Source organism: Argiope bruennichi, chromosome 10 (genome assembly GCF_947563725.1).
Source record: "Argiope bruennichi chromosome 10, qqArgBrue1.1, whole genome shotgun sequence".
In the NCBI taxonomy this organism is placed as follows: Eukaryota; Metazoa; Arthropoda; class Arachnida; order Araneae; family Araneidae; genus Argiope; species Argiope bruennichi.
The window spans coordinates 75,320,995-75,393,083 of record NC_079160.1 but is presented as its reverse complement, the minus strand read 5'-3'; the positions used below and the strand labels follow the sequence as shown (position 1 = coordinate 75,393,083).

General features: G+C 27.6%; 1 protein-coding gene across 1 annotated transcript; it reads right to left on the bottom strand.

The window, feature by feature from the left end:
- Positions 1 to 19,860: 19,860 nt before the first annotated feature.
- Positions 19,861 to 71,241, bottom strand: LOC129989473 (multidrug resistance-associated protein 1-like). The gene is made up of 28 exons (XM_056098036.1): positions 70,946 to 71,241; positions 68,950 to 69,126; positions 66,101 to 66,223; positions 64,938 to 65,075; positions 63,194 to 63,325; positions 61,434 to 61,495; positions 59,689 to 59,820; positions 58,205 to 58,426; positions 57,158 to 57,332; positions 56,047 to 56,301; positions 55,016 to 55,219; positions 53,644 to 53,790; positions 52,974 to 53,058; positions 51,337 to 51,530; positions 48,610 to 48,786; positions 47,238 to 47,405; positions 44,573 to 44,830; positions 43,331 to 43,585; positions 42,425 to 42,641; positions 38,309 to 38,619; positions 36,040 to 36,239; positions 34,923 to 35,049; positions 34,401 to 34,502; positions 32,847 to 32,993; positions 32,323 to 32,481; positions 30,705 to 30,871; positions 25,513 to 25,707; positions 19,861 to 22,259 (listed from the first exon to the last, which is right to left on the bottom strand). Exons 1-28 carry the CDS (start codon positions 70,973 to 70,975, stop codon positions 22,145 to 22,147), a joined length of 4,674 nt encoding a protein of 1,557 aa, XP_055954011.1. The 5' UTR covers positions 70,976 to 71,241; the 3' UTR covers positions 19,861 to 22,144.
- Between the last annotated feature and the right edge of the window lie 848 nt (positions 71,242 to 72,089).

Below are 72,089 nucleotides of genomic sequence, written 5' to 3'. Positions count from 1 at the left end.
ATCGAAAGAAATGGTAGTCGGAAAGAGATATGTCTGGAGAATACATCGGGTGGAGCTAGATAGCTAGTAAAATCTCGATGTCGAATTTTCTTATGATTACAACACTTTCTCTTTGTATATTTTGTATATGAGAAATAAATGATATACTTATATATGTTGCTATCATCAAAATGGTCGATGGGTTTTAATTAATACGGTAAACGAATATTTAATCGCCAAAGGCGGCTAGTCTTAACTTTAGTTTGTAATATGAATATAACAATTTAGTTTTTAAGAATCAATTTGGAATACAAATTGTGACTTAAGAAATAGCAAAACGTTTGACTGATAAACTTTAAAAAATATATATATTTTCTAAACTCTTGAACCATTTTAACATTTTGATTACACATCACATTTACGTGAGAAAATCTCTTCCTAAATATTTAATCCGTAATTGCATTCTATCAATAATAAGAAATAATCTTCATCATATTTCTAAGTTTCAATAGTTTCCTTATTTCACCTTTATCTATTTGAAACTGTTGCGCTTTAACCTGGGAAATTTTTTTAAATGTTATTGCTCTGAAACTAGATCATCCAAATTTATATTACAGTTTTATGAAAATTAAAATTAAGATTCTCTTTAGATAAAAGTAGATAATAAAAATAAAATAAAAACATTAAGGAAACTGTGGGTGTTTCATTGAAATTTATTTTGAATTCTTTTCTATTGTTAACCCTGTCTTTGAGTAATCTGATAAAACATTACGTGCAGTATGGTATCTGTTATTTTTAAAATTATTTTCATCTTATTTTCCTTATTTATTCTAATTTTAGATGCATGGAACTTAAAAGAGCTTCATTTTATATTCCACAAACGTAATGAAATCAAATGTTATAGCACAGAAGCAATTTCTAAATACTTCCGAAATAATTATGCAGCTCATGCCATAGAAAGCAGAGTTAGAGTATGAAACAATAGATCACAGGGCGATTGAAGAATCTATTTTAAATTCTAAAAGTAATTTAATTAAGTTTATTTGGCTAAGATGTATCATAATTTTATTTCTAATAGTTTGATTTTAAGAGCAGTAACGAGTTCCTCGGAACTGTTACTTGAATTATTACAGTAGCAAAGGTAATAATCGATTGTTATTTTCTCGTATACGGAGCATAGAGAAAATATTGTAAACGTCAAAAAAAATTCGAACGCGATATTTTGATGGATCTCCACGTTTTAGACCTCCCTGAGTTAGAAAAATACATTTTTAGAAAATGTCCGTCTGTCTGTGACAAAGATAACTTGAAAACGCTCTGATCTAGATGGATGAAATTTAGTATACAGTCTTTACACATATTTGCCGATTTCTATCAAATCTTGTGCAAACTCCGTTCAGATTAAGTCTGTCTGCCTGAATGTTCGCATATAATTTAACATGATACTCGTAATTACAAACAACGAAGAGAGCTAGATGAATGAAATTCGGTAAACACATTTAACTTCAATAGTCTAGACTTCTATTAAATTTATAGATATCTTGTTTTCTAGTAGTTGGCTATTTCTTCTAAAAAATCCATAGGATAGTGGCAAAATAATGGTCCAGCCAATAAATGTTGTTCCTTGGATGACCGCAATACGAGGAAGGCAGGATATAGCATTTTGTTTATCTTGTAAAAATTGTTTACCTTGAACTTGAAAGACTTAGGTTATTGGGATTTATAGAAACAATGGCTGTTATCCCTTAAATTGTTAACCTTATGACAGGTTTCGAGTACTATGGATAAATTATTGTTTCTTGTCTGCCAATCATAGAAGAGATTATTTTCAATCAATTTCATTCAGTTCACATATATTTACAAATATATTATAGTATGTCATTTTGGAAATCAAAATCATCTTATATCTTTTGAGTATTTCATCATATTTTAACTAATATTGCGATCCGAACATTTAAAATATAATAATAAAGCAAAATTTTAGTTTGAACCCGAAAGTTTATTTGCATCAGACTCAGAAAGCATATCTTACTTCCGATTCGTTGATTTAGAATGTATTTTTGTGTTCTCGATTTCACTGCTATATAATTAAGCAAAAATTTTAAGAAATGCAGGAAGACTGAATCGAGTCAAAAATTCTTACGCTGTTTCATATCATCATGTTCCGATTAGAGGTTCGAATCTCCTTTAATTTTTTTGCCCCTCTTTATTAAATTTTCTGATTTTAAAATATTAAATAAATACACAGTATGTAAATATGCTGCGTTGTTGTTGTTCATCCCGAAGAACAGCAGAATTATATCAAGTCTATGAAATTTTGCACCCTGAAGAAGTCCGATCAAAATTAACACTGGATTGTCGATAAGATCCTGCTTGTAGAGGCCCAGACAAATAAGAATGTGATCAGATGAAGCCTCTTCCGTAAAAGACTTGGGACAGACTTAAGACAGTGGTCATCTTAGAATATTTCATAGTTCTAAGATGCCCACTGAGAAAGCGAGTAAGATTAGTCTGATCTAGCGTGCTTACAATCAAGAGTCAGAGAATCCCCTGGGCGACTACTCTTATACCAGCGATGTACTGGTGGGACGAGCCAAGCGTTTTTATTTTGGCTTTTAGCTCTGGAGAAAATTTCCATGTAGGTAAGATTTTCAATCGGCACAGAGGCATCTCTAGCTCCCGCTTTAGCCATGGTATCCAAAATCTCATTACCCTCGATGCCATGAGTGGGTATCCATTGTAGGAGGTTATGATGAGACAAGGAAAGGCATTTTAGGTTTTTGAGTTCATTCACTCTCACATTATCCCTCACACTATGCCAGTTATGTATATATTCTGTCTATACGATGTCTTTCTTTCTTCAATACACGTACACTTAACATCTATGCCCTTTTACCCTCTAGTTGTATTATTATTCAACGCCTCAAATCCTTGATTCGGTTCTGCCAATCAAACAAGTATATGGATTACATGATGTTCTTCAATTTGCGCATACTCAGATGTGTAATAAAACGAGCAAGTTAGATCGCGTTTATAACATTTTCCTGTCGGTTTATTTAGAGGCGTCATCAAGTAACAAATATCTGAGCATTCTTTATTACTAAAATTCTGTAACATGTCGATTGAGTTAGATTCTAAAGACGAACAGTGCTTTTACCTGTACTGGAAAATTGAAAATTTTAGTTATTGTTGGGAGGAGATTAAATCACCCGTGTTCCTTTGTTCTGGAATCCCATGCTGGCTGATTTTACAACCGAAAGCAATAGAATGTAGACTTTTTGTTTTGAACCCTGATTACGAACACTGCTGGACGACATACTTAATATCATTCCTAACTTGTGACGGCTCATTGCCACTAAATGGTTCCAGAGGTGGTTCTCTTCGAGTATCGGAAGATATCATTTTCGGAACAAGGCGAAGTGCCTTTCTTCCTGAAGATACCCTAACCATTCGATTTCGATATCCGACAGCTTTTAAGAGAGGAACATATTTTGTTCATTCTCGAATAGGCGTGAAACGCGAATCCTTCTTGTTGACTTTAAAAAACTTTAACGAAGATCGAAGTAACATTCAAAAATGCTTAGAAAAATCTGAGCGCTGTGGTGTTATAGAACTGAACAGCAGTATAGTAGGTGGTATTAACACTGATAAGCAATTCAGCATTGAAATTTCTCGATCAGGTGGCGAAAAGTGCTATATAGTCTTCAAAATGTCAATTTTGGACGTGGACGGGGCAGCTCTGAATGAAATAAGCGACGAATTCTTTCTTTCAAAGGACGAATATCAAGCAAGGGAGTTTCATGTGATCAAAATGGAAAAACTGCTAGCATGTAAAGACCTGCTACTACCTAATGATACATTATCTTTAAAATGCGATTTTTCTGTATCATTGGGAGTACTGACTGAACAAACATCTGTTATCAGTTACGATGGAGATGTTATACCTTTAATAAAAGAATCTGATCTTTCGGCAGATTTTAAAAAGGAAGGTGGATTTGAGTCTATTCCGGATTTACAAACTGATTTGAAAAACATGTTCGAAGGTGGAATATTTGCTGATGCAGCTATTAAAGTTGGCACTGAAATATTCAAAGTCCATAAGAACATTCTGAGTGCCAGATCACCCGTCTTCAGGAAAATGTTTACAAAAGGCATGAAAGGAACGATCGACGGGACTTTGGTCATTAAAAATTTAGACGAAGATACTACGCGTAGATTACTTATCTACATCTACACGGACACCATATCCGCTTGCCAATGGGAAGACATCAAAAATCTATTTTCTGCAGCAGACAATTATGAAATAACAAGTTTGAAAAAGAAATGCGTTTCTCTTATGAAAGCCAGTCTTTCCGTTTCCAATGTGTGCGAGGCTTTAGTTCTTGCCAATTCGCACCAAGATGACGATTTGAAGACAGCTGCATTTGGATTCATTTTCAAATATGGCTTCTCTTCTGACGCATGGAAAGAATTTGAAAAACTCAATTTTTCTTTAGCACATCAAACTTTGCTTGAAATTAGCGCACGTGGACAGTCGGTTTAAATTAAATTGACTCGCGGTGTTGGTTCACCGCATCCTCTTAAAAGTGATTTATGTATCGCTCTTCAAACCTCAAATGGTACGTTTATTCTTGGAGAATTCCATCATGTTTAAGATATATTCTTAAGTGTAATTGATTTTAATCCGCTTTAGTTAAAATGCTATGAAATTAATTTTCTGCTATTCATCCATTAATTACGATACTATGTGAAATGGCAAATTTTTAGTGTTTTATAAGTATGGTATGATGACTGGGTTTGAACTCCCTTTTAATATTTCCAAAGCATAGTGATGTATGCATTTTAAATATTCAAATCTTGTTTTTAATGTATTTATATTCATATAATTCTGAAGATAATTTTAAATTCCCATTACACATCAGTTTATTAAAATGTGTTAATTAGAAAGTATGACTTTTTTTTTCTTCCATATTGAAGTTATTTTACTGCAATTGTTATACTGTGAAAATAAACATATGGACTATTTTGTTCATTTTAAAGTTTTTGTCCAATCTTATGATGATCCTGTAATATAAGGCAAAAATCCCCAAAATCGTTAAACGAATTTTTGAATGTTTGCCTCGGAGATTGCAAAACAAATTTTTAGAATGTCAATTTGCCTAGTCTCTGATCTTTACTAATAATAAAGGTATGTGTTGGCGCTCAAGAGGCTAGAGCAGCTGTTGCATATCGCATATACATACCTTGCTGGGTAGGAATATGCACATCTCGGGGATACTTTTTCTTAAATTTTAATTAAAAATTACACGGAATTTTGACTTGTTTCCGCGATGGCTTCTGACAATATTATTGCACAAAGATGAATTTTGTAGTTTCAAAATTTAAATAATTCTATTTTTTAAGGCTACTGATTGTCATAAATAATGCTGATAATCAAATGCACAATACTAGCAAACCCAAGTTCTTAAATATTGGAATCTATGCTAATAATAAAGATAATTATGTCTGTGTTGGCACTCTACAGCCAGAACGTTTAACAATAGCTACCAAATTTGGCACATATATCTTGGAAAGGTAGGAATGTATTTTTTTTTTTTTTGGTACATTTTGGTTAGTAACGACTACTAAAAAGCACCAAGAAAAAAGTTAGCCATATTATAAATACAGGCCCAAGTGCGAATCGTTTGATCTTTAGTTTGACGATTGAAATCGCCAAATTGGCGGAAATTTTTCTCGCCGCTTTTTGGTCTTCAATACAACCGACAAGTACCTTCTTAAATTTTAATAATCTAAAAATAAAGATTAAGCAAAATTTTGAAGTTTTCCTGTTATTATTTTCGAAAATATTATAGCACAAAAATGAATTTTAATTTCAAAATTTAAATAATTGCATTTTTAATGCTACTAATTTAATAACGGTGGTAATTTTTCTTGAATTTTAGGCAAAAAAACTTTTTTTTAAAAAAGTGCCAATTTTTCACAGTGGATTTCATTGTTGCCCGTAAATAAAAGTTCTTCTGTTTCAACAAAAATTTAATCGCGTGATTTTCTTCCATTGTCAAAAACTAGAGCAGAAGGATTCTGTTTAATATCCGTGTTCTTCGCAAGAGGAAACAGCGAAGTTACAGTATTGCGAAAGTTTGAAGATGAACCGGATACTTACTTTTTTTTAATAGGGCTATGATGTCGTCACATTGATCTTCATTAGATAGTTTCATGTACACAATAAACATAACTAAAACAATTAAAATAATATGGCTTTAATGCAAGACAATTTGGCAGAATAATGCACATGAAGCTGTATCTAAATGATTATATTTGAAATCAAATATAACCAATACCAACGAAACAATTGTTCGCCTGATGCATCTAGTAAATTGATATAATTGATAAAAATATAAAATTTGTGGAAACGGAAAGTGTAAGACATGTCCATTAGCAAATAAGGAACAGATCAAAAATGAAAACTCAAAATTACAAATATTCTGTAAAAACAAAAATTTGATTTATCTCCTTAATTGTTCAGAATGTAATTTAAAATATATTGGCCAAACTAGCGCCGAGCTTAATTTAAGAATTAACAATCACAGATCCGATATAAAAAACTTCATAAAAAAAAATAGGACCACTGACTTCTAACTGGAGCATTTTCAAAACCATAACTTTAACAATATTAATATCTACATTCTAGAAGACAATATTAACGAATTAAACAAAAGATTAGATCTGGAAAACATTTATATTTGCAACCTGAAAACTTTATTTCCTTATGGTCTCAATAGTAAATTAAATGGGGAAGGTTATGCAGATTTAAACAATCATTGCATTTATAACAAATTTAACATATTTAAAAATCTTCTAAATAAAGATAACTTTTTCTAAAAGATTTAAAAGAGGTAAAGGGAAAGGAGGCAATTTTCAAATTATATTTGAGGAACATCCAAATATTTTTACTTTTTTAAAAGATATTCAAATTTTACATCATATTTAATTGTATCTACTTAAAATGTTTTAATTTTTAACACGAAAGCCATTTTTAACAAATGTTTGGCGCAGAATGATCAGATCTGGTCCTTGCGCCATAAAAACCAACTAACTATATTTGAGGAATTTCAAAATTACTGTAATTTGGAACACAATAGTGAAAACATTCACAAAATTAGGAAATACATTTTTGGTCTTAGAAATAATAAAATAAAATGGTTTTTAATAATAAATTCGGGGAATTAGAGTTTAAAAATTCGTAAACTAAATGTATTATTCTAGATCTTATTAAATGTAAACTTAACATTGGAAAAAACGATTTACTTTTTAATAATAAAAATGTTTACAAAGAATACTGTGTGATTAAATTCTTGGATATTTACTTCGAATATCTAAAATTACCCAAAATTATACATAATATATTTTTTCCTCTTGCAGATAAAACAGCCGTTTCAATAGCGTTTAGTTACACTTCAACTTTAAAGAAAAAAATTTGTAATTATAATTACTATAGCAAAAATTTAGATAAAATAAATAAAACAGATTGTTACTGTAACAAAGAAAAATATGAAGATTTTATAGATATTGATAAAGGTCATATTATTACAGGTAATTTAAAAATTATTGAATCCAACTCTTTAAGAGATTTGATGGGAAGAGGAACAAAATTTAGATTAAGAGAAAAAATAAACCATAACAAAATTTTGATTTCTATTGGTAATGATTTGGATGTTTTTATTGCTAAATTATCTAGAAAATACCATTGGCCTGCGGAAGGTTTCGGGGAATGGAAAGTGAGAATTTTAAAGAAATTAAAATAAAAATGAATACTGATTTTGACAGATCTAAAGAACATGGAATTTATTTTAGTAAAACATTAAAAAATTTAAAAGAAAAATTTGTTATTACAGTAATAGATAAATCAGCAAATAATTTCTGTTTAATTTGTAAATATTATTATAAAGAACTTTTAATTAATGAATATAACTCTAATGCAACTTATATGTTAAAGAACACCGGGAAAAAGGAATTAGATAAAAAAATGCTAGCTTTCGCAAAAAAAAAAAAAAAAAAAACTAAAACTAAGACTTGCTCTCTTAACTATCCTTATTTATTCCCAACAGTTAAATTTCATAAAAATCCATTAAAATTCAGATTCGTAATCTGTAGCACTGGCAGTTATAATTACTATACGGGTAAACATTTCTTTAAATACTTAAAAATTATCCTGGACAAAATAAAAAATGAAGACAACTTTATTATTTCTAGTAACAAAGAAGTATTGGATTTTCTTAAAGATAACAACATTAATAAACTTAATACTTTTGATTTCGAAAATTTATACACTAATCTACCTCATGAAAAATTAATAAAGGTCTGCACTTTTATATATGACGAATATTTAAATGAAAATATCATTCCTAAAAATAACTGGCTTGAGTTATGTAATTTTAATATTACTGAAAATTACGTTTTTAATGGTGTTAATTTTTATAAACAAGTCAAGGGCATTCCAATGGGAACAGCTTTCTCAAGTTCTTTAGCTAATATTTCCCTACATTACTATGAGAAAAAAATAATTAAATATAATTTAATAAACGGGTGGAGATATATTGATGACCTACTTTTGATTAACTTCGACAATACTAATATTATTACTAATTGCTATCCAAAAGATTTAATTCTAAAAGATACAAATAAAAATCAACTTGAGGCTACCTTTCTGGATTTAAAAATCGAAATTGCTAATGATAAAACAATAGTTGGTATATACGATAAAAGGGATGATTTCAACTTTAAAATAACAAAACTATGTAACTACCATTCCAATCTAAACTCCAAAATTTTCAAAAATCTTATTTTCTCACAAGTTAACAGGATCAAAAGGGTTTGCAATAATAAAAATTCCTATATTGAAGCATCTAATAACCTCCTTAAAAATTTAATTAAAAATGAATTTCCTAGAAACACTGTAATGTCAATTTTTTATTTAAACAAGGTATGGTTTGGGATTAATCCTTTGGCTTAAATAAAAATAGAACTTTCCTTGCATATTGGATCACTCAATAGATGGCGCTGGGAGCCTACCTCTGTTTACATAATTTAACGTTAGTTTTTTAAAAAGCGGGAATCACAATCGATGCTTAAAATTTCCTTGACTGTTGATGGTATGTACTGGCCTTTTCGTTTTTAATTTTAGTGCTATTTTTGTTTTTATTGTTATTTTTGTTATTGTATTTGTACTTTGTAGTGGTTATTTTCTTCTAATTTGTTGTTTTGTATTTCCTTTCTGTTAAAGTGGAATATCTCTTGAGCCTAATTTCAGGGGTTTTTGGGTCACGAGGAATCATTATTAGACAAATGTCTGTATTTCGTCACAGAAAAAATCCCTTTCTTTGAATCCCTGCCTGAGGGTGACCCTTGAAAAAGTCTTCAGGCTGGATTCTTTTTTTACATTTTTTTATATTTTTTATAATTTTTTTGGTTTAATTTTTATTTGATTTTTTTATTTTTCTATTAACTTGATTCTAATACTTTTGTAGTAAATTGATATTATGCATAAAAATAAAAGAATGGGTTTGTACTTATGCTTATATTTAATTACTGCCAAGGGAATTTGGGTACTCATTAATTAACAGTGACGGATTAGCGATAATTTCGTTGGTGAAAACAACAAACTTTAGTTTAATCCTAGTTTAGTGTGCCCGGAATATGTCGCCAATATGGTAACCCCAAAAAAATAAGCAGCGTAATTTTCCTAGTAACCCTACTACTGATTAGTTTTCAAATTTTTTTCGCTTGTTCAGTTATACATCTACAACAGCTCTTTAGTAAGACATGAAAATTAAGAAATAATCGACAAATAAACATCCTTTAAAGAATTTAATTAAATCAAGTTTTATAATCGAAATTATGATTACTGCTAATAAAGCATTCAATGTTATTTTTAAAGCGAACTATGAACAGATAATATTTACCCTTTTGCAATTCTTGCCAAATTATTTTATTCTAATCAAAGTCGTCTGTTTACGAATTTTGTCAGAATAGAAACTAAAAACATCTGCTCGAGCATTTTGAATGGTTTGTCTTTGAAATAAAGTTTCCCATTTTAACACTCTAAATGGAAATTTTTTGAGATTTGTTGTTCTTTTCTTGGATTTTCCGTAATTATCCGATAAATTTGTAAGTATTCAATAATCGGATTTTTATCAATCATTAGGATAATCAGAAATAGTATGTTCAGAAAATTTTATGAGGGATATTGTATTTGTGAATTCGATGTCTGGATTTCAAAATATATATGACGCCGACAGAGACAGAACGACGTTTGCATCACTGAAAAGTTCTGCTTTCTTTTTTATTTTTATTTATGGAAATCGTTTTCTGCTCAAATGAAAAATTAATTGAACCGAGTAAGTGTATTCATTCCTTTGAATTTCTTCTTAAGTAAATCATCAGTCTCTAGTATCGAAGCTAATAGGATGCTTTTATTTTTTCCTTGTAGTGGTCTTATTTTTGTCAGAATCCTTAATTTTAAAGAGTTAACGAAGCTACTATATTCCTCCTGCCGCTGCTAGTAGTAGAATATTTTTTAAGAAAAATTTTTTGACAGGTGCCTTTTTCAGATGCCAAAGGCATCGGGTTTTCGAATTTTACTGTACAGACCGGCGCAGCGGTTTGTCAAAGTTGGTTATTTCAGAATGCAAAGATTCAGCAAATGTGACACATAAAGTTTCAAAAAGAAGTATTCTTAGATAAAGCAATCGTAATTAATAAATCTCATAATTTTAATATAAATGGCGGGTAACTAACTTTTTCACAGTATTCTTTACTTTACTGACTTTTTATTGTTGGCATCCTTGGCGAAACAAGGGGCACATTAAACTAGGATTTTACTCAAACTTTGTATAAGCAGAGCTAGCTTAAGCATAACATTCGAGTTCAGTCCTATGGTTGCAAAGCAGATATATTTATATAGAACTAATGAAATGGAATACTAGTATTGTGGTGGAATGAAGATCATTATGATCCGTGCAATTGAAGCAAGAGGACGTATGTTTTGGGAAACATTTCTTTAATGATCACATTTCACCCAAAACAAACGCAAACACGAAGATAAGACCAAACATTAACGCTCTCACATTTTAACAGAACAGCATCTCATCTCATTATAATTACAATCGCAATGGATTATGGGATGCGTACCTAATCGGGTATCGCCATCTGTTATGCAAAAGAGAAGACAGAGTAGTGCAACTGCTACAGTATGATGCATTCCTGCACATTGGAACGAATGACACCGAGAGATCATTTATTTCGAAAAGTTGTCTGCTCTGACTGAGTTAATGTATGTTCGTCAATGTTGAATTTTTTGGTGACGATTTTTTTACCAAATGTAATCGTGACAATTTTGTATGGAATTCTTAGTCATTTGTTACCGTACCATATAACCATCCACGATGGTGGACATTTGACAAGTTTTTTGGCAGATTAATACAATTTTGTCATGCTAGGCGAGAAACTGACTTTAAATCTTAGTAGGGTTGGGTTATTAACAGTCTTACCTATCATATATAGTTTGTTACTAATATTCGCATTGTACTTTTTAACCGATCATTTACCTGTTCGTATGCATTAAACATTATCTATTAATATATATTAGCTTTAAAGACAATTAAAAGTACTTACTGATATTTATGGACCCTGGATTACTTAGTGATTTTCAGATTACGCCAAGTTTCATTTTACATAAGATGCCAAAACTTTGCCAAGTTGGTTGAAATAAGATTTCATTTGTCGGCAATTTATGGCAGACGACTTTAGTTGGCGAAGTTTTTAATTTTTTGGCGATTTATCGCAGGGACTATTAATATTAATATGTATTCTGTTACTTTCACACCAAATTGCCCGTAAAATAAAAATATAATTATAGCTATAATCAAATTTTTAGGTTATTGCTATAATTATATTTTTAATTGACCTGCTTATGTCTTCCTCTCAACTTAGTAGCTCTAGACAATTGCTTAATTGGAAATCCACCACTAAGGACTAAAAAGGACAATGTGCAATTAAAAGATAAATAATTCGGAATGTTTAATCTTTAATAGCAGTGTCAGGCCCGGCACTAGAAGTGTGCAGTCTGTGCCACGGCACAAGGCGCCGAGAGTGTAAGTGCTTTTATTGCTAATTTTAAATTTGAAAATTGTCATTCACTGTATAATTGCCAGCTAGAACATAGCATATTGCATAGCTAACGACGGACGACGAGACTGAGTGTTTGTGTGAGGGAGGGAGTTCAGTTTTATTTAGTCATACTAATGTTCCATTTTTTAAAGCAACACTAGGGCTATATTGGGACGATCCTCGTAATTTTGAATCATGGTCAGATGGCGAGAACTTGACCTGAGCTAGCACTCCCTCTCCAAACTTCCGCAGTGTATGTGTGTGTGAGAGAGAGAGAGCTATTCTCTTTCCCTCTACAATCATTCATTGTGTTTCAGCAAATGATCGGACAGTCTCATCATCCTTATTCAGAGGCAGTCATTTCAATATGCGTTACATCGGGAAAAAATATTGTGTACATTATCGTATTGATGGTTAAAAACGTATACGATATGCACAAGGGAAACGGAAATGGGCACCACAATAATTTGCTTTCAACCAGAGCTAGGCACTAGAAATCGGTGGGACTCGATTCCATTAGGAAGATACAAGAAGGGGACGTTCCCCCGAACATTATTTTTAGATTTACCACATTTGAGCTTGTTGTTGTTGTTACTTATAGCACTTGCCACGGACAAGCCCGCTGTTCGAGGACAGCAGATTTAAGCCTCTTGTTTTTATCGTAGAGCCAACAAGGGCTAAGAGTACGACTTAACTACACACACGTCACAACTCTTTTTACGGGGCAGACTTCATTCTCGCATTTCATTCATTCATCCCCAGATCGTAATTTAGACCTGAATCAGAGAATGATCACCCCTAATCCAGTGGTAATATGGCTTTTGTGCAATATGTTTAGAAATGAGTGTGGAAAAAACTTTTAAATTTTGATTGTTTTTTTAATTAAAAATCTAAATGAAATTATTAAAATTCTTTTCTTAGGGAAATCTTTTACTATCCATGAAGTAATTACTTCTCAAATTTGGTGGCCTTAATTCTATCGGCGTACTCCTGTAGTGTGTTTTGAATGATTTTTGCATTTTACATTTGGCATTAGGTACATCGAATAAGTCAGTTTACAAATAATATACCAATCTTTAAAGAATATGTTAAAAGAAAAGGAAATTTTTGATGCGAATTGAAATAGAAGAGGAAAGGATAATAAAGACCACTTGGTTTATTTTTCAACACTAGGCAGTTTCGCTTAATATTAACGAAAATGGTATAAAAGGTTACTTTCATGAAGTAAATTCTTTTTCCCACACTTTTTCAAAAGCTGCAAATCCACCAACCACAGAGAAAAGTTCCGTTTTGATGGTAAGTTGAACTTGTTTCAGGTGATGGAGTTAATAAATAAACTAATTAAAAAAAAAACTTTCCTCCTACATCTGTGACTTTCTTCTACGATACATCGATGAATTAAATATTTCCTTATATTCTCCGTTTCCTGTCTGCTGCAAACTTTGGTACAGTTAATGTCGATGTTCTGTGTCACAATGGACAACATTTTAAAATTGTTAAACAATACTTCAAACTTACTGATCCATGATATTTACTATATTATTGCCGCGCATAAAAGAAGCTAGTCATCTGTGTTTTTGAAATTCATTGGTAAGAAGATGGTTGTTAGTCGAAAAATCAGTATTGCAGAAGGATTATAATTAATAACAGTTTGAATTAATTAATTACTAGTATATGAATTACATAAAGTGTTACAACAGCCAGAAATTCATTCAAAATTGAGATTTTCAATGAAAAAAAAATCTCAAAACTTATATTTTCAAGGAATTTTCACTTTTAAGACTTTGATACCAAAAAGCTTTTTTAGAATTATGTGAATCTAGTAATTAACATTATTCAAAAACACGCAGAGAGCTAGATAAATGAAATTTCTTGTGTGGTTTCATCCCAGAATTATAAATTTGCATTTAATTTCTGATCAAATTCGCCAATGGGAAGCTTTAATGTTAGTTAAGCTTCCCATTGGCGAAGCTTTAATGGTAGTTGTTTTAGTTAATCAATACACAGGTAAACACTATTAACTTAAAAAGGCAAAAATCTAGATAGGTGAAATTTGGTACTTAATAACCTATTGTAGATTTATTTAAAATTTTGTACCAAATCTGGCATTATTTTGATCGTTTATTGGTATGTTCAGTTCATGTGCATGCAAAGGCTGTAACTCAGCCAGCAAAAGTAGTCTCCTTGAAATTTTCTTATTTTTTTAATATTGATATTTTTATATTATTATATATTTATTATATATATTATTAATTTTAATGTCAGCCCTTGCAAACTTCACATGGAATGACAGAAGCCATGCAAGTTATTTCCTTAATTCGTAGTATAATGAAGAGAAGGAATATACATTTTGGTATTTTTTTTCAATTTCTACTATTAGCCCACATTCTCTCTATATATATCTTGTTCAAATTTTTAATCGTTAACAAAATACTTTTTATTCATCCACTCAAGTTCAAATATATTTTTTTAAAACTTGTAGTGGATGTCACTTGATGTTAATACAGTTTTTTTCAAATATTAATTAATTAATTAAATTTGTCCAAAAATTTCTATTTGGTCGCCAAGCTCTATTTTGCGATTTAATATTGTAATTCTGTCTTATGTATATACATATTTATATTAATTGTAATTATTTAATAATTTCGATAGATTGAAACCGAAATTTAGCACAGAACCTCAATTTTAATATGAATATCCTATATAGACTTTAATTTACTTAAACCGTTATGTTTTTGAGTTTTCGCGTTTATATACATTTGAATTTATAGATCGACAGATGGTCAACTTGTTATTAAATTAAGTGCAGATACAGATCTACACTTTAGATGATAAAACTACAAACCAAATTTTTTCAGTCCAACTCCATACGAGTTTCAGTTATTATGTTCACTTGTACTCGGACATACAAGACTTCCAGCGAATGAATTTCGTTTGCTTTTCATCATTGATAGCAAATTTTAAAAAAATTATTGCAACTTTATATGTAACATTTTGTAAAAACTTTTTTATTTCCATATGTTTTTAATATGAACCATTAAACTGATACATTCTAGTTTCTCAACTGCATCGAATTATTACAGATTTAAACAAACAAAATTTTAATTAAATCAGTAAGAAGAAAGTTCGCAAACTGTCAATTCGGGATAATCAAGTTTTATATCTGGACAAGTGTATTTTTTTTAATTCTGATATAAATTCGAAACATGCTGTTTTTCTTAATGCTGATATAAATTTGAAACATCAATATTTTCAGCTCTAATATAACATTTGATATTTAAATCGACATTAATGAACCGATTCATGACAGAAAAGGTGGGAATTGAATTTGTACTATTCTTCTCACTTATTCAATTGACAAGTAATTCGAATTACAGATAATTTGATAAAAGAATAACGTGGAATTCATAAATATTCTGAATGTTCAAACGGCTATCACTTGAATCAAAATGATAACGAAATAATAAAAGAGATAATTTAATTGCATAGTTTAGGAAACTGAATTGACTAGTTGCAAATGTTGTAGAGTCACACCACAAATTTTTCATCAATATTTCGATTACTTCCCTAAAAATAAACCAAACAATATTTGACATACCAGCAAAAAAAAAAAAAAATTATAAGTTGCTAAATCATGATATAACTCTAAAAGTATAAAGAGCTTTCTCTAATGATTGAGATGTCATCTGAAACAGATTTACATAAAATGAGCTAATATTTCGAAAGAATATCACCCATGGCGGAAGCATCTGACAACGCATTAGATAAAATATTTATATACTTTTTATGTTCTTCCGCCGTTCTTGATTCAACAGCCAACCTACGCGCGCACTTCATATATAAAAAAAAAGTTTTTGAAACTTGAGAACATTTCTAGTGTGTCACCTTCCTTCTGTAAACATCAAACGATTTTTTTTTTCTCTCCTTTTTTGAAAGAAAAGTTCAACGGCAGTTTTATTTCTATTCGCGCCACTTGAAATGACTCTTCGAAAAACGTTTCGCACTGAAAAGTTTATGTGAATAAATTTTTCTGGCTTGATTTTTTAAGACTTTTTTTTTTAAATGCAGCATGTTTCTTTTATAGTTGTGAATAATAAAAGCCGTTTATTACCATATGTGAAGATGTTAAACAAACGAATAAATCCCATTCTCAAATATGTACATTTATAAAACCTTTCAAGAGTTATTTTTGAAGAACATTCATGTCGGTGACATTTACAACTGTGGTCATGTTTTCTTTCAATAAAAAGAGCGAATAGATCTCAATGCTTTTCTTTTCTTTAAATATGCTAGAAGTGATATTATAACGAAAAAAAGAATCATTCTCTATTGGACCTAGAGCTATCAAATTCCGCTCGTAATCACTTCTTGAGTAGAAGATAATCATTAAATAGTTCATTTCAATAGCAGATATTAATAAAAATTTAAAAAATTTTAATTACATTTTTAATTAATTAAAAAAAAATTTTTATTAAATTTTTAAAGTTTATTCTCAGTGGCTTCGGAACATAATATTGCACAAAAACCATTTTGATATCATTTTAAAAATTTTAAAAAAAAACAACGCTTTTTTGTGATACATTTCTGTATATTTTTTTCTCTAATTTTAATAATTTAAAAAAATATTCTTAAGCATATGTTACAATTTTTTTTTATTGTATTAATCACCAAATTTATACTCAAAGTAAGAATTTTAGAAATAAATTAAGAGTATATATAATTAAGAATTTTAGAAATAAATTAAGAGTATATATAATTAAGAATTTTAGAAATAAATTAAGAGTATATATAATTGAGAATTTTAGAAATAAATTAAGAGTATATATAATTAAGAATTTTAGAAATAAATTAAGAGTATATATATTTTAGAAATAAATATAGAGTATATTTTAGAAATAAATTAAAGATAAACGATTCACAGCAATTACATTGTCATGCTACGATATATCGAACTTGAGATTCGACCCCGCTCCTTTAAATTTTTATGTCATTAAAATAATATATTTTATGTTTTCTCAAAACACATTTTTAAGAAACAAGGTGTGCCTGGAAGGTAAGCATTTATCGTTTTAATATTAACACTTACCCAAAATTTTTAATAAAATAAATTTATAATTACATGAAAAAAATATTAACCCTCTCACTACTACTCCGATCGTGTAAGTTCTATATCAGTGCGTCGGGTTCATAATGAAAGGGATTAACTATTTTTTTTATCATGATATATTTGATTATTAAGACGCTTTTCATATCCCGTAATTAGTGTTTTGCTATCTTTTCTACAAAGCGGAACAATGAAGAAATATTGCAAACATAGAAAATTTCGACTTAAAGATTTTGACGAATATTGACATTTTAGATGCGTTTCAGCTAAAAAAAAAAAAAAAAAAAAAAAAAAAATCAATTTTGGAATTATATTTGTCTAAATGACAGCAGTTAATGAATTTAATATAAATTTTGTTGAACTAAATAATGATAAAAATGTGAAAAATAATGAACACCAGGGATTAAGTTTTTGGGGAGATTTCCTCGTATCTCTAACAAATATTTGATGACATATCCGTTCGCTAAAATTATTGTAAGCGCCGCAACATTAAGGTGACCATTTTTTTTTAAATCTGAAACCAGGACAACATGAATTTTGACCAGCCACACCCAAATTTTATAAATTTTTATCAAAAATTCACCCAACGGCCAACCTGTATACCTAAGTAAATAAAAAAACTTTTAGATATCAAAAAATGTTGCTTTTATTTAAACACAAGAAATGTGAAAACTAAAATATCATTTTACAATATAAAAATAAAACATAATAAACATAACATGATAAGCCATACCTAATATAATAACATAATAAAACATAAGGAGTTATTTAATTTAGTTTGTTTTTTTATATTTTTCTGAGGAATGATTGAATTGCCGCCATGATAATAATAAGGTAGGTACATCACAGTAGTTAGTACATCAGACCACCACTGGCTTGTATGACGTCGTGGCGGTCCTGCTCATGCGACACCTGACGATATCACATGGAATTATCAGGGTTGCCAGTTCTAATTTTATTATTTTTATTTTATTACTTTTCTTGTTTTAATGTTTTCTAATCTAAAACCAGTACTTTTCGTGTACTGGTTTTGTTTAATGACTAACCAGGACTTATGTCCTGAAAACCAGTACTGTACTGGTAAAATCAGTACGAATGGTCACCTTACGCAACATACTATTTAATTGTGTAGGGATTAAGATTGATTGAGTTAAGATCTACCGTTTTGCGGATTCCAGATTCGTTATTCTAAATTACACCTAAGATATCGTTTGTTTTCTATTTATAAGCTGTAAGTTAGCAACAGTTCTTTGTGAACGAACACGATGAGCAGTATATTTTAGAATCGTTTTTATTAACATTTTACTGGCACATGAAAATACTTTTAGAGGAAAATGAAAAAGAATGAATGCCCTGGCAAAAGCGACTATTACAAGGAAAAGTAATTTGGGATACGCTCTTTTAAGTGATAACAAAATTACTTTATTTTTTTAAAAATACCATATAGAGTACGAGCAAAAAAATTTTCAGCAACAACAAAATGATAAAAATGCCATAAAAATTTCAGAATCAATTAATATAAAATCAGTAATTATTTGAATAATAATGTGTTCCATGCACGTAAATAATTAAGTTGGTCATGGAAAAAAGAGTTATGTTTTCTCTCACAAAATAAATTGCATTTCTTATTATTTTATTGTGTATTTCTCACACATGAAACAACTAAGTTTCACAAATCGATATGATAATAATATCAATCAAGTTTGATAAAATAAACTAAATGACCCACAAGAGAAAATCTACGATTCCATTGATTTAAGAATTTTAATTTATAATTCAGTTTGTGTGTTTGTTTGTAATGAATAGATATACAAGTAATGGAATAATTTTATAAAAGATAATCTAATAAATATTAGACACAATCATTGTAAGAAATAATTTTCATATATACTTATGAAGTAAGATATTGTTCAATTATGTGCTTAAGCCCTACCAATAAATAACAAAACAAAACTAAAAAAATCAGAGTGAAAACATTTATTATAATGCATTAAGGTTTTTAATTAATGCCATACCTCAAAATAAGGTAAGGAATGTATTATTAAGTGTATATAATGCCAAGAGATATAATATTAGGAAACTAGGTGTTTCTACATCTTAAAAGAAGATCTCCATTTTCTTTTTATTCAAAATGCGAATTTTGATCACTTAAAAATATCTATAGATTGTGCTTTAAATTATTTCCAAATATATCAACATTTAAATACATTACAGTCAGGGTAGAAATTATTTGAATAATTGTAATGATACAGGCAATATAATTAGTGTCATTTATAAAGACACTGAAATATAGCTAGTGCCATTTATAAAAACAATAAATTTGTCCCATAGATTGATCATTATAACACTGCAGTAAAGTATAGCATTAAGGGAGAGAGTATTTTCGATTATCATAAATAAGGACCTATTTCTCTTGAAAAATAAAATTTTCCCGACTTAATCAAAAAGTAGTCCTTATTTTTATTTTATTTTTTGTACAACCCCAAGACATATGTGACTAATAAAAAATTTAATTTACAATGTAGTGTATTGAAAGACTTAAACTCTAAGACTTGGAAAGAATTAAGTAGAAATACTCATGTAATATCTTTAATGCAAAAAAATATCACTGACGATGGTACAAAATTTATTACGCAACTGAATATACAGCCATTCGAAAATAATCTGGTATACTGTTACAAAAAATACTGCTGTCTTGTACAAAATCACATTATATTGTGAATACTTGGTATTCAAAAACAATACTGTGCAAGGGTTTTTCATGCTAATCTGTACAAGAGTTCCACTTTCTCACTGCTATTTATTCACAAACTCACCAGATGGTACTAACTTAAAAATAACATAACATTGTCAAGATGTTAAAAAAATTTCAACTTCTTGACATTATTCACATTCTGTTCTCCTTAAAGCCTTTATCAACAAATTTTTATCATATAAAATGTATGAATGCAAAAAACATACATGCAAACTAAAAATGTTTTATATGCTAATAAAACTATAAAAAGTACAACAAAATAAATTAATGCTACAAAACAGTGACAAGCTGTAACAAAGAAAAAATTTGAAAGCTTTCTTTCAAATTTATTTTACCCAATATCACACAATACAATGCAAAATGTTATTAGTGAAAAATGTACCCCTTTTCCCAAATATTTCATTACTGAATGTGGTTTTACATTTAGTTAAGTTAAAATAAAAAATCTAAATCTGTGGTTAAAAATAAAATGGCAGTTTCAAAACAAATGAAAGTGATGAAAAGTAAAACAAAAGGAAAAATGAAAAGAAAAAAAAAATGATGTCATTTGAGATCATTAATGTTGTGGTTTTATACTAATGTAATTGCTATCCATTAAATCTTTGAAACTTTTATAACACAATTCTTTTAATACATTTATAAAAAACTTTGAATTTAGAGAATTTAATTTGAAACACCTTTGCTTTGAAAATAATTTAAAAATGCAAAAAAATATTATAACAATGCTAGGAGAAAAAAATTAAAAATAGATAAAGAAATATTAAAATGCCAAATTTGAGAGTTTAGAAATTATATTTCAAAATGAATTCAGTACAGAAACTATAATAATAATAGCAGATAAACTATAATAATAATAGCAAACTATAATAAGTTAATAAATAGCAATTTGTGTTTCTTTTTCATTCTGAAACTGTTCATTATTTGAATAAGGATTGTAATAAGAATTACAACATTGCAAAAAATTAGTAAATATAACTGACATAAAAAGGATCAATTTCAATTTAGAACTTTTAAAAACATTATTTTGACTTGCCATTTTTATAAATATGCAAAATGTTGTTTTCGAGGCAAACATTATAGTTACTTTATAACCACTCATTACTTGTTAAAAATATTACTAGAGAATAAAAAAAGAGGTAGATATTAAACCATAAAAGCTAATTTTAAAGAAATTGTCCATTGTTAACAATAACAGTAAGCTTTATTTTGACTTTTTATCGTCATATGAATATTTATATCATAAAAACTTAGGATGAAATTTAAATTATATTTATGTATATTATCTTTATAAAAGGCGTCTTTATAAGTTTTAAAAACTCAATTTTGACATATTAAGTTAAATAAAATGTATTAAAATTTCCCTTTTACATTTCAGTATTAATATGCCAATATTTTATTTGTAAATTTTAAATACATTTATTCCAAACTAACAAGAAGCATTTGTCTACTGTTTTTGTAAAAATATCCTTTTAACTAAAAATAAGTAATTATTGTTCTGACAAAATAGTAGTTGTTGCTTATAATAAAACTGCCATAACTAATAAGATTGGCAGAAATAAAATTTTTGAATACATGCATAAATCCCCTTAATACTTTTGCAAATACTGTAACTGCATATTGTTTCCCATAATAAACAATTATGGGTAATTATGGTAATTTTACAATGCAGATTTTATAATAGATAGTCAGATATATCCACAAAAAGTGATAGACTGTCAGCAATAACAGAATAAAAAATAATTAATAAATTAAATTATAATATTGAGAAATATATTAATTCCAAAAAGAAAATCTTTAACAAATGGATGTAAAATATATTTCAGAAAAATTAAGACAGACAAATATTTCAAGTAAATCCATTTTTTCATTGTCATTTACACAATATTTAAAAATCTGCAACACTCTATATACATCCTATAAGACAGATTTGTTTTCCTTTTTTTAAATATACAGCAGCTTTGAAGCAAAGCAGCAGGAATTTTTATACATAAATGATAAAAGTTTTGATTAAAACAAACCAATACAAATTATCCAAACTAGACACATTCGAAAGTAGACTTTAGCTTTAAAGATGCTCACTCGGTACATTGCTAAGTCACTCAGTTTTTCAAACACGTGAATCTTCAAACATGTGCTTGCTAATTAACAAGCCCAGCGTCTTTGGCCATTGAATAAAATACTGAGTTTTCATTCTTCAGAAGATCTTCTGGTTTGTCCATCTCTACAATTTCACCTTTACTGAGAACAATGACTCTAAAAAAAAAAAAAAAAATAGCTATATAAATAAAAGTTCATAAAGAAAAATGATGAAAGATGTCTTTTTCCAAAATTCAGAAACATGGAAAATTAAAGATTCACTTCAAATAAATGAAATGACTGAACTTTTGACATTTTCAATTGTTAACAAATTCTAAAATAAATAAATGTAAAACACTTTTCTTTAACATGGTGGTAAAATTTATATAAAATATGAATATTTTTCAATTTCTCCAGCTTTTTCGGTTACTTGAGTTTTTGAAAATAAATAAAATGAAGTTAACACATTTTGATTTTAACCTTTAAGCTTCGGCAACCCAAACTCCAAAAAGTTATTTTCAATGCGGGCATTCAGTGAGAGAAACTAGAAGCTTTCCCCTTCTTTTAAAGGCGTTTGTTGAAAATAACCTCTTTGATTTCAACCACCCGTAGAGTTAATGGGTCATCTGTCCCCTCCGTAGTAAGCAGGTTGCTTTTTGTTGCGGTTTCACCTCGTTCCAAGCCAAGAGAAGGCTTTTAATCTCAGTTTTATTTTTATTTTCCTGGAAATTATTCCAGCAATTCTGTAGGAGAAAATATTGCATTAAATATTATGATACTAAATAAATTGCAAATACGATATCTGCTGAATAGTTTAGTATATTAATCAATAATTTTAAAATTTTTCAATTATATTTAAAATTAAATCAATTTTTTCAAGCATTACTGAAACTGTGAATTTAGTTGAGAAAGCTTGAACACAGCATTGTGAATTTCCTTTTATTTTTATAATTTTAAATCATCAATTTTAATAAAATGTAATGATTTATATATAATGTATTAAAGATCCTAATTTTTTAAAAGTATTCACATCTCTTCGTGCATCTCATAGATAACAATTCTCAACTGTTTTGTAAATTAAAAACATATTTAAATGTTTTTATAATATTATATTGCTTCCATAGAAATCGAATATAATTTTTATTCCTAACATAGTTCGAACGGTTTTTAATATAATTACTAGTAACGTTTTCCTATTCTATTGTCGATTCTTACAATTTATAGCATTTTTTTGCAGAGAATTTCAATTATTCATTGCAGTGTAGTATTTTTGAAAACTATGCTCAATTTTGCAGACAATAAACACCTAAATTATAATAAAAAATTATTTTTCTGCAGAAAAATTTACTAATATGTAAGTAATCACCAGATTTAAGACAATTTTTTAAAAAGTAAGATTAGATATGGTTTACTTAGAATTCGATACATAAGATTACATTGCGATAATATTACGTTGAAATGTAGTAAGCAAAAAAACTTTAAAAAAAAAACTTAAAACAATATATCTGGCATTGTAAATGATCAGCATTTGTTATTAAATACAAGTTTTACTAGCAGCTGATTTAGATTATCTTTCAGAAATGCTTAAAATTAAATCTAGAACACCTGTCTTTTTTATGCAACTACTTTATTTTATTTCAATACAAATGATTCTGGAATAATTTAAGTGCCTAGTAACTTCTCAGTGGATTGATATGAAGGTATAAAGATTTTAATATTTCTCTTCTGATATAGAACTACTACTAATTATTATTTTTGATAGATTTTAACAAACTCCTTCAATATTTTAAAAGTAGAATTATAACTTTTAATGAATGATTAATTATAAATTATTAAATCAATCGATTTAATAATTAACCAACAGCTTACTTAAAAATCAAAACCAAAATGTGTTTTTAGCAGGAATATATCCAATTCAAGTATTAAAATTTAAAGCTGGAAAAACTGTAGGTCGTTTTAATACTGTGTTAGACTAATACATTAGTGACTGGGAAGTATATATGCCCAAGGCTCCAGTAAGAGGGGGAGGGGTAAGCATGAAAACAAAACAAAGTGTTTTGTCACTTTTTAATGTAAAATATAATGACAGAGTGAAAAAAAAAAACTGAGGTTCTATTTAGTTTTTCTGCATCATTTGTGACGAATGGGAGCGAAAAAGTGACAATTTGTCTGGGGAGCTGATTACCTTCATAATACCATTCCGTCAGAAACTCTTTTTGTCTTTGTTCAATTGATTAGTGAATTCTTTCAAATAAATTCTTGGTTCAAATATTTAGACAAAGAGATGGGCTCAACTATAACCATATATTATTATAAAGTTACAAAATTATATTAAGTTAAAATATTAAGGAATTTATAAAGTTAAAAAAATTAAGAAACAGGGGAAAAGATGAAAATTTACGAGTATTTCCCACAAATGAAATTATGCAAACTCATTCCATACCTCTTAGGAATGTTACTTAAACAAAATGCTGTCAAAGCAGGGTTCACAAGACTCACTAGCACCAAAAATGATAACAACTGCTGGACAAAATCTCCTGACCCTAAGGGATGCGTTACAAAAGGGAAACGATTTTACAGGCAATTAGGGTTCAGCTGGAAAGTTCAAGTGGGGGAACAAAATTCAAACTCGTTACTGGTACAACAGTTGTGCCAAGCCGTAAGGAAAGGTAAAAAAAATCTGGTACAACTGTTGCACCAGTCGTAAGCTAAAGGTTAAAGAAAAAGGAAATTATGACACAGTTTGATAAGAACTAGCATCTAAAATTTAAGTAAATTTACTATTCATCTGGTAAAAGGAAATTATGATACAGTTTAATAAGAACTCGTATCTAAAATAAAAGCACAAAATTGATTATTGATCTGCAATGAGATAGCTAAAGTTCTTAATTATCTATTTGATGTGTATCTGATAACATATTTTACCTCTTAATTCACTAAAAGAAGTGGTAGAAGATATAAATAATCTTAAATATAACTAAAACATTATTTAATTTTAATGAAAGTAATTCTAACTTGATTCCAAATAATAAAAAATTTATATAACCACAAATTTAAATATACATAATCTTTAAGAATACTAACAAGATTATTCATTTGAACATAAATTTAGTGTTGAAAGGTAGGAAATTGTGTGTGTATCGCTACTCCTGCACAATTTCAAAATCCAAAAATCTATGAGTTGTGTTGCAAGGTTAATAACTATCAGTATTCTTATAAGGATATATTTTTAATGTGAAATCAATGCATTTTGTTTTAAGTTTAGTATTGTTGTATACTTTCTTCCTTAATGCATACCTTAATATGCCAGACCACAGCACGGTTGTGTTTTTGGATAAAATCTCTTGATAAAAAATTGTTCAACACATGAAATTTTACAAAATCTTTTGAAACACCCTGTATTTGTCCATTTAAAATTTGCAACACTTACTTATCATAATCCATTATAGTGTTGAGCCTGTGTGCAATGGTAATGACAGTGCAGTCACTGAATTGTGTGCGGATGGTGGATTGGATGAGTTCATCAGTTTCCACATCTACAGCAGCTGTTGCTTCATCCAAAATCAGTACTTTTGTCTTACGCAGAAGAGCTCTTGCCAAGCATACCAGTTGACGTTGACCAACACTGAAAATAAAAAAATCAAATATTTAAGATTCAATATACTCATATCCATAAATTAAGGATAATTTAGAGTCAAGCAGAAATTGAACTCAAAAATACATATATCATCCATAAAATGATTACACACATCTTCAAAAATCATATGCAAATTGCAGGAAGCCACCAGATGACATCGATAGTACGTCACAATGACGAGATTGTAAGAGAGTGATGTATAAGGAATACAGGCAAAGAAGTAAAATTGTTCGCCAGGGCTTTATAAGCCTTTCAGTGCAATAACACCATAATTATGACACAAAAGACGCATTTGGATGATTTTTTATGTGGTAGAATTATTGGCCATCTGGAATGTGGGCGTACCCAGCTGGAAGTATCCGAGGAACTTGGAATTGCCCAGAATGTCATCTCCAGGCTTTGGCAACGATTCCAAGATGATAGTAATGTGAATAGACATTACAGCACAGGTCGCCTCCGAGTAACAACACCGAATGAGGACCAGTATTTGGCAGTTACTGCCAAAAGAAACAGACTCAGCACAGCATCAGATCTGTCTCGTCATCTCTCTTCAGCCACTGCTACGACAGTTTCAATGCAGACCGTGTACAGACGCTTAGGGCAGATTGGTCTATATGCTCATAGGCCTGTCAGATGTGTTCCACTTACTGTAACTCATTGTCGCCTGCGGTTAGCCCGGAGAAGAGAGCATGCATTGTGGACACCACAACAGTGTGCTTGTGTGATGTTTTCCGACGAGTCCAGGTTTAGCTTGCAGTCAGATTCTTGCCGGACTTTCATATGGAGAGCACCAGGTACCCTTTATCACCAAGAGAACATCATTGAACGACACCGTTAAGGTGGTGCAAGATTACTCATTTTGGGGAGGAATTATTCTGGGTTCCAGATCTGACTTGCGTGTTCAAATTATGACAGGCCAAATCTATTGGGACGTCATTCGGGGCGTCATGGGCGCAGAATTCGTGTTTATGGATGACAACGCCTGTCCACAATGTGAAAACATCGTAAACGAATACCTTCGATCAAAGGATATCATCCGAAAGGACTGGCCAGCATTCTCACCGGACTTGAATCCAGTAGAGCATGTGCAGCCCGTCAACAACCTCCTACATGTCTACCGGAACTTCAGTGAACACTACTTGACAAGTGGTGTAATATTCCTCAAGATCAGATTGATAATTTGATACTCAGCATGCCTAGGCATTGTACGGACTGTATTGCATCGTCTGCGATACATACTATGTATTAACCATCAAACCAACCATGTAATTTTTTTTTGTTTGTAATTTGCTCCAGAGAGCAAAAATTCGCAATTTTTATTAATGATATCAAACATATAGCATCTTTTTTGCTCTTTACCTTTTGTTTAATAAATAGGCTTTACAAATAAGTCACATTTGTTTTGCTTCTGACTCTTTCTTTTCCTAAACTTGCATTCTTAATTTATGAACATGAGTGTATTTTAGTTAAATTGGTTATTTTTATTTATTATAAAAATAATGAGATGAATGCACAAATTTGATTTTTAATCAAGTTTTTAGTTAGTACAATCAAGTGTCTTGCCATTTGATAGATAGAGAGTATTTCCTTTGAAAAATGGGGGGGGGGGGAAGCTGAATGGGTACAAACTTCATTTATCAAAAAGCTATCCATATTAAAATTTAAATCAATTTCACTTTTATAGACATAAATTTACTTCAAATTTAAAATTAATAAAACATTTGCTTGTTTACAGAGTAAAAGATCCTATATTAAAAAGAAATATGGTTGTAATGCACTGTTTCCTTCATATTGTCAATGGATGCCAAATCCATACATCCATAAAGCAAGAAGGCATTGACAACTTGGTATTTACAAGCAATATGAAAGGAGATTTTTTTAGTAGTTTCAATTATAAGATATTCCAAAAAAGTAGAACAAGCATATATTGTCTGGAGTTTTGCACCTAAGTGTTCACTTCTAATTACAAAGTTTACTTAAATATGATAGATAATTGTCAGAATGTACTTTAAATTCTGTGGAAGTTGAAAATAAAAAGTTTTATATAACCCCCATAGTGTAAAAGTGTAGGTTAGTAAAACATTTTCCTTCATCTATGCATATACAAAATTTCTAGCTCCTATCTATAAAATTTTCAAAAATATTAAAAGGCAAATTTATTGACTTGGACTACTTTTTCATATTTTCTGGCTAGTGTTGACACAATTTTTTCATTATACCCTTCCGATATAATATATGTGTTATAATAGATTTTTAAATTATAAAAAAAATAATTGGGAAATAATAAATTAACAAACTCTGATAAAAAAAATTTAAAAATTGTCAATCTATACTTATAATAAAGCTCAATGTGTGTGTGTGTGTGTGTGTGTGTGTGTGTGTGTGTGTGTGTGTGTGTGTGTGTGTGTGTGTGTGTGTGTGTGTGTGTTGGCGCTCTACAGGCCAGGTCATTTGACATACAGCTACCAAATTTGGTACATGTATACCTTAGAGGTCGGGAATGTGCACCTGGGGTCCCTTTTTTTGAAATTTTAATTAGAATTTTAGTTATTAATTAAAAACTAACTTTCCCGCCAAAAAAATCTTCCATTTTCCCCACCGCCAACTTTTCCGCCAAAATAATCTTCCATTTTCCCCAACGCCAAATGATTTAGGCTTTAGTTCTTTTTTTCTCCCAACAGTAATGAGGCTAGGGTTAAGATTTTTCGGCGGATTATTTCAAACGATTCTGTTTATTTTCTTAATGTTTTATGCATTTAAAATTAAACATTGTTAATTAATCCATGTTTCAGATTCATTCTGAAGTACTTTTGAATTAAAATAACACAGAATAAAGGAAATTAAAAATGTATAATCTGCATAGCGTTACCCCAACTGGCGTAGAAAAATTCACGCATTTGCGTTACCGTAAAAGGCGAAGAAAATTCACGCATGCGCACTGTGTTCTGATTGTTGGCATGGCAACCATTATCAACGGACGATTTAAATTATTTTTAGGCTAATTGCATGCTTTTGTAATTAAATTGTATTTATGTTAGTTATATATATATATTTTGTATATGCTTATAGTTTTAAGTACATCGTTTTTTAAGTAGTTTTTTTTAACCTGTTTTCAATGATTTAAATTATTTTTAGGCTAATTGCATGCTTTTGTAATTAAATTGTATTTATGTTAGTTATATATATATATTTTGTATATGCTTATAGTTTTAAGTACATCGTTTTTTAAGTAGTTTTTTTAAACCTGTTTTCGACCGATTATTTTAAACGATTCATTTTATTTTCTTAGTGTTTGATGCATTTAAAATGAAACATTGTTAATGAATCGACCCGTTCATGATGAATCTGAGAAAATTTTGTTGACAAATTCTTGAGATATTATATAAATTAAGAAAGATATTCTTTAGTGCCCATAAAGTTTAAACTCTCAGTAACTCTATTATCAGTAATCATATTATTAAAAAAAATGCTTTGTTTCAGTAAAAAATATTATTATATTAATTGCAGATTAATCCTTTACACTTTAATTTAAAGCATAAATTCTACGAGGGGTAACAAAATTAGAGAGATACATATCACGTTATGACTGAAGGCCTTTATAATATTATGAGTGAATTATATGACTATCAAAATTTGAAGTTTTAAAATATTTTGCTGAAGAATCTATTAAAGTTGGAATTGCATAAAATATTTAATTATTAAAATTTTAACGAACATTAAGATTGGTGAACCGGCTGGTCGCCAAAGGCGGCTAGTTAACAATAATTGAAATGTTGAAATTTATACTATACAATTTTGATTTCATTTGACAACCAAAGTTGCATTTTTCTTACAATACTTATATATACACATGTTAGTTGCATTACTATTACATAAGCAAATTTTAAAATGTTCACTGTCGAAATACATAATTTTGCAGGAAAATTAAATATTGCACATATATTTGCAAGCAAAGATTTTTTTTCAGACATGCTACAACTTTTTAAGTTTGTCTTCTTTCAGAAGCTGAAGTTGCAACTGTCACCTAGTCAAAATGAACAACAATATGCGTAAAACGTAAATTTTTTGCATGATGTTAAAATGATGAACAAAGTTTTTTTATTGAATAAAATTATAATTATAAAACAAATTTGTATTTATAAAACAAATGTTTCAAATCTGCAAATTTTGTAAATAGAAGTTTGAAACATTGATTATGTATGCATGAATGTAAAAGAAACATTTCACTAATTAATGATTTTGTACTATGATGCATTTAATAAAAACCTATTTTTCTATCAAGTTCTACAGAAATGAAAACAATTTCAAACTCATCTTGTTTAATAAAAATGTTTATTAGAAATATATATTTAAGAGTAATATTTTAAAAAATAAACATTTGTTCCACCTTTTTTAGGATACCCTATATACAATTTTGGTTTAATAAAATTTAATATTATGAATGAGGATTTAACTACATTAACAGTGTATTCTTTTAATATTAAATTTTTACTGTTAAATGAACACTGACAGTCATTGTCTCATTGATTAGATATTTCAAAAATACTTAAAATTTTTTAAATAGCAAATTAATTCCTTCAAAATCTTAATTTTGGTTTAGAAGGTGTAAATCTTATTTCTTCAAATTTACACTTCTTTTTAAATATATTTATAGTAAAATGGGTTCTTTTTAACTGTAACAAAAAATATTTAAACAAATTTTATATTTCCTCCTAAAATAACTATTAACTTCTTTCAAAATGCAAATGGCACATAGGTGGAAATTCATTTCCATTTCATTAATTACATTGATTCAAAATTCTATTACCTAAATTTTATAGTTAACAGCTTTTTTTTTCCTTGCACTTGAAATTGAGTACATAAAATTCACTTTTATGAAAAAATTTCTTAACAATTAATTAATTAAAATTTTTTCAGTCTTAATCATCTTATCATCTAGCTACGCATTGCAAGTTCATACACATTATCCAAATAATAGTTTTTACCTCAAATTTTCTCCACCCTCTGACACTTCATGTTCTAGACCTTTCTCCAGGGCTGAGACGAAATTTTTGAGATGAGCCTGTTCCAAAGATTGCCATAAAGCAGTATCATTGTATGCACCAAATGGATCCAAATTAGTTCTTAAGGTACCCGTGAAAAGGACAGGATCCTGGACAGGAAAAAATTATGAATTATAATCTAAAAAATCTGAAAGGAATCTATAACAAACAATGAAGATGGTTATGATAATGATATATTCTGGAATGCCATCGCTCTATTAGCAGGTATAGAGTGTCTAACTTTAATGCAGTAAAGGAAAGACCTCAATAATAATTAATTGCAATATGCTTTCAGATGACAGGCGCAATAATCAATAAATTCTCTATAATCAAAGTTTCATGTCAGTCATCACTTAATCCAAGCATTGTCCAACTTGAAGATCTTTGACTTACAACAACAGAATAAACAAGGCCTGTTGAAAATGGATTGCAAACCAGTAATACTTTGATCCAGGTCGCTTTCCTTTAAATTGTGGTTAGTTAAATTTATAATCTGTTGAAAATTGAATATAAAATAATATAAATTTTGAATATCAAATTCAATTCATAATAAAATGATCAAATTCAATTATTCAAATATAAATTTTGAATATAAAATTATCATATTAAAATTTCAATTCAGTCCAATTTACATCACATTGGTTGTTCACCCAATCATTGACATAATTCCAGAGGAGTAGTAATACGTCATAACATGTCAATGAAATATTGGCTTTCCATGCCATACTTTTTTTGTGTGTGTGTATTTTTTGCTCATGCAATTAGGGCAGGAAATCATGACTGCAACATGTCAATTCACTTCTATGCTTTGTTACACATTGCCAAGTTCCAGTGCAATGCCCCTTCCTTCATGCACTCCCTGCCTCTATCATTCACATTCAATCCAAATCTCTAACTTTACTGATAATAAAGCTGAATGTATATGTGTGTTTTAAAATTAAATTTTAAGACAATTTTTAAAGATTATCTTCATTGATGAAGCAAAACTAAAATCCTTTTCATGTTACTTTTAATATCTTATCTTCACATTTTTTTTATTATTATTTTTTTTATTGTTGATGATCAAGATATGAAGATTCAGTTTATTTTCCCATGTTGAATGGGTTTCAATAATGGTAAAATAAACAAATAGATAAAAAAATAAATGCACACATTTTCTTGGCTGTGATGTAATGGGACAGAAAAATACAGGGAGAAAATTAAAGAAGTGCATTGCACAATTAACAGATCAGTTGAATGATTTTAAAACATTAAGACTGTCACACAAACTATTCAATTAAAATTTTTATCAACTATTAATTCTAGTAAACTAATGAACAACCAAAAGCAGTTAAAGGACACTACAAAATGGGCTGACATGATATTAATATAAGTTGAATATCTAATTTTGTGGTCCACATTACACCAATTTTGATTGATTTTTCATATAACAATAAATTTTAGAGTGCTGTCACTTCATTGGCATGGTATGAAAAGATTATGAACATCTAGTTTAAATGTAATATAAAAAAGCCATTGATAAAATACTTGAACTTCATATAAAGAAGAAAAAACAACTTACTTGGGGAATTATAGTGAGCTTGTTTCTCAGATCATGTAAACCTAGTTTAGCTATATGAATACCATCTATGCAAATCTTGCCACCAGCGGCTTCAATAATACGGAATAATGCAAGGGTCAATGAGGATTTCCCTGCTCCAGTTCGACCAACAATGCCGCACTGTAACAGATAAATTAATAAATTTAATATTGTGCAAGGAACAGATATGCAGTTGTATACAGAGAATAGTATTTTAAGATCTTAATATTTTTGTTAACCTTGTGATCTTTAGAACTGTAAATGAAAGTAACAATCAAACCCAAGTTTTAATATCATCTGAAAACAATTTTGAAAAAATTATATTGGCAGAAAAAAATGTATGAATATGGAAATAAAAAATATTTAAAATAAACAATATTCTTTTACAGAAATCACTTTTCAGTAAGCTTTCAATTTTTTTTTATAGACAACTTGAAGCATTTCAAAATTTTGTATATATGAATTTTAAAAAATCATTAAAAGGAAGAAGGTTAATAAATACTTACTCTTTCATTAGGTTTAATAACACACGAAATGTCTTTCAAAACAAGTTCCAGGCCTTCTCGGTATCGAGTTGAGTAGTGGTCAAAATTGATTTGTCCTTCTTGAGGCCAAGCAGGATCTGGTTTAGTCTCTCTGTTGTTCCATTCAGCCTAATAAAGCAATAACAATTAGGAAGTTGCAAAGATTTGAGAAAAAAATCAAAAATTTTAAAAGTGGGGGAAATTATTTTGTATTAGATATCAATCATGTATGAAATAACTCAAAATAATAAAAAATTCAGTGTCAAATAAAAGTTTCAGTGTCATAAATATAAAATACAATCTTTACTGTTTTGTCTTGTTTCTTTGATGGAAAAAAATGGATAATCAGTGTAACTAGAAATTATTTCTGGTATGTGAAAATTATATTTCCAAACTTTAAATAACAGAATTAATTACACTAAATGATTTTTATCAATTTACCAAATGAATTTATGATCAATTTTACAAATAAGCTGCGATTTACCAATTTATTTTGACATGCAAGCAACTATCACTTATTTATCTAATTTGACTTTTCAGTTTTATGCATAAAATTATTTTAATAAAAGCTTTTTTAACATTTTAATTTACACAAATATAATAAAAGCAGCCTAAAATATGTATTTATATTGGTGATAACCAATTATATAGAATAAAAATTATTTTTACATTTAATATTGTTTGAAGATGAGCTTTTGAGTATAGGGAAAGGGAAGCACATTAAGACAAGTCATGCAAAACCAGCCTGATCGAGCAATGCACTGAGAATCAAGACTTAAATGCTTATATATATTATTTTATGAGTTCATTTTCATCAAGTCATTTTTGGCTTCATTTATCATTTTTCCCCTTCAATATTTCTTTTTCTCCCTATCAATTTTCAAATTTCATAAACATCTTATATATGTCATAATCTACTTGGACTATGGCATCTTAATCCTTTTCCATTCATGTGCCTCTCAAGTATATAAAAAATGTCCATTATTAACAAAGTTGGAAAATAAATACGAAAATGTACTATTAACATATCACAATTAAATCTAAATTCAATTAAAAATAGTCAGTCAGTTCTAATAAAATAATCTAAGTTAAAACATTTTTTAAAAAAAATCATTTTATTTTCAAACAATGAGAAATGTTTAAAAAAACTTGTTACAGTTTGGGCAAACCTAACAGTAATCTTAGTAATTTGAAATTCATTCTCATTATGTGTGCTTTCATATCATTACATCTATTCTGAAGATAATATTTGAGCCAAATCTCTACTTCTCAAATTTCCATGCCACACTAACAGTTGGATTTTAAATGACACTAATATGCACCAGATTAAAAAAATTTTGGACATTCAGAAAAAGAGTGTCTTGATTTGCAATTCCAGCGTTAGAGCCAAAAATGCCATCATCAGGTCACAACAGCCTACTGTATGATGCAAAGTAATGCATAAATATTACTATTGTAGATTTATTCTTATTAGACAATCATTTTTTAATATTTAATTTAAGTACACACAACTATTTTCAAATCATAATTACTTACTTCGACAGGAGTGTTTGTATATTCTATGCATCGTTCCACTGCAACAATATTTGTTTCTACATCTGCTGTAGCTCTTACTAACATATTCAGAATTCCTGTCACCTATATAACAATAAAACATTAACAAATGCTTTAGTCAAGTTTATAGTATAACTCTACAAATAATATAATAGAGGGAAAATTATCAGTTAAAAATTTTTCTTAATACTCTACTTAATTCTTAAGTTATGCTAAAGAGATCATAATACTTCTGTAAAATTTTAAAGTCATAAATTAATGTTGTATTAATATAATTATTATATTAAATGTCTATTAATATAAAAGACAACATTTTGCTTTGTAAGATTCCACATTCTTCCTCACTAAGAAGAATGTATGATTTTATGTCTATAAAATAAAATGCATTTCAAAAAAATGTAACATGGATACAAAAAAGATTAAATCATTTCAAAATTCTAGAAATAACTCATCATTTACTTTTAAAACATTTTGTTAAATATTACTTCCTTGTAATTAACTTACTTGCAAAGCATAGCTCACAGCTAAGCCAGCAATTCCTGGACTTAAAGTATCTCGTAAGAAGACAGCAAAGAGGGCAGATAGAAAAACAATGGTGTATCCTAAAAATTCTAGACGAATGGATAACCATCTGGAATGATAAATAAAAATGCATTTAAACCATGATTTAATAATAATCCAAGAAAAAATCCACAGAAAATTTTAAGTAAATTAAAATAAAAAGCATGTTAGTAAGAATACAAATTGATGAAATCTCAATTATATCATTGCCTCTGAACTCTGAATTGAATTATGTATACTACATGCAAAATTTCTACACTTTCAACTTTTTTCAGTGCATAAATATAATGATTAGTTTATTTAGTATTGCACACATATCTAAATTCATCATTCAGTTTAATAACATCCCTTTTAAAGTTTTCAATACACAAGACAAATACAGCCAAAAGTGGCATGCTTCTCTTCAAAAAGAAAAAAATTATAAAAAGTATTAATTTCTATTGATGGCAAAAGCAGTAACAATGTGTATTCTTTATAAAAAATTCTCCTCAGTTTGTGTAGAAAAGGTGCTGTTGAAAAAGTAGTATCATTGCTAGCCAATGAACAAATGTAGTAACAAATCAGAATCATTCAGCTCTATTGTGAAGAGCAGATGGGTTATTGTCCATAGAAGCAAAGTGTGTTTTTTACAAGACTGCAAATTGAATTTAAAAAAATTTGAAATGAAAAATAGTAATTGGCAAACAAAAATTAATTAAAAATACTTATTATTAAATAAAAATCCTAATATGTATTTATTTCAACCTTCAAATTCCTTGACTTTTATATAGTTTTCAATCATAATTGAATAAATCTCTATAAACCAAATAAATAAACAAATTTATTTGAAAAATTTATTTCTGACTGAAATTTATCAAAAATTAATTTTGTACTTTGTTAATAATTTACCTACATCAAAAAACATGATTTTTCATTGACTAATAATTCAATAATTCAAAATTAAATAGTAGTAAAGGTAGGATAGTTAGCAATAAATGTGATATAAATTATAGTATCCTACACATCTACAATACATATCTCCATTGATTATATTGTCTTAAAAATCCCTTTGATTCCTTACCTACTTGCACCTAAACTAGGATAGTATGATTCATTGTTAATATCGACAAGGTTGTTGGAATGACGCATGAATTGATTGCTTGCTTCATATGCTCTAATACTGGAGGCACCTGTTACAGTCTCAGAAAAATGTGAATAAACTGGTGAACGTGTTGTTGATTCCAATCTTTTTAGCTGCCTTGAAGTAGGGATGTAAAATTTCTAAAAAATGAGAGGGAGAGATGGTAAAAATACAATAAGAATAAAACATTCCATTTAGAAATTTTATTTTTATTTGCAATATTTAAAAAGATAAGCAAGAGGAAATTTAAGAAGAAAGTTCAGATCCTATAAAAAGAAGAATTTAAAAACATCTTTAATAAGTTATACAATTAATTTGCAAGTAACATGACTTAACTCAATAAATACACTAATATATAAAATAAAATTTCTATTCTTAATAAGATGTACATTTAAACTTAATTGTTATTTTAATATAATTAAAAGTTCACGGGATATCTCGAATGTCTAAAAATTATTTGATGCAATTTTCTTGCAAACCATATAATTTTTACATCAGATTTGACAAATAATATTTCAAAGTAATTCAAATCTGGTTTTAATATCAAAATAAGGCCAAGCATTTTAACGTGACTCATATACATGAGTCCACTAGTTCCAGCTTCCATCAATAAGTTGGCCTGGCACTAGTAGACTCATTATAAGGTGACCATGCTTTCTCATTATGCCCTTTGGGATTTGTATTTGGAATTTCAAAATTAGAAATCAAGGAACTATCTACATATGAAATTCTTAACGTATAGGGCATTTATGTCATTACAATTTAACTCCATTACCAAGATAATTGAAGAACATGAGACACTCTGCCTATTTTAAATCGATGTCAAAATTCTGCATTGACAGTGTGAAGTAGAAAGGGGGAAGTTCGAGCATCCACTCCTACATCACATAATTTTCATCAGTGTTTTATGTGTTAACAAAGTGAAGTACATTATAAAATTTGAATCACTCAATCGTGATTCAATGAAGGGAAAATATTGTACATTATATTTTTGGAGGTCTTAAATATAGATGGCAGTGGGAAAAAAAATCTTTCAAAACAGTTATAGAATTATGAAAATTGGTTCAAGATAATACTAAAAAAACTGGGATCAAGAACACTAAACAAAATTTATTGGAAACTCTTTTGCATAACACTTAGGTTTATCATAGCTTCAAATCTCAATCTGTTATGCTTATAAGATAAATATGTCACATATCAATCTTGCATATGTTATTTCTTTTTATTCTTAATAATAATATCTTGAATTATCTTTTATTTATAATATTATCTTATTCTTTATTGTATTGTATGATCCATTCTATATCTACTTATATTTTGCTTTCTTTTATTTATACTTTTATTATTATTTGGTTTATAATTTTGTATTTTATGTTATTATCATTTTTTACTTTTTAAACCTTGATATTAAATTTAAATTTCATGTGCTTTATATTTTCCAAATTTTGTTATAAATACATACTTTCTAAATTCTTACTTATAACATGTAAATTTTGCTTTATATTTTATCCATAAAGTTAGTTATCATAAGATATGGTGAGTCTACTATATATTATTATAATATATTATATTATCTTTTATATATTATATTATCTTTTATATATTATATTATCTTTTATATATTATAATATCATATATTATAATATTAATTTATTATAATTTTTTTTATTATTTATAATATTTAATTATTTGTTTGCTTTTGCCCGACTCTTTATAAGCTATCCTCATATTAACTTTGGATTGGTTGGATATCATCATCTCTGAGGATTTAATGTTCCTCACATATTTGAAACACTATGTGTTATGCTTTCTATCAAAAATATCCTTTTTATGTTAAGGTAAAATAATACTTCAATTTGCACATGATCTTTCAGAACATTATATAGGTATATATTATTTTTAGTCACCGATGCAAATCCATATGTTATAAAAACAAAATTAAAGGTTATGTTCAGCCAAAATAATACTTAAATTTTCACATGATCTTCTAGAACAGTATATAGATATATTTGGTTGTTTTGTATAGATTGTTTTCATGTAAATCTATGTATTATAAAATCAAAATAAAAGGTTCTATCTAGAACTGCAATAACAGGCCCAGAAAACATCTATATGATAGTTATATATCCTAATTACTTAAGAGAAAATTTCAATAAATTTTAGAACACAGAAAAGTTTAAAACAAAATTTTCACAACAAAATGTCTTACCTGTAAGAAATAGTATAAAATGACCAGAGGTAAACAGGCTACCAGGAATAAAGGTGTCTCAAGACAAATGACAATGACTGCTCCTAGAGCTCGGAATCCTTGAATGAACACCATACGAATATTGAAACGGATAGTAACATCAACTGTATCGATGTCTTTAGAGAATCGATTTAGAATTCGGCCTAAAGGAGTGGTGTCAAAGAATGACATAGGAGCTCGCATTACATGCTCCAGCATCCCATCATGAAGAATTTTGGCAGCTCGTAGACATGCCAGATTCATCAAAATTGAAGTGATTAATGTGAAAACAACTGAAAAATATAAATGCAGAGAATTTATTCAACTTCTTTTCTACAAATAAAAGACATAAAATTGAAACAAAAATAAAATGAACTGCCTTAATATTAAAATACAAATTTACTGAGACATGGTATCATTTGAGATCTCTGGCACATGCTATTTTTAAATACTTCAAATGTAGATAATAAAAGCTTTATATATTAACAAAATTCATATATCTTGTTTATTATCATGAAAAGATTCTCACTTAAAAATTAAATTTATATTAATTATAAGATTTAAGAATACAATCTGAAGCTTACAGGCAGTATTTTAAAAAGAGTTAGTCACAATTGATTCATTGATAAAGCTGGTTCCAATTCTTACAAAACAAAATATTTCAAAAGCAACCAATATATTTTAAATAACAATTGTTCCATATATGAACAAATATTAATTTTCTCCAAGTAACAAAATAATAAATAGGATTTTTTTTTTTTTGTGTGTGTGTGTGTGTGTGTGTGTGTGTGAAATAAATCAGGGTGATATATTTTTCGCTCTAAAATAAAAGAAAAATGTTTTTAAAAAATGCTAGTATAAATACAAGGTTAGCAAGAAATAAGTTACCCACTTCAGAGGGCTCTAAAATGCGTTCTACTGATCCAAATGAGATAAAATTTGAACTACAAATTATTGTGAAGATGCACCATACATTTATTAACTAAAAAAATTAGTACAAAAATTTACCATCAGGTAGCATTGTAATACACACAAAACCATTTAATATGGTTTATAATTGTTAAAAAAAGTAAAATTAAAATTGCTCAATATGTCCTTTTTTATTTTCAATAATATGCTCTAATCAGAGAATTATATTTTCTATAGATGACCGGAGTGAGTCTGCTGGAATATTAAAAACATGGCGCCAAATGTTGTCCTTCAGATCTGGTAGAGATGATGGCCTTTGACGGTAGATATTGTCCTACAAATAACCCCACAACCAAAAGTCGTAAGGGGTGATGTCCGGCTAGCGATGAGGCTATACTATTGGGAAATGACAACTGATAACTTGTATGCTGTATTAATAACTGCTTTACACAACAATCAATATGAGGTGGTGCATCATCCTGCATGAAAATGTCTTGAAGGCATCCACACTAGATAGAAGAGTTTCATAGAAGAGTTCAGATTACAAAATCCCTTAGCATATCATGGTACCAATGTCCTGTGACAGAACAGGTTTGAGTTATCTCTTCAAAGAAATACGATACAATGATAAAGGCAGTTGTAAAACCACACCATACTGTCGCTTTTTTCATGATGCAAGGGTTATTCCAGGATAACATGTAGGTTTCCCTCTGCCTAAATTCGAAAGTGGTGGGTGTTAACTTGTCCACTGAGGCAAAAGTGGGCCTCATTACTCCAAAGAATGTTCCATGACCAAGTTGTGTCAAATACCATTCGAGCAAGTAACTGAAGTGCAAAAGTTTCACGGACTTCTAAGTCCCCATCCTGCGACAGGTGCGCAGACTGAATTTTGTATGGATAAAAATGCAAAAAATTTTTGTACAGTTGAATATGGCATATCCAGAACACGGGAAACAACTGGCATACTATTATAATGTGACTGACTGCTGACTCCAACGAGCGCAGTCGCAACATTTTCGATGCTGGAAGACAGGATTTTTTTTCCCCGTCCTCTACTAATCAATGACAAGTTGCCCAGTTTTTTCAAATTTTTGCATCATCTTGCATAGGGCATCTGGAGACATTGGACCTCCTCGTATCTAATTCATACGACGAAATTCCTTTAGAGCTGCAACTTAATTTTGTTTGTTCCGGTAGAAAAATTTCACCAGTAGTGCTTTTTCTTGCAAAGTAGGCATGACAAACAGAGAAAAAACTAATGTTCGTGCAGAATCCGCATTCTTTTCATCCAAAGAAAAATAGTAATAGATATGCATTGTAATGCAAATTATGTTTCACATTTTCAATGTATGCAAATAAATGCCATTTGTGTTACAACGCCAGCTATTGATGAATTTTTGTACTAAATTTTTTTTAATTAATAAATGTAAAGCGCATCATCTGAATAATCTGTAGTTCAAATTGTATCTTATTTGGGCCAATACAATGCATTTTACAGCCCTCTGAAGTGGGTAACTTATTTCTTGCTAATCCTGTATATAAAATAATTTTTTTTTAAAAAAAGTAAAACGGAAATATCCATCATTATGCAAATTTACATGTTAAGCAGAGTACAAAAACTACAAAATCTGCAATGTCCCTCTCTTCTAAATTTCTCCACTCATTAACACTTTTGCAAAAAAATCTCAGATTAATTATAAAAAAATATTCACACATTTATTCCAACCACAACAAACAGTGGAATGACAAGTTCAAACTAGCCATAATAATTGTGGCATTAGATTTTTTTTTTTTTTTGCAGCTACATTTCTTATTACGCAATGGTTGTGAAAAAAGTTGACAGCAACAACTAATTTACAGTAACTTGTTTTAAGTACAATCTTTTGTTCACTAAATGTTATGATGGAAATCTCCACCATCATGCAAAGAAGGGTTAAGTAGATTTTAACATGAAATACGCTTTGAATTTTTTTTTTTTTTTTCCAAAATTTTGTTGTATTTGCAAAGTTCAGAATCAAATAATTGCAAAAATTTTTTTGAAAGACATGCATTTTTAAAAGCTGCTATTCTTTATTATGATATCATTGTATATATAAAAATATAGGCAGAAAATTAGGGAAATGCATGGCACAATTAACAAATCAGTGTAAGGTTTTCAAAATAATGTTCATTATATGTATATCAATATTTAAAGTTCAAAGATATTTTGCTAAGAAAGCGACTCAGACAATTACAATTAACTGAAATTTTTAGTAACCATTTAAACCATTTTAGTGAGCCCCAGCAAACCAACATTCACCCATGGCAAAAACATAATAATAAAACCATAAAATAAAAAGAAATAATAAAAAGAAAAACATAATAATTTTGTACCACTGTAACATTTTTCATGCACAACAAATCATTCTCATACTAATCAATATCTAAAGAAGAATCTATAAAATTACTACTTTTATTGCTATTATTGTTATCAAAATGATATTATATATATATATATGAGAATGTATCATAGGTAAATTGCATTTGGTATGATTATTTCTAATATGAAAATCACCATAAACGCTTGACAGTACCCTCTACCATTTTCAAAAATCTTGGCAATATCATTTATTGGTCAAAATGTAAAAGGACATACATAAATAGAGAACTCATATAAATGGTAACAACAGTATCTACAGAAATCCCAGTAAGAAGTAGGTAGCAGATTTAAAACCAAGAAATCAGAGGATATAATTTTTAAAACAGAAAATATAACACGAATCAAGGCATATTGAGATGATGTAATCAAATGATGTTATTATCTGCAGTAGACCCTCACAGACAATTAGAACAAATAGTTTTGACCTTAGTTTGAAAGATGCAAATAAACATGAATTTTTCTCAAGTAAAATTTCTTTTTCAATTTTAATTCATTTTTTTTTTTAGAATATATAGTTTTTTTTTAAACTTGCTTTTTGCTTCTTACTGAATTATTAGATGGCCAGTTACATATTGCTACCACAATAAATAAATAGTAAATTTTAAAAATTGTTTTAAATCAAAAGCAAATTCTAAACTTTTTCATAATTTTTACATATAGAAAGGACAAAAATAAAATATTTCAAATTAAAAATTAATCCATTGAATAAATTTTTTTAAACTACCGTTTCTAAGCAGAAAATAAAATTGAATACATAAAACATAGCTCACTTTCTCCGCCACCTAGGCCACTGTAAACTCCTAAACGAACATCTCTTAAGTGTGTATCCTTTGCAGTTTCAGGATTCAAGGAATCATTACTCCAGACACTAAGCCAAAGACTAGAACCAACACTGAATCCATTTGATAATATATAGCATATAAATGTCCAGAAGAAATTCCAATACCCGTAAGACTTTATGTAGTCAAAGTACACAGAGCTTTTTACCTAGAAAAAAAAATTGTTTAGTAAACATATATTCTGCGATTTCAAAAAGTTCCAAAAAATGTAAACACATTTTGAATAAGCCTTATATGAAGAATTAATAAAATAAACCATAGATTATCCTAAGATCAAATGAACTAATTACCATTAGAAGTTATATATTATGAATAAATCAAAACCATATTTTGACAGAGTTCAAGTGAAATCATCATCAAGGCAAATAACAGAAACATAATGTATGTAAGTCAAGACTAGTGACAACTGACAAGTAGGGAGAAAATATTAAAGGAAGGGGGAAAAAATAATCTGCACTAAAATGACAAATGATAAGGTTAGTGATATTTATAATTCTACTAGTCAGCATTATTAATCAGTGTTTCCAATACAATGATGAGCCTTTTGATCCTATATAACAACCGACAATATTCTGTATTTGTGTTATTTCAGAAATGAAACTTTGATGTAATATTTATGTATTATATCAAAGTTCCTTATTCATGTTGTGAATATCTTTTTTGGACTAAGCCCTTATATTAAGTTCAAAATTTATAGAGTTATTAAAAAGATTATAGTTTCCTAAAAAAATAAAAAGTTCTTAAAAAAACCATGCTGATTTATTTATGTAGGAAATATAAGTCACTTTTATTTATTTATATAAATATCTAAAATATAAATTACTTTATATTACTTACAGAACCAACTTGCATCGATTCCTTTTCTGTGAGCTTCACTCCAGCTGCTTCAGGTTTGGTGGACTGACGTCGATCCACACCTGGTTTAGAAATTTCTCTACTCAATTTCCCCGGTCTTTTATCAGGTGTATCAAACATGCTTTTAGTTCTTTTTCTAAGACCTTCACCTCCTTCAGCAATAGATAAAGAGGAACCTCTCTTTGCTTTACTCATAACAGAATCAGAATCACTGCCACCGTCACTCATTTTTGATAACTGCCTATAAATATTTTTTAAAATTTTTCTTAATAAACAGAACAGCTAAAACAACTGACATCATCTAATACATTTCATGCAACAACAATATACATTAATAATATCCTTAATAACAAAATATCAGAATTCAAGATGATTTTTTAAAACATAAAAACAAAAAATTTCATTTGCTACTCTTTGAGAAAGTTATAATTTTAAAGATTATATCATATATTTCTCCAAATCTGGAAAATTAAAAACCATGCTTATAGAAAAAAAGTAGAGAGAAAAAAAAAAGAAATCCGAGAGCTGAAGTACATGAAAAAGGAAAATATTCTGACCAATTCATTTTTTCCCAAAGAAACATTATTTTTTAATATAACCAATGTTTCTCTTTGTTATAGCTGTTTGATTCTAAAATCTAATTGACCAATTCATTTCACAAATTTCTCTGGTAAAGATATTGATTAGTGTTCTACAAATCCTTCTGTAATATTAAATTGCATTTGATTCTACATGCAAATTATGCATTTTACTTTATCAAACTATTAACAGTATAATTATACATCAAAAAATTTCGTATATAAGGGTTTACAAAAATGCTAAATTTGCTTTTAAATTTATTTCATATAACTCTTATTTGACTTCAGAAAATTCAGCATTTTTTAAAAAAATATATAGGTATCAGTTTAATATTTAAGGAATTACAAAATGAGATTGATTTTTTTCAAACACCTTACATACATATTAAAATAAGTGAAGATTCTAATTTAAGAATGTTAAGAACAGTTTTCAATATAAATGTTCAGAAATTTCCAAAACAAAAAATAACTATATACTTATTATTTAAAAATATTGACAGTAGCATGGCAAAATGTAAATGAAAATTAATATTACCCCAAAATATAATAAATTCTTATATCAATAACTTATCAACTTTTTATTGTGTATATTTCCCAAACAAAATATTCCCCAAGTTAGAAAATGTTCATTAAAAACGAATACAACTTGCCTGGTTAATTCTGGTGGTGCTCCAACTGTTGCAGCAATTTCCTGAATTAAATTAAGTTCATCAGGTAGCATAATTTCTTCAACGCTATCACCAGCATTTTCTTGGAGAAATTGAATAAGGAAATCGGCAAAAGCTCCTTTTTTAGCTAATAATTCTTTGTACGATCCCATTTCACTTACTCGACCTTCCTGAAGAACAATTACTGTGTCTACTTCAGGAAGAACACTTATTCTGTGGGTCACCAAAATGCGAGTCTGAAAAAATGAAAAAGATATAGAAATGTGATTCATTATTATAACTTCTAATAACAAAAGATACAAATACTAATAATATTGATAGGATTTGAATCAGTTGAATTAATAGAACCAGTTTGAGAGATGAGTTGCAATTCATCTTAAAAAAAAATTACTACTGATTCATAATCAATTTACCATTGACTTTTATGAGAATTTGAATGTTTTATTTTAAGAACTAAGAAAGCAAATTAAAAAAATTATTTATTTCTAATTACAATAATATATAAAGGCTGTCCGCTCTAGTTTGGTTATGAAAAAACGTTTTCAATGTCATAAATAATTTGTGTTATTATAAATTGACATTTTAAATAAATCCTCAATTTTCTTGCACAATCACATACAAAGGAATCTCACTGTCATGCTATTACCCTATTCACCTGTTATGCCCAGATGTTAAGAACCCTGGCTTCAATCACTCCTTGACACTTCCCTCAAATTGGTATAAATAACATATATCTTTGTTGTTTAAGTTGACAAATGTATTACTGGAAAATTATGAAGTCTAAGTTAAAGATCAAATGAAATTTTAATTAATCAGTCATTTAATTAGCCATCGGTAATTTCATTTAATCTAATCAGATTAAATTAAATTTTCTTGACATACTACCATTTCAAACATAAAAAAAAGTTCCATCCTTCAGTAATTAAAACTGATCAAGTTATGATGCTTTGAATATTACAATTTTAGACCATTACAATAGAAATCACAATGAAGATCTAATAATCAAGGGCAGCAATTTCTCAAAGTAGCCATTGATTTGCATAAATTAAAGAAATTTAAAGCTTCATAACATAGTTAGTTTTAAATACAGGAATATGATTTTTTTTATTTATTTAGTTTTTGCTTAAAATGTTAGTCTGCCAATATTTTATTAAATATGACTAAAAAGGATGAAAAAACTATACAAAAATTTGGACATCATAGCATTTTGTTAGCAGTTTATTAATTGACTTAGTCAATATAAAATATAATTCTTGATTAATTTTTTCTGATTGAAAATATAAACCAATAATTAGTATAGAAACCAGCTTTTAGGCCACAGTTAGAGTGAAATTCTAGTATATTCTAAAAATAAATCTAGTATTTCTACAGAAAAACATTCACCTTAGGGTTTTTATTTGTAATTAAAAACTTGAAATAGGTCATAATAAAAACTATAAATGGTTGCAAATGCAGAACAATAACCACAAATGAATATCACACTTCTTATTTTTTTTTTTTTTTTTTTTTTTTCTTATCTGCTTGGTAAGTAAATTCTCTACTGTTTTTGACAATATTTGACTTTCTTCGCTTCTTTTTTCCAATAATGGTTCTAAGAAATGATAACATGATCCATTCTAAAAATTTACATACTTTTTGTTCTGTGAGGTGTTTCTTGTTGAAACACAAACATATTTTCTGAAAATGTTTTACATGCTAGTTAGTAGCATTAACTGATCACCTATGATATTTAAAAATGATGTGTTTTTTAAATTAAATCTTAGGTAACTTCTAACATATTTTGCACATATAATTTTCTACAAAATTCTAATCAATTTGTTTGTACAAAAAATAAATAAAATAATAAAATTTTAGTTACTTTCTCTTACTTAACTTATGCGATTATTCTTTTCATTTTTATGGTTACCAATACCAACATTTACAAATCTTTTTATTATTTCCAAATTTGATTATGGCATTCATATATGGTAATGTACATTTGATAATTCTGAAAAGTTATATAATAGTAACCAAAAAAGTTATAATTACACCTTAAAAGATAGGATACATATATTGTAGATATAAAAATCCCAATAAGAATACACACTTTTCAAACAGTTCTAAGTGATATTGTTATTAGTCCTATTTTATTTTAATAATGCTTATACTGTTGAGTGTAATTTACGTAGGTAGTAAAATAATGACAAATTAAAAGTAATCCTCTTTAATTTAGGAGTAAATGATATATTATATACATCAAGCCATTTATATTACATAAAAATTGTATTATCAAAAAAATAGTTTTTTTTTCCATCAAGACATTAATTCACTATTTAATAAAACTTTTACTTTAAGTAGTATATATTTGCTTTCTATGAATTCACATGAATAAAAACAATTGAATATTCCACAATCTAATTCTTTACGCATGTTATATATAAAAAAAAAAGACTTAAAAATTCATCAATAAACACGATGAATATACTTACATTAAATCAGTGTATGGATTAATAAATATGACAAATGTTATGAAAGAAATTATTCTTTAAGTACTACAACAAATATAATATCTTTTTGATTTTAAAGGTTTTGTAAATTTTGTTATTAATTTATAAGCAATGTCACTTTTTATAGTGAAAATTAGAACAATAAAAAGAATGTTACCTTTTTCTGGAGCATTCCTTTGGGCCCAATCACTTGTTCAAAGATGTGCTTACCAACATGTGCATCCACAGCACTCAATGGGTCATCCAAATAATATATGTCAGCATCACTATACACAGCTCTGGCCAAACTTACACGTTGTTTCTGACCACCACTGAGATTAATACCCTATAATTGTAGAGATAGTAAAAAAAAAATACATATATGCTTTCTAATATACTGACTAACAAAATCTGCTATGCAATTATAAGCAAGTATGGCACAATTCAAGATTCATTGTTCAGAATAATAAATACTCAGTTATTATATTCTTAACCCTTTCATATTGACACTCCTCATTCAGAACTATATGCTCTGAGCACATAGCATCTCTCATTCTGAAAACATAGTAATGCATAAGGAATTCATTGGTTTTAAATCATAGGTCTAAAAAAACAAGCATGGATTATTCAATTGATTCTGAATGCAGTAGACACTTTCTAGTATTTATTGCATGCTATTAGGTATACCCAGCACAAGAGAAAATCCAGCGATTGAAAGTCTGAAATATATGCAGATATAGTGAGCATTAAATCAATTATTTTGGATCAAATATTTCTATACTGGTGAGGTACAGACTGAATTATTGGTTTAGATGCTCTTCTTATCATCTAACCAGAATTCAAAATAACAGCATATCTTCAAAATGATATGTTAGCTTAAGGAATAAAATCAATTAATCATTCCTGACATACACTAATATATTCAATGCAAGTTAAATAAATAAGAATACAAAATATATATGTATATATTTATAATTTTGCTTGCCATAACCTTAACTGGCTATTCTCACCCCCTCGAAGATACGTGAAAAAAACTGAATGATCGGACCGCTGGACCAGCAACACTGGTGGAAATTATGGTTGAGTCCTAAGGGCCAGTACCAGCCATGGTACAACTTCCTGTGGGAAGCATTTCCTCTCATCATGAGGAGGTAGCTAACTGTACCTACCAGGGTGGCGAGAATCAACTACTACAATGGAAGCTTCTCCTCCTCTATCTGAGGTGCCCGACCCCCACCATTTCTGTACCTACCAGGGTGGCGAGAATCAACTACCCTATTGGAAGTCACTCATTCTCATATTTGAGGTGCCTCCCAGTTGGGTGCTTTGTCATAATGACAGTTAAGACAGGATTCAAATCATTTGAAACCAATACCAAAATTCATATTCAAAAAGCCATTCAGTTTTCAAGAAGTAAACATAAATGCATAATAACAAAGTGTAGATTGAGGAATTCTACACACAAAATTGCATGCAAGTGTTTCTTGCTCTAAACATTTTTTCTAAAAAAATGAAAAATGAAACTGCTAGTTTGAAATAGTGGCACATACTTTTTCACCAATTTCAGTCATATCTCCACCAGGCAGGATCTCAAGATCTTGAGCAAGAGCACAGGCTTCCAGAACTGTTTTGTACTTTTTTTCATCATAGGGTTGGGTGAACAGAACATTCTTTCTTAAAGTGGCATTCTGAATCCAAGCCTGCTGAGGAACATAGGCAACAGATCCCTATAATCATAAAATTAAAAAAAAAAACATTAGTAAGATTTGTTTTTAAAACTTTATATACATTTATACACATATGATGTATTGAAATACACATCTTATTAAAAGAAAAGAAAACCAGGATCCACGAAGGATAAAAATATAGAAACAATTCTAAGTTTACAAAACATGTATTTACATAGGTAAATACTGATATTACTTTTAAAAACAAATATATATTTAATTTATTTACATCTAAATTGTACTTTAAAAATGCAATTTCAAATAAATTTGTAAACTTCAAAAGAAAGCTTTTTGAAAAATCTTGGTCTTGACCAAAAGAATTGACATAAGCGAATTTGAATTCTAAAACTGGAAAAAAAGTAAGTGCTAAATCTATATATATATATAAAAAAATGTAAATATTTATTTGTTCAAATGCTTAAATCTCTGAAAATTCTTCACTGATTACTTTGAAAATTTTCACAAAATGTTGCATTCAAAAATGGCCATGTTGTTATGTACTTATTATATAGGTATCACAATTATGACAAGTAAAAAAAAAAATGCTTTTTAAAAAACAGTGCTGTTGGACATAAAAGCAACATACGCGACATCAAATATTTTATGACACCATTTCAATAATTCCGATTGCACTTTTAAGTTAAATTTTCAAAGATTCTCATTTATTTTTGTTTTGATTTAATTATTTTGTATGACATTGAACTATGTCATTTAACATGGCGTTCATTTTAAGAGTTTTATTTTTTTTTATCGTTTTTCAACTGTTTTTCTAATTTTGCAATGCAACTGATAGAGGAATTGGAGTTGTGTTGATTTATTTCATTTGAATTCAAATTATGTTACAATATTTATCTCTCTGGGGAGTGAAAGGATTGAAATCTTTTGCTTCTCATTGTTGAAGTGAGCTGTGTTGATTCATCTGAGTTTGAATTGAAATATTTTGTTCATATTTTTTCTTTTTTGTTCTTCTTCCAATTTTAATGTTTTGCAATTTTATATGCTAAAACTTGACATATTCAAAGAAACTATGAAAGGGTGACAGTACACCATGCATGCCAATCAAGATGAACACTTCTATCTTCGCACGCTGTTGATAAATGTGCTGAGCCAAGCATCATAATTGAGAATTGCCAATGGCATTACACATGCTAGTTTTCACAGTGTATGTTCATGTCTGAATTTTTTGGAAAACAATCGATACTGGGATGTATGCATTAATGATGCGTGCAAAGCATCACATCCAAATCAAATTTTTTCAGTGTTTGCAATCATATTGATTGCTTATTCTCCTACTCTTCTTATTTCTATTTCCCCTATGTGGGAAATATAATAAAATGATGGTTGAAAATATTTTCCAGCAAATAAGTAAGGAAAATTTAAGTATGAACATGGACTTCACAGTGGCAATCCACAATGAAGAGTTGATAATGATTGAAGATGTGTGCTTAAAAATCACGATCGATGGCAGAGTTCACAATCAAATGAGAATCCAATCACAAAATCAGTCTGCTGCTTCTTCTTTTGATGCATAATTACGTCATGAACAAAATTACAATACAGGTGATAACTTATGGTTTGTGCAATCAAATATTCATAAGCTAACACTTGAGTAAAAAAAAAAAAATGCATTTACAATTAAATAATGCAAACTTTTTATAATGGAGTTGGAAAAATCTTCTTCCTAGATACCCAAGGTGTAACTGGTATTGGTTCTTAATTAGATTTATTCTGGTATCAATTCAATCCTAAAATGACATTGCCTTAGCTCTTACATCTGGAATAGCTGCAACACTGCTACAAGAATGTCGGAAGGACTGTTAAGTGGAAGAAAGGAAGAAGGACTGTCAACTGGGAAAAGTATTGCAGAAATGCAAACTTATTGTTTGATATAAATGCACAAAGGTGCATAATTTTTTTTTTTTTAAATCACCCAAGACTCTTGATGAATTATTGCAAGACTGGCATTCATTCAGAGCCTCAGAAGAAACATACAAGACGCATTAATATTGCTTGCAGGCGATTTTAGGCAAATATTACACGTGATTCTGCGATCGAACCAGCAGACAAAATAAATACATGCCCAAAATACTCTATTTTAAGGCGATGTGAAAGATGTTGAAATCAACTATAAATATATATACTCACTTGCAAAACAATCGATTAGTTCTGTTCCGTTAGTTCCCTTTATATTTTCTATTGCTTACAATCATTTATTCTTAATAAATGAATAATAACACATTGCTAGTACAGTTAAAAAAGCTCTTAGTTTAAAGAAAATGGGAAATATATTTCTGAATGTTTTAAAATATCATTTTTATAATAGAAAAAAATTGTGTAAATCAATACACATGCAGTAATTTTAAACTGATATATATATTCATATGAGAGATTTATTTTCCAATAGCATAGAAGAATTTTAAAGCAATAAAAGAAGATGCAATTTTTCTTTTCCTTTGACTTGATCACTTTCAATTATATATGAACAATATGAAATAAGTATTTAGCAAGAAAGACAAAAGATTTTATTTTAAATATTGAAACTTCAATTACCTTTACATTAACTTTCCCACACCATTTTACCATATCACCTAACAAGGCTGAAAGAAGGGATGATTTTCCAGCTCCAACCTGACCAACCACGGCTACTAAAGATCCTTCTTTGACACGGAAATTGAGGTTGCTTAGAGCAGGAGCATCTTCTTTAGTCCAAGAGAATGTGGCATTTTCAATGATTACAGGGTCCTCTGGAAATCATAAATGAAAGAATTCATAAATTAAAATGAGACAATATTTGTTTTAAAAATAATATAACATTACATTACTTACTTACATTATTATAATAAATAATAATAATGTAAGTAATAAAATAATAATGTAAGTATATTGAGATTTTGCTTATACTTTAAGAGTTTTCAAATTCACACATTTTAGGTTTACAATAACAAGAAATGGTATATATTTTCTATCTTGTTTGTGACATTCCTGTTTAACCTTTTATCAGATAGAATATAGCAGATAAGGCCACATATGTTGTTAGTGATACCAACATATCTCCTATGGCTTGGTAGAGGGTTTTTTTTAAAAAAATTATTATTTATTTTGGATGAAGTTAGTGACATGTCAGAGTCATTGAACAGAATGCCACCAACTACATGCAATAGATGCATTGCAGAAATTTTTGTTTTAAATCATCATAAAGTTATTGCAATAGCATGCAAATGAAAATACTTGGAAGGTTTTACTTTTCTAGTTTTCATTCTTTAATGGATTTGAATAGTGTTCTTAAAAATGTTTCATTAAAAAATTTATATATTTTATAGCAAATTTCAAAATGTATATAAATATACAAAGTTGAGAAAGCTCTTAGTACTATATGATTTCATTTGGGGAATATATTGAAAAGATCAGAGAAGTGGCATTTAAATTGATAAATTAGTATAAAACAGATTAGTATTAAAATAGTATTTATATAGATATTTTTCACAGATTTTGCAATTTATTCAATTTTAATATTTTACCAAAGTTATAAAAACTCAATCATGATTTTTGTACTAATATTCCAGTTCTTAAGAATAACTGATCTATCGTTACAAGACGCAATATATATAATTAATTTTTAAATGAGATATAATCTAACATAAGTTTAATTCTTCATCAACAAAATGAATTTTCAATAATTAGAGATTAAATTTTCAAGAAATATTAGAAAAAAAATCAAATTTATGTCAATAAAACCACAATTTCCTCTATTGTTATATATTTTCTCAGATATCTGCTATATGTATTGAAAAGAAATGTAGGTATTTAGTTAAAATTTAGTTAATTACTGAAATCAAGACAGCAAGTACCATACTGGACAAGATGTAAGTTTAAATGTTTTTTTAATTTTACATTTTCCTAGAACTTAATAAATTTAATTACATGAAAGTGACAGTCATAAAACAGCATAATTTTAAAATGTATAAAAAGTTCAATTGTATTGTTAAAGTTTAAAAACAACAACATTAATAGCAAATATAAAAAAATGCAATTATAAACTAAACATTCAATAATTCACAAAATATTTTTTGGAATGGCTGAAAAAAAATGTTTCAAAAGTCAGATAATTTAAAATTTACAATTTTATATAGAACTGAAATATATCTTCAAGATAGTTTATAGATCATAAAACCATCCATAATAGTTACTTTCTGAGGGATCATGCTTGATAATGTCTGGATCAATTTCATCTCCTTGGAGATATTTATTTATTCTTTTAAGGGATACTACAAACTGAAAAGAGAGAAATAAAGAATTAAAAAATTTCTCTGGGATAGAAAATAAAGTATACAAACAAATATAATAAAAATGTTACATGAATAAATACCATATCTTTAAAGAAATTTTGTGTAAATATATATACACAAAATAAAATAGCTTACCAAAAAAAAAAAAAAAAAGTACACTTTTATTGATAAATGTAAAGTATCATTTCATTAATAGTCTTATTTTTTTATATTCAAAGCTGTTTTATTTTTTACTAATACAGCAATAGCTCAAACTAGAGTAGATTAAATAAGAGTGAAAAGTCAGATTTATCTTATTTAGATATATTGCATAACTGCTCTAAATATATAGCATAATTAAACATTATAGCATAAACACTTAAACAATGATTTTATTCCACACTCAAGATTCGATAAACTTAAAAATGCTAAATATAAATATTTAAAGATTTTGCAAAGTGATTAATTGGTATTTGATGACAGATATGTGCCTCAGATATAGATGTTAATAATATGATCAAATCTTGTTGTAAAAGAAGCAGAGTAATAAATATATCATTTTTAAAAATAAATAAATAAAATATATACATACCATAGCAGTAAAAGTAATGATCATAGGCAAAAGAGCTGTTGGAACTCGAAGAATGTTAAATAATGACAATGACACGAAAGCTTTGTTTGCATCCAGCACATTACTGGAGTCAATTAATACATATGTTGCAAAACTTGCAAGAGATACCTAACACAAAGATTGCAATTTAAAATTAACAAAATTTAATTTTAAATAACATCATAGTAAAAGAAAAAAAAATACAACTAATTTTTATAGAAAGACACAAAACTAAAATGTATTGAAGCATAAAATTTCTTTATGCTAATTCAATAAACTGTTTCAAAATTTAAAGGCTATACAGATCTTATAATTGTGATATGAATCATTGCTGACTGCAAATAATTTAATAAATATAAGGGACAATGTCAAATAAAATTCCTACATAATTTCAAATATAAGAGTCATTCAGGTACATGCATACGTAAAAATTTATTACAAATACATTTATGCTTTAGCTCACAAAATAATATCTCACAAAATTATTTATTTTTATATTTCTTTCAATATTTTGAAAATAACTGCCAGAATTAATTTTACTTTTTAATAATGTAAATTTCTGGGAATTGTTCTATTTAAACTTTTCTCTGATAACAGCTGAGAGGCCCAAAAGATAGTAAGAATTTTAATTTATCTGAACATCTTAATTAATTATCTATTTTAATTACAAATTGTTGTAATTTGTAATTGTATGGTTGCATATAACTTTGAACATAATCTTCAGTGTACATTTTCAATTTCTAAAAAAAAAACATATTCCACAGTTTGGAAATGATACTTCGAAAAATAACTAATGCTTCAGCTACAACAGATCAAATTTACCTAACCTCTAAACATAGCTCTCCAGACTAACAATTTAGCTAAGTCATGTTGCTGAGACATTGTATTCACTATCTCAGAATTATCAAAGCATGTCAATTGTTTTAAATCTACTCCTACAGAAGGAATGTTGCAAGTCGCTTTTTACTCCTTATCTAAAATACATAGTTTTCTGTGTCACAAACGAAATTTGCATATTCCCAACTTTGTAAACATTATAATTTTCCTCTATTTCATTTTTGTTATAAAGCTGTCAAATGCATGATTGCTTCATACTTAACTCACAATTATCACCTAATATATTTGAGCAGGGTATTTTTATTTCTCAAGAATCATTTATATTTTATAATCTGTATAAAATTTACATTATCAATGTTCAAAGATGTTTCACATTCTGCCATAATAATATATTTATTCTAAAAAGTATAGGAGAAATATCTTAAATTTTGTATTTGAGAAAGTAAAACCCACAATTCTGAGTATATATGGACAAATATCATTCTTGGAAAATTTCATTTATAAAATAGAAACTTACCAGGAAGGGAGCTGAAGAAAAGACAAAAGTAACAGCACCGTTTAAGTAGGCTTGGGCTTTCAGACTGGCAACTTCCATACATCGGATATTCATTACTTCTTTTATAAAGGAGTTTTCCCATGCATATAGTTTCAGAACTTTTATACCATTCATAATCTCATTCATGAGTTTTGTTCTTTTGTCCTTATCCTTCATCAATTTTACCTAAAACAAAAACGGCATAAAGAAAATTAATAAATCTAATACTTAGATGCACAAGAAATTTTAAAAAATTCAATTTTATTTAAATTACTTCAAAGTGCATAAAAAATATTATATGTAAACTTACTTTACTTTTATATAAAACAAGATCAAGTTAAGCCATTATTAATTAAACAATGAGATTCGATCAAAATATCTCTTGAAATAATAAATTTTTTAGCTAAACTGCTGCTGCAATAATTAATTTTATATATTACTTTGATTGCACAAGTGTTTCTAGCTATATCAAAAACGTTTTACATTAGATTGCAAAAAATAGTTTGTATTCCTTGTTTAAAATAAACACACACATTTATTTCACCACGGAAGTCATAATTTGTGCAGAGAAAAAGTGATAAGTGATATGTCAGTCTACATTGTGATACAAGAGAAAGTATCAGAGAGTATCTCTTCAGTAATTTTACTATAAGATTCCGATATGGATTTCCCTGTCACATGTCAATTTAGGCAAGGGAATTTTAAGTATCTCTGAAAGAATGTTGTAAGCATCTTCATGATTTCTATCCCTTTGCATGGACTGTGAGAAAATATATAAGTTATCAGTTTTCTATAGTGTGTGTTAATAATAGTTAAACAAAAAGTGGAAATTGGATCAAGAAATAGAACATTTTAGAATGAAGTTAATATGGGCAAAACTATTTAAATTATATTAAAAAATATCATTACACACACACACTTATATATATATGTGTGAAAAAATTTGATGTATTATCAAAAACCACAAAAAAAAACCATTCAAATATATCTCTTATTATAAATTTAATTCCTACCTGGAAATTTCTAATAAATACACTAATAACTCCATTGAGGGGAATCATCAAAATCATAACAGCTAGACCTCCAAGAGTGGCAACTCCCAATTGTTGCCACAAAAGATAAATGGCAATAACTATCTGCAGTGGAGCTGACCATAAGAGATTTACCATCTGAACATAATCCATTACTCTTTGGGTATCCACTGACATCAAGTTTACCACTTCACCTACAGTGAAATTCTTCCTTGCTGAGTTTGATAGTACAAGTGCCTGGAAAATAGAAGATAATTAATGGTAATTCAAATATAAAAATATGATTCAAGAAGTAAACAAAGCTTTTTTTTATTTTATAAAAATCTATATTCATTTCTTGAATACCATTTTATTTTTTCAACTGGAATCAGAATGAAGTTCGCAGAGTAGAGAAAAATAAAAAAAATTACGTTTAAAAACAAACAATTATAATTTTATACTTTAAATATACGTTAAGACAATATGAAGGGACAGTTTCAAACAGACAGTTTCAAACAGTTTAGCCATATAAAATATAAATACTAAAATAAGCAAAAATATCATTAAAACAAATAAAAATTCTATTATGCTTTACAGAAGAAATATTACACATTGCAATTTGCAATATACAGCAAATGAAATGCAACAATATGAAAGGGGTAAATGCTTCTATTATGCTTATGAAAAATTATGTAAGTAAAAATCATTATTTTTTTTATAAAGTATGTCTAAATGAAATCTGCTATTATGTAACAATTAAAATATGAGATTTTTTCCTACTACCTCTCAGTACAAATCCAACTATGTAAGTTCCCTACTGGTGGGCCAATTTCTGTTTCAAATGAAAGGTGCAGGATGTAAAGTGGGTTATTACTAAGGATGTCTTCATTTACATCCTGCACCCATCACCTGATATAGAAACTGGCCATTCAATATAGAACTTGTACAGTTGGAAAAGTAGAGAGAGGATTAAATTATTAATTTGAGATGAGACTACATTAGGACTATTATTTGAAATCGATTTAAGTTGCATACTGAGATTTTAAAATAAAACGGCTCCTTCAAAAATAATTTAATATATAATTAAAAAGAACATTTTTAAGTGAACACATACTTTTTTATATACAACAGATATAATACAGGAACGTATTCGCATGGCAATCACATATATTCTGTATTCATATTGACCGGACAAAAAGGATTCTATCAATGCAGCAATAAACATTCCGGCAGCAAAAACAAATCCTTTCCAAAATGGATCATTACTTCCGACAAAGGCAATGAGTTCACTGTAAATAAATTTAATAAAATCAACTTTTAAAAACACTCTTATTAATGAACTAAAAAGTAGGAATTCTTAAATTATTAACTATTTATTCGCCTTTAATTTATAAATTATTATTATAAATATTATGGAAATATAACTTTATATGCATCAAGCTTGATTTACAACTTCATCAAAATATAATATTAATCATACAAAATTAAATTATTAGCTCATAATCAAGTTCTGAAAATATTAAAATAGTATATTGTCATTGACACCACATAAGTATAAAAAAATTCATAAGCATTCATATTCAAAAATTTTAATGCATCATAAATGACTGAAAAACTGATTACATATCAGAAACAAGTGAAATTAAATAAATAAAAAGAGGGTAGAAATAACTACACATCAATCAAAAGAACCATTAATAAATTTACAAAAAATTTATGACAGTTAAGAAAAATAGTTTAAACCTATAGCATTTATGTTACATCTATTATTTTCTGCATTTGAATGAATTTGACTTCTAAATTTCTTAAAACAATAAAAATTGTTTTTTTTTTATTTAAATAAATATAAAACTGGCACCTATTCATATTATTAATAAGATGTCTATATAACGGATATAACATGAATTTTCAAAATAACTGAATAAAAGTTAATAAAAAATTATATAAAAAGTGTTGTGAAATCATTCCATATTAAATCATCAATTGCTTGCTTTAAAACTAATATCTGCATTGAAGACATGGAGAAAACAGAGAGAAAAATGAAGATGGTAGTTTACACAAACTAAGACAAAAATATATGTAATGTACAGATTTATTTGATATTTGATTGTTACTGAACAAATATTAAAAATAAAAAGCTGAAAGCATAAAAAAAACTTACTCTAATATAAGTGGGTTGACAAATGTTATAACACTAGCTCCCAATTTAAGAATACCAGTAAAGAAAAGTTCCCAACCAAAAGTTTTTAAAATTGGTTTCAAAATGCTCAGCTTTGCTATATCTTTTTCATAATCAGTTGGTGATATTGTGACCTTTGTGCAATCATCGTTAGGCATTTCAGAGTATCTTCTTGAAAGAGACGCTTTTACTTCACTGTGATGGCTATGAGGAAAATATATATATATATAAAGCTCAAATTTGTTAACCATGTTAAAGAAATACAGCAAGCATAAAACAAATCACTAAAATAACATAGCACAGTTTAAATGTAACTGTGCAGTCTGACCAAAAATATCAGTTGCATATTTGCTTTTCATATAGAAATGAAATAAAAACTAAAAATTATAAGAAATAAGTGTGAAACATTAAATCTCTAATATTTTAGTTTGTTTATATAAAACTTAAATAGTGAATAAATTCTACAAAAAAGAGAAATATACAAAAGCTAGAGTTATCATGTGGCCTTACAGCATTATGAATAAGTAGTTAGCTTTTAAAAAATATCAATTTGTGAAGTTAAATCTGATGAAATACAGAAAGGTATCATACAGCATTAAGATCAGAATACAAATGAAATAAATTAAATTTTAGTTCAAATTTTTATCCATCTAAAATTCTTATACTTCATTTATATTTAATTTGCTTAGTTATGTTAACATCTTGTTTGGAAACAACATGAGGGCTATTTTGGGACGAGTCTAACTATTTTGAGCCTCAGTTATATGATGAAGACAACACTTGAGCTGCAACCTTTCTATCTAAACATTTACATCACATCAACAGTATGACATCTGCTGATGATGTCAAATTTATATACATAAAGGCTACATATAAAGCAGATTTTTAGTATAAGGAATAAGGCTTCAAACCTGGAATCCTTTGAACCTGAAGTTGATATCATGCCATTATGGTAGATTTGTTCAAATAATATATTACAAAACGTTTCTTTCAAACAAATTAGAGAAGAATTTTCTTTTAATATTAGAAAAATATCTACAAATTTATTACCTATGTTACTTTCTACATGATCATAAATAAAAGTGGGAAGAAAAGATGAGAAAAATAATTCAAAATCATTCTTTCTCTTTCTAAATAATATTTCTAAATATATAGAAATTACCTCTATTACTAGAAAATTTCAAATATTATCAAACAGCCTCGTACAATATGATTCAAACTAAAATATAATTATAGGCAGAATCGATTTGATAATTAAAAAAAAAATTTCACTAAAATTCCATCCAGATTTACATAAATATCTAATATTCCAAATCTATTCCCAGAATTTCACTGAGAATTTTCGTTTCCTAAGTATTTTAATTTCATGTATAGCATAAGGATAAATAAAGCTATTTATAAAAACAAATTTATTTTTAAAGTAATAAATTTTAATTAACGAATTTGACCAATGAATGAGATATTACCTGTTGGCCTTTTGTACTAATGGCATCCAATATTTATTGAATTCAGCTTGAAGAGTTTCTGATTTATTTTCATCACTAAGTTCCCACATATCTTCACCAGCTAATGGTTTTTTATAACCCAAAATAGCCATTCTAGAAGATGCAGAAAAATATATTTGGTGTTAAAATATTTTATTTTAAATTACACAATTCAACAAAAATAATATTTGTGCATTAAAATATATCTGGAATATGTTACTAGATTTTTACATGGTTATTCATATGGTATTGTCTTTTAAATCAATACATATATGGTTGCTTGTAAGATGTACTAACAATTATCAATTGCAGATATATTATAAACCAAAATAATGTGAAATGAAATATGAAAATTTACATCTATGAAATAGAAAAATATATAATGGGTGTGTGTAAAGTAGAAACAAGTTCAAGTGGACGATTTTGTTTCCATCACACTCATTCACATTCTCGACAATGACAAAATAATCAAATGATTTGTATGAATTGTAAATATAAAATGAAGATGACCAACAGCCCAAGAACATAATGTGGAAGAAATATGACACATGAGTCAAATAATGGCAATTTTAAAGTATAAATCTGAATCTCCACTTTACCTTTATGAGGTTACTTAAAATAAGTAAAAGCTTAGCAAAAAGGAGATGCAAGTCAAGCAATTGTAAACAATTGTGTTCCTATTATAGAACACTTTCTCTTGAGAAGGATGAAATAATTAAACAGAGAGAAAAATGATAAATAAAAGGGAAAAGATGAAGATGGTAGATAGGCCAAGGATCGCAAACTTCAATAAAATTTTCCAAAATGTTCATCAACATTAGATGATGTTACAATGCTTCACTGTACAAATACTAAAGTTCTCAAATTCTGGTGAAAGTCTTGCATATGCATGCAGACATTAATAAAATACTGCACTATAAAATGAACAATTTTCCGATAATATATATATGGTAGTTTTAAATTTGTTTCTTTAAAACAAAATTATATACAAATGATTTTAAATAATATGTATAATTTTAGATATAATTTATTTAATTGTGGCCAAAAACATTCGAATGCTGTAATTTCACCATGAATTTCATTATAAAATATGTGAAGATAAGTTCTAGAAATATCAATTCATTTGTGAAGTAGAAAAAAAAAAGTTCAGGCACCTACAAGGTCCCATAGCTACAAGTTAAGTAACCTGATTTTCATGGAAGAAAATGTAACAGAGTTTTATAAATACAATACAGTTGTAAGCATATATAGTTAAAAAAAAAAGATTCAAATATAGAGCATTTGAACATTAAATAAATATAATTTAACTAACACACACCTTGTACCTTTGGTAGCAATGCAAATCTTAATATTTTAGAATTAGCCTTGATACAGCTTTAAAATTGGGTTTGGTATCTCTCTATTTCACAATCAAACAATGAATTAGTTACCTTAATTTTTAAGATTCTTCCACTTTTATTTCCATTCAATTAGTAAAATGTATTTATAAAGAATACTATTTTAAAAGTTTCACAGATTTAACTATTATAACCTCAGAATTTTCATGTTATGATACTGATACAACATTACTGTTAATTCAAATTTATAATACAGATTCCTTACAAATACACTAAAAAAAAACAGTGTGGCATACAAAAAGGCATGGCAAAAACTTATCTCGTGTATTTTAATTTTAGAAAACAAAACTCTATAGAATAAGTTCCAATAATTTTGATATTAATACTCACGGGTTAAACCACCAAAATGTTAGAATTGATATAAATGATGCTCTTTCTTCGGGACTTTGCCTCTAAAGGAAAAAAGGAAATATTTTAAAGAAATATATGAAAAATATCAATATTAAAATAGTCATTATTTACTTTTTAATGTACCAGATATACAAAAAGATATTTTTAAAAAATAACATTAATTTCTTTAGACAACTACTAAAAAATTTAAAACATGAGTGATTCTTTTTTTTTTTTTTTTTTTTTTCAAACACAGAAATTTTGCCTTATGTCATAATTTAAAAGTTTACAAATCTCATTCAAATGAACAAAGAAAAATTAATAGTTTAAGAAATGTTCTGAACAGCAATTATACAATAATAATTTAGTCACAATTATTCAAAGAAATTAAAAACTTTATTTTATAATAATATCAAATCATATTAAAGTTATTTTTGATTAATCAACTAATAGAAAATAAGAACATGTAAAGATATAATGTAATTAAAATCAATAAAACTTACATCAGATAAAATCTAGCTGCTGAAGCAATTTTTACAATATTATCGCTTTGTATATTTACAACTATTAAAAAATATGATGATCTGTGCTTCATATATTATTTATGATCACCCAGGGGTGTTTGTGGGACCCCAAAAAATCCCCGGAAACTTTTACGGACTTACTACCGACATTTTGGAGTTTCGAGAAGGGGGGGGGGGAGAAATGAAAAATTACGATTATGAAGTATTGAATGACCTAATTATAAAAGTTCAATGAATTACTTTTTTTGCAAAATTAAGACCTTTGAACCCAGGTCACGTGATCGCACATCTGGTCGAACGAAGTCTCTCCCTTTTTTTTTTCTGCCGCGCCTACTTGCCGAAAAGAATCCAGAAGAGAATGTCCGAGAACAGGGGGAATGAGTCATAACTCGTAATAAGGAAAGAACAAAAAAGAAGTTTTTCCCCCCTTTTCACGCATTATCACTGCCTTTGGAGAAAGAAAGGAAAAGTTTTCACCACACACACTGACCTTGCGTTTTCTGCTTTCAAAGCAAACAAAATTACCCAGATCAAAATAAATAATTCATTATTATTCCTACTTCCTTTTGAACGACGATCCCCGGAATTTCCGGGTATCGAAGTTCAAAATCCCTGGAATTCCGGGGTTTCCCCGGAGCACAAACACCCCTGATCACCAGAATTTATTAATATTTCACAAATATATTTTTTTTAAATATAAATTCAAAAAAATATTTTTTTATTTTGAAAATTTGACCAAAATTTTAGAATACAATAAGTCAATAAATAAATAAAATAAATTATACAAATCCTAAATTTAATGTTAAATTAAGTGCTTCAACTTCCCCAAGTAATTAATTAATTGGCCCAGCAGCTTTCACTTCCAAGCTTTCTGAAGAATACTTTGCTCATGGAATGTTATTAAAAGGTGTAAATGAATACAGAACTGAGCATGAAGGCCAGAAAAAGAAAAAGCTGATTCGGCCATTGTGAAAATGAAAAAAATGTTATATAAGTATTGGATATTTTAATGTAATAATTAAAATAATGTAATTAATGTCTAGTCTTTTACTGTTGTTTCATTTTTTAATAAAATTATATAAGCTAACATTTTATTATCTCCCAGAAAAAAGAACTGAATTTAAAAAAAATTATAAAAGTATGGTATAAAAAAAAAGTAAAAAAAATATTATGAATCACATATAAATTTTGTATATTCCTAAATGAAAGTTAATAAAAAAATTATTAAAATCAAACCTTGGGTATTTGACTTGGCTTGGCTCTCAGGTCAGCAAAGCAATTAAGAATAAATAAGATGAATGAAAATGCAAAATATAGAACTATCACAGAGAATTGGAAAGTTTCAAACTCTTTATCATAATTGAAATTCTGAAAAGAAAATACAAATTTTTAGTTCTCAAATACCTTTTTACTATGAATAAATAGAAGACTGATTTGATTTTCACTAACTGAAAAGTCTTCAAATTAAGGATTTTTCTCTTTGTGCAACACATTGGCCTTTTATAAAATAACTTATATTTTCTAACATCATAAAAAGGTTTACTTTAGGAATTCACATTTTCAGCAAAATCAATTATTGCACATAATTAAACAATTTCATAATATTTAAAATTGTAAATTCAGTATTTCTAAAAAGTGGATTAAAAGAGAACCCCCCCTCCCACGGCAGAAGCATGTTTTGTTTCGATTTACTACTTGATAGCTTCCATATTATGAATCAATATCAAGGTGAAGTAAACATGAAATATTTTCCCTTTAATTCATCTATGCGCTTTATACAAAATAATACTCTCTTTATGATTTATATATAAGTTCACAATTTAAAAAATCTCAATATTTTTTTTAATTATTTAAAATGATTAAATTCTCAAAAACAAAGATCATATTGAATAAAAGGGAATTTTGAAATATGTATAATGTTCAGCAACAAAAAATAAATATAATTAACAAAAAAAGTATTTAAATATAATTAAAAGTTGCCATATATTAAATGCATTCATATTACAGTTTATCAAAGTAACCTTAATAAGATTTTTAATAAAATGTACTATTTTTTTTAAAAAAATAATATCAAATGATTAATGCACATTTTAATGTTTAAAAATAAATTAAAATGTATCCAGGCAAATTTGCATACATGAAAACAGAAATTGAAGAAAATTTAACTATGAACATGCAGATTTATCTAAGTTATTTCACTTAACTGAACACCTAAAGTATTTTATGATCTAATAATACTGCTAAGGATAAATACTCTATAACACATTTTTAATTATATATGGCAATTAAGCCTTTACCCCAATGAAAACAAAAAAATGAAATAGCTAAAAATGGAATTATATAAATCTCTAATGCAACAGAAAAGTTTTAGAACAGTTTGAAATATAATTCAGCAAGATCAAATTAAAACAAATTTATTTAATTTGTAATTAAACATAAAATCTGTCTATGACAACAAAAATTCAACAATTAACAGATTGAAAATAAATTTAAAGAGTAACAAAGATGCATATCTAAGAATTGTGAATTAAAAAATAATTTAGTAAGAACTTAAAAAAAATCTCCAAGATATTTGCAATTTGTTAAAAGCTATATTAAACAAATTGCAATATTATATCTTAACCAAACATTTTCATAAAAAAAATGGAAGAAAAATAATAAAATATACTGCAGGAATTTCTTAAAATTCTTACGCTTGTAACCTCATTTTCATGTCTGCCTTTTCAAAAATAAATAAAATTTTAAAGCAGTTATTCAATAAGTGTATTAAGCATTTTAAATCAACTAATCGATTTTTTTAAAATTATTTTAGATAACAAATGTTAAAAAATCTAATATGAAAAGACTCATTAGAATTTTCAGAGACTATTTATTGTTTCACAAGATTGAACATGGACAAGAGATTCAAAATTTTAAAAAAATCCCGATAAAGGTTATTTAGATAACAAAATTTAGTATACTTCAAAAATATAACACATACTTCATTGAAAGTCTTTTGCAATGCAGTATAATATCCTCCAGCTGTTCCTAAGCAGAAAAAGAATGAAAACAAAAATATGACCCCTGATGTAATTTTCCCTTTTCTCCGTTGAATAAGCATCATGATAGCAACTGCTGCCTAAATAAAAAGAAATATGATATTACTATAAATATATAAAAAAATTTGCAATAATTATAATCTATTAGCGACTAATATTGAATTTAAGTGATCAGACTTTAATAATATAAATAGAATATAACTAAGAATGAAAATGTCGACACAACAAGCTTAATAATCTCAGATTTTAAACATTCATGGATTAAACATTACTTAACAAAATTTTTTTAATTAAATATTAATATAGAAGATAACCATTCTAATTATGGCCCAAAAAGTAATTTCTAAACTGTTAGGGATGAGTGTATACCCATTAAAAACCGTTTTATATAAAATTAAGAATTGTATTCGGCATAGCATCAGTCAGTAAATGTGTAACTGAAAAAAACTATGAAGTCTCACATTTTAATAAAGTCCTCTAATACTATTAATAAAATTCAGCAAAATATAATTATTATATTAGTAAAATTCAGCAAATTGTAAAATATTTTAAAGGAAAAAAAAATCCCTTCTTTGACTAAAAATGATCACATTATAAAGCTTTGAATTTCATTTTTACCTGATCAATTGTCTCGAGAAACAGAAGCATGCTAATTGGCATTTTTTTTTTTCCTTTTTCTTTTTTGAGGAGCCATTAAAATAGTTTAAAATAATATTTAATGTTTTATAACTCAATCAGTTTCTGTTGTTGAACTGCACAATATCTTTTGATTAGAATGAAAATGCATCAAGAAAATTTTACCAAATACAGCTAATAAGAAGTATAAACGAAAATATAAAGGTATAAGCATTGGTTTAGAAATTAGCTATTAAGTCATAGTTAAAGCAGACATCTTGTACAACAAAGCTTTTTAATTTGGATAAATTATACATTGAATTGTTGTAATCAAATTGCCATTTTATTATAATAAAAATAAATATTATGATCACTAATAAAATAAAAGTGAGCATTGAAATAAAAGTGACCTTTAGTAGCTTGATTAAAGTCAAACCAATAAAGTATGACTAAATATTATTGAAATCCAAAAACCAATCACTGTACTTACCATTGTTACAAAAATTAGAAAGGGTGTGTAATATTCAACAGGACGGACATCAGTGTTTGTGAATCGAACCATTTGATAAATCATGTCTATTAAAGACAGAACCATCAAGAGGAACACAACAATCTGAAAAAAAGAAAGCCTGAAATTTTATCAAATACTTATAATAATCTTTAGATTTCAAATGGTTTCCTCAGATTAATAAATATATATTAAATGAAAGATAATATTCCATAACATTAAAAAGAAAAAGTTAATGGAAAAAAAATTTTGTTTTAAATTCATTAACTTTAGGCACATTTATGGACCCATAATTCAGAAGCCTGAAATACAATTTAGTAGACAAAAATTGAAATAATCACTGTAATTAGTCATCATAACTATTCTTAAAGAAAATTATTAAAACGTAAAAAGATGATAAACAATTTTACATACATCAATGCTTTAAAAAAAATTTCTTCTAGAAATGAAGCATCAAGCAGTATCATGTATCTTTGAATTTTTTAAGAAATTATGGGTGATAAAAAATTGAGCAAACAATGGATTTGCTCTGTTTTTATTATTTGAAAAACAAGAAACAAATTTACATTGTAGCTATAAATTTTTGGATGTATGTACAAATGATAGAAGTAAAATACACACCACATGAATTAAATCTGGAAATCTAAATAAATTTTAGATACAAGAGCTATTTTTATGTAAAGAATGTGTTGACTCGTCTGGGGAGACGAGAGACGTAGTGGCAACAATGAAAATGCCCTGCAAAAAAATGACTTTTCGTTTCTTTTTTTAATTGCTTTCTGTCTATTTATTATTATTATTCATGTTTTGAGTTGATTTTTGCATTTCATTCAGTCTCTGTAAAGACCTGATTCTGTAAAGCTTATAATTCGTCCCAGTCTTTAATATGTTAAAATCCAAAGCTGTAATTCTTAGTAATCATCGTTACATTAAATGCTTCAAATAGTTTTTGAGGTCTGCCTTCTTTGCATCTGTTTCCAATTAACCTTCAGAATGAGGTGATTCAATTTTAATTATTTCTTAGTCACTAGTTCCACAGAATATTATTTGGATTTGTATAAAATAGGTTATACACATTGACAGAGCAGAATTTAAAAAAAACTCATTTCTAATTACGTAAGAATTATTTTACTTATGAATAATGATGGTAATAAATTTTTAATGAATCTATTTTTGTTATAAATATCCAATAAATTAATAGCCTTATTAATATCAAAATCACATCACAAATGAATCCAAAAATTTCCTGCAAACAAATTCAGGAAAAGGATTTCTGAAAATGTTTTGTAAATATATTGTGAATTCTGGAGATTTTCATGAGAAAATGAAAATTAAATCAGTAAAAAATTTCATTTGAAGTGTCTTTGAAAAGAAAAGAAAAATGCCGAAATTAAATAAAATATTTCAACAAAATACCAACATATTTTTAAAAAAATGAAAATAAGGCCTAATAATAACATGAAAAACCTCACAATAATTTAAAATATAAATGTTTACTTGTTGAAAGACCTAAAATTTTTCAAAACTTGTTTAAAATACTAAATTTTTTAAAACTTTTTTTTTTACTTGTTGGAATAAAAAATTTTTAACTGAATATTTATGTTTAAGGATCAGATATTGATAGAAGTATGAAAATAGTAATAATGAATTTCATTTCTATAATAATATCCTCAGAAAGAACCCAAATCAAATGCATCTGATTCTTAAAACATTGAATACACTCAATTTATTACATAATGGTAAAAAAAAAAAAAAATGTTTCAAATCTTTAATAAATATGCTTAAGTTAATTTGAATGAATTATATTTTTTAGAAAAAGATCAGCAAGTAATTAAATCAGATCATTATTATATTTCAATAAAGTATATTTAAAAGTGTCTTAGCAATAAATAAAAAGACCAATTAATATCAGCTTTTCAATTATATTAATTTTTGTATAGAAAGTATATCAGGAGAAAAAAGTTTAATATTGGATAAAGATTTTTAAACAAATAGATTGTTTCACCTAAAATTTGTTATAAGAATCGATATGATAACAATCAAAAGGCAGCCAGCCTTTGAAACAAATATTATGTACATGGATTTAAAGGTTCAACAGAAATGCTTAATAAAAGACTTTCATAAATCACTGAAACATAATTTTCAAAACTGAACTTTCCATATTGTTGCAAAGCAATTAACTGTGTAATTTCTATATTAATCTGATTACAAACAACACAATCATGCTCCTCCTGACTGCTCATTTGGATTGGGTCAATGCACTATTTTTATAAACATTTGTTGATCTAATAAAAAGCTACCATATTATCTGGTACTTTTAGAACAGACTTAAAAAAAAAAAATCATGATATTTAAGCAGTTAAAAAGAAGAGGCAAATAGTTTCAAAAATATTTATAAAATAATGGAAAGACAATTTTTGAATTTATATTATTGCAAGTTCCATTATAATACTTTACTAATTACACCTCCATTGCAAAATTACAGCAAAAACAGCAAGTTTATACATTCTGATATCTGTTAAGAGTATGAGTGACAAATTTATAACCTTCAAAAACAATTGAAGTTATCAATGAAAACTGTTTCGAGGAATTTTTAGAAACAGATCCAAATATTAATTTATAATAAATTCAAGAATATAAATTCCATTATTGGAAAAAAGATATTATTTAGACCTTTGAATCAGATAAGGAAATAATTTTTTTGTATAAAGAAGATCAGTATGAATATATATTTATTATGGTATCAGGAATTAAAAAAAACTACTAATGTTTTATAAAAAATTATTACACATATATATTTAATTAGAAACATGTTTTAATAAAAATATTACCAGTTTTGAAATATTTAAAATTGACCATGGCACTTTCATCCTTTTCTTCCTTATCATGTAATATATTTCTGCTGGAGCAAAAATCCAAAAGAAAGCCACGGGAGCCCATATCAGTCCAATTTTTATGAAACAGGAAGTGAAAATAGGTGTTGTAGTGCTCCATGTCAAATCCCAATTCTATCAAAAGAAGAGAGAAAAATCAAATTATTATATTTATAACAGCAATCAATAAATGCAAGTTTAGTATACAAATTAAAATCCTTTTTCTCGATTTGATGTTCTGCAGGAATAAATAACACCATTTACTTCAAATTTTAAAGAATAAATTTTATTTCACCTTTACTGTATTCTTTAAAAAAAAAAAATTCGTATAAAAAATAAGAAACCTGAATTGATGAAAAACCATATTTTTGTTTTACATATCCAAACTAATATTGACATCATCATTAGTAATATATTTTAAACTATTAAGAAAAGAACAAAATGATTAAAGAAACATTAATATTTTTTGAAAAGAATATCTTAAAAAAAGCTTTTTTTACTTTTACATTTTTTTAATGTATCATCAAGGAAAAATGAAATATCTAGCAATCTAATTAAATCCATATAATCTAACTTAAATCAAAATACAGATTTCAGAAATTTTTTTTAAGACATGTAAAAATAGATTAAGATTAAAGTAAATGTGTAACATGTTATAATAAAATAACTGTGAAGTAAAATTTAAAAAGTGTATTATATTTTTAATTTTAAAAAATTTCAAAAACTAATAAAAAGTTATTTCAAGAATTCTTAATATTAACACACACATATAAAAATTTTTAAGATATAGTAAAATATCAAGAAATAAAGATTACTTTAAAATTCCTTGCATCTTCAAAATAAACCAAAGAGGATAAAAGAAAAACCTTTTTACATGCTAACACATTGATTTTAAAATCTGCCTAATGGATGTTATACAACAGATGAAACCTATTCAGGTATTTGAGCATACATATTGAATCATTTGACAAAGCAAGAAAGAAATAATAGAATGTTTTGATTTTAACAAAATATTATTATGCATCTAAATTTTACAAAATATCAATCACAGACTATTCTGTTTGCTTTATTTTAATTTCATTTAAATTATTGTATTCTTGGCTACATGGAAATCTTACCATTTCCATCATTTAGAAACATTTTTAATTTGAAGAAATGGAATACAAGGATAAATTTATACAAATTTTTTCCAATAGAAATAAAAAATTTAGTATCTGAACAAGTTAAATTCATTTTTAACATGTTACACTACAATAATAATTTTAATAAAATAATATAGTTTGGGAACAGCTACTTTATAAATAATAAAATTTTTATTTTTTTAATGAATATATTCTATATAACAGTAACCATTTATTAATTTTACAAGAAATTTGTAAGTGAAAATGATCCAGATATTTCATGTATAACTGCAAAAATTATAAATATTTCAACAAATAAGTTTTAGAATAGAACCAAAATAATTTATTCTCTCTAGAGATTAATATAAGAAAATATTAATAGCCAGGCTAAAATTTCTTAACTTTTCTTTTATTTGGTATTTATTCGAAACAAATTTAAATATATGAAAATGTCAAACAGCAATAAAAATCACTCTTCAATCTTGAATTCAGAAAAGAATTTTATCAAGAAAAATCATGAGTTAGAAGAATTAATCCCCTTTTATTAAAATACTTACGAAAATAATTTAAAAAAAAAAATTTCAAGCGAATTTTCAAATTTAATTCTTTTTAAGTTTAATCCTCGCAGAAACTATTGCAACTTGCAAAATGTATTGCCAAACATGTAATACATTTTGCATTAGTAACCATACAAAATGCATATAAATATACAAATTTCAGTTATATAAATGAAAATCAAATATCAGTTTCAAAAGAAACGAACATGCTTTCACCGGTTTCTAAAACACGCCGATAAAAGAACAAAGAAAAAAATATTAAAATGAAAAAATTACCCAAAATTCTGTTGAGCAAATCTGATCCATATCCGCTGTTTAAAAATTATTTTTTTCTTTTAATAATTTTCATCCGCCCCCAAAATTGGAATCTTTCGAACATAAAAGTATCGGCAGCATTGACAAGGAAAAAGACAAGAATGGTGATAAAAGATGTCGTTCTGTTTGAGATAGTGGTTGTGATACAGCCTATTCATGAAATATTTGAGGAAAGATAACAGGTATTGTTCATACTGAGGAGCTAAATATCACCTATTCAGTGCCGAAAAGAAAGTAAACACACACATGACATGCAACAAAACAAACGATTATATAATCGTTGCCAGTATGTAAAGAAGAAAAGTATCATGTAGGATGAGAGTTGAGAGTTGAGAGTGTGAAGCATGGTGGGAAAATAATATCACTTCAACATGGCGATTATGGACATAAAAAGGGTAAAAACGTCAATGAAAAGTAAAGAGAATGATTTTATCAATTTCTTACTTTTGAAACTCAATAATTAGATATATATTTGAGAAAATTAATGAAAATCCATTTTCAAAAGTCATATAATTTTCTTTGGTTACTTCTTAACTTAAATTTTAATAGATTTAATTTTGAGACTATATTTTTCTTAAATTCCTTTCTGAGGATCGGGGATGCAAAATTTTATTCGGTAAACTATCATCACATTATTCATGTATTTCAAATAATAGTAATTTTTTTTCAAACGTTTTCAAATCATTCTTTTTTTAGTTACTTTCACATATCTGCATCTAATAAAAATTTTCTTACACAAAAGTTTTCTAGTTTTATATGATTAGAGGGAAATAAATAAATGGTAGTATTTAAATTTTAATTAAGCATTTTCACTCCTCCCCCTCTCAAATTGCCAACAAATTTACTCCAAAAGTAACATTCATTTTATCTTATTTTATCAAAGAATATTCAAATTTTAATGCTTCATTTTAGAAATAATATATATAGATTAGGGATACAGATAAGATTGTAGTGATAACAGGCAAAAATAGAGTATTTTTTCATATTTTTACACATTTTCCATTCATTTTCTCAGAAATACATGCTATATCTGGAGAATACATGCTAAAAGGATATCTATAAATATAATCTATTAATTTATATCTATAAATATATAGGTGAAATT

Bases quoted from the DNA above. Each gene is read 5' to 3' on its own strand.
- LOC129989473 (XM_056098036.1), bottom strand. From the start codon at position 70,975: ATGGATCAGATTTGCTCAACAGAATTTTGG. The intron at 43,586-44,572 runs GTTGTATTCGTT...ATTTATAGGCAG, and splicing joins CACCAGAATTAACCAGGCAA to TTATCAAAAATGAGTGACGG. The intron at 30,872-32,322 runs GTAAGTTGTTTT...TTTCCTGTCCAG, and splicing joins AGCTCACTATAATTCCCCAA to GATCCTGTCCTTTTCACGGG.